The sequence below is a fragment of the Ornithorhynchus anatinus genome, chromosome 10, assembly GCF_004115215.2.
Source record: "Ornithorhynchus anatinus isolate Pmale09 chromosome 10, mOrnAna1.pri.v4, whole genome shotgun sequence".
Classification (NCBI taxonomy): domain Eukaryota; kingdom Metazoa; phylum Chordata; class Mammalia; order Monotremata; family Ornithorhynchidae; genus Ornithorhynchus; species Ornithorhynchus anatinus.
In genome coordinates, this window is record NC_041737.1 from 54,683,319 (window position 1) to 54,751,100 (window position 67,782).

The window sequence follows — 67,782 nt, forward strand, 5'->3', positions numbered from 1 at the left end:
AAGGCGACTTGGGGTCCCCGGGCCCTCCTGGGGAGGGAGAGAGGTCTTTTTGGGGACCCCATCCCCCTAATCCTCGGAAGCAATCAGGCCATCCCGGGTGCCCACCCCACCCCCCATCCCGGCCCCCTCGCTCTGGCCGCCTTCTAATTAACTCCCCCTTACCCCACCTTGTCGGCCCCGCCCCTCCGCTTCTCCTGCTCCCCCGGGGGGACATTCCAGGCCGGCGGGGCCGGGGCGCTGGGGCAACCACGGTTAGACTGCGGGTCTAATCCCCCCCGCGCCGGGCGTGGCCTGGGGGAGCCCCACTCACCTCCTGGCTGCACGGTGGACGCTCAGCCCCCCGGCGGCTCAGACACACAATCGGGACAAAGCTGGTGGCCGCGGGGGGCTAACACGGCCCTTCACGCCTAGGTTGTGTGGCATTTGGGGAGTTTAATGAGTTGTCCATCACGCCTTTCAGGCCAGGCCGGCGCGGCGGGATTAATCTGAGGAGCCCTGGTGGGATAGGAGACACTAAGCCTGTATTTATTACTGTCCCATTGTCACTAATTGAGGTAATTATCTGTGACTCGGGGCCCCGTCGACAATGGGGCATTCTCTCCCCCGACTTCGAGTCGGGCGCTCCCACCGCCCCCCCAACCCGCCACGGGCCCAGAGCATCATGGGAGAACGGGTCAGGTCACCCGGCACATCCGGCTCCCGTCGGCCACCGGAGGGCCGGTGGGGAGGTCCCGTCGCCCGGGGAGGAAGGAGAAGGGGTTGGTGGGGTTGGCAGGGTTGTCTGGGTTGGAGGGTGCCAGCCGGAGCCCATGGCCATCTCCCAGGGCCAAGAGAAGGCCAGACTCTGTGGCCTGGAGACCAGGCCGGGCAGGCCACGGAGGCCACTGAGAAGCATGGGTGTCCACATCGTTAGGCCATGGCTCCCCTTCCCTCTGGTTAGTGCGTCTCTTCGGGGTCCCACTGGGCCTCCCTGGGTCTGACACGGGACAGGCTGAAGGAGAGAAGGAACTGGGAACCTGAAGAAGGTGGTGATCACTCGAGACCATCACACCCACACGACAGGCTGGTATGTGCACCCTCCATGAGGCCACACGTGGGTTCACGCTCCCAGACATCTCATCCCCACTTGTGCACCTTGCTGACTTCACATGTGTGCACACGTGGATTCACCCTGCCTTGTGAACACAACTGGAACGCAACCACCCCTGGTATGCTCACTCTCCTCCCATAGGCACACACTTGGAGGCCACACACCGGTGCATACTCACACCCACACACAATCTCATTCACTGACCACAACTGTGTGGAACCCCCTTGTAGGCCTCACCCCTGTGTGTGTGCGTGTGTGTGTAAGCAGCGGGACAGCTGTAGACCCAGCTTCAAGCAGAAGCCATAGAAGCCCAGTGCTCATGGCCTCAATCCTGCCCCAGAGTTGAGAGTGGTCACAAAGAATGGACACTGCCCTCCCTCTCCCCCTCCACTACCCCATCGTCACGGGACTAGGAGTCAGAGGACCTGGGTTTTAATCTCAGACCACTACTTGTCTACTTGGTGACCTTGGGCAAGCAACTCACCTTCTCTTCCAAACTGCTACCACATTAATCCAGTCATTTATCCTATCCCGCCTTGATTACTGGATCAACCTCCTGGCTGACTTCCCAGCCTTCTGTCTCTCCCCACTCCAGTCCATACTTCAGACTGCTGCCCAGATCATTTTTCTACAGAAACATTCAGGCCGTTTCCCCACTTCTCAGGATCCTCTAGTGGTTGTCCATCCCCCTCTGCATCAGAAACTCCTCACTCACTTTAAAGCACTCAATCATCTTGCCCTCTCCTACCTCACCTCGCTATTCTCCCACTACAGCCCAACCCACACACTTGGCTCCCCTTTCTCACTTTCTAACTTTCTCACTGCACCTCAATCTCATCTTCCTTGCCGCCGACCCTTGGCCTACATCCTGCCTCTGACCTGGAATGCTCTACCTCCTCTTAACCGACAACTACCCTCCCCTCATTTCAAGTCTTATTGAAGGTGCATCTCCTTCAAGAGGCCTTCCCTGACTAAATCCCCCTTTCCTCCTCTCCCACTCTCTTCTGCATTGCCCTGACTTACTTCCTTTATTTATCTTCCTCTCAGCCCCACAGCACTTATGTATATGTCTGTGGTTTATATTAATGCCTACCCCTGACTCTAGACTGTAAGCTCACGGTGGGCAGGGAATGTATCTGATGATTGTTATACTGTACTCTCCCAAGTGCTTAGTATGGTGCTGTGGTGCTTCATAAATACAATTGACTGACTCCATTTCCTCATCTTTAAAATGAGGATTCAATACCTCAACCAATCAATTAATGGTATTCACTGAGCGCTTACTTTGTGCAGAGCATCATACTAAGCGTTTGAGAGAGTATGATGCTACAGAGTTGGTAGGCACGATCTCTGCCCACCAGGAGCTCACAGTTTAGAGGGGGAGACAGACAAAATAAATTATGGATTAAGTACACAAGAGTTGTGGGGCTGGGATGGGGTGCACATCAAATGCTTAAAGGGTACAGATTCAAATGCATAAGCATTGCAGAAGGGAGAGGGTGGAAGTGAAATGAGGGCTTAGTCAGAGAAGGCCCCTTGAAGGAGAGAGGAGCTTAACAAGACTTAGAGGATGAAGAGTGTGGTAGTCTTTTGTGCATGAAGTGGGAGGAAGTTGGAGGCCACAGAGGGGATATAGACAAGGGGTCGGTGGTGAGAGAGATGGGTTCTACGTACAGTGAGTAGGATGGTGTTGGAGAAGCAAAGTGTGTGGGCTAGGTTGTAGTTGGAAATTGGCCAGGTAAGGTGGGGGGGGGGGGGGCAAGGGGATTAAGTAGTTTAAAGCCTATGGTAAGGAGTTTTTGTTTGAAGTGGAGGTTAATGGAAACCACTGTAGGTTCCTGAGGAATGGGGAGACTGGACCTGAACCTTTTTATTACTATTATTGATGATAATAATAACAACAATGGTATTTGTTAAACGCTTAATGTGTGCCAAGCACTGTTCTAAGCACTGGGGTAGCCTGGTACATAGTAAGGGCTTAACAAATACCATAAACATAAATATAAATTTAAAAAATACAAGGTAATCAGGTTAGATCAGTCCCTGTCCCATATGGGGCTCGCAGTCTTAATCCCCATTTTACAGATGAAGTAACTGAGGCCCAGAGAAGTGAAGTGACTTGCCCAAGATCACACAGGAGACAAGTGGCAGAGCCAGGATTAGAACCCACATCCTTCTGACTCCCAGGACCATGCTCTCCATCCACTAGGCCAGGCTGCTTCTGAGCAGTTTTTTAAATAAATGATCCAGACAGCCAAACGAAGTAAGGACTGGAGTGGGGAGAGGTAGGAGGCAGGGGAGGCTGATGCAGTTGTTGAGTCAGAATAGGATAAGTGGTTGGATCAGTGTAGTAGCAGTTTGGATGGACAGGGTGGATTTTAGCAATGTTGTGAAGGTAGAACCAACAGGATTCAGTGACAGATTTAACATGTGGTTGGAATGATAGACGAGTCAAAGATAATGCCAAAGTTACAGGCTTGTGAGATAGGGAGGATGGGAAAGTCAAGGAGTGAGCAATGGAAAGTCAAGGAGTGAGCAAGGTTTGGGTGGGAAGATGAAGAGTTCCAATTTGGACATGTTAAGTTTGAGTTGTTGGTGGGACATCCGGGAAAAAGGAAGGAGAGAACAGGGCTGGAGAGGTAGATTTGGGAGTCACCTGCAGAGAGATGGTAGTTGGAGTGGGAGCGAATGAGCTCTCCGAAGGAGTAGTTATAGATGGAGAATAGAAGGGGACCCAGAATTGAGCCCTGAGGGGCTCCTATAGTTAGAAGATGGGAGGCAGAGGAGGAGCCCACGAAAGAGGCTGTAAATTAGTGGTCAGAGAGATAGGAGAAGAACCGGGAGAGGACAGTGTCAGTGAAGCCTAAATTGGGTAATGTTTCCAGGAAAAGGGGGTGGTCGACAGTGTCGAAGGCAGCCTAGAGGTGGAGGAGGACTAGGATGGAGCAAAAGTCGTTGGATTTGGCAAGAAGGCGATCATTGGTGACCTCTGAGAAGGTGGTTTCTGTGGAGTGAAGGTGGTGGAAGCCAGATTGGAGGGGGTCAAGGAGACAGGAGAGGAATTTGAGACAGCGGGTGTAGGCAACTTGCTGGCTCGAGGAGTTTGGAGAGGAATGATAGGAGGGAGATGAGGTGATAACTGGAGGGAGCCCTGAGGGGTCAAGAGCCCTGAGGGGTCAAGAGAGGGTTTTTTTAGGATAGGGATTATGTGAGAATCAATCAATCAATAGAATTTATTAAGCCTTTACTATGTTAAAGAGCACTTTACTAAGTGCTAAGGAAAGTGCAATACAACTGAGATGGTGGACACCAACCTTATCCACAAGGAGCTTACACTCTTTTCCCCCCTTCTACCTAGACTGTGAGCCCCATGTGGGACAGGGACTCTGACCAACCTGATTATCTTGTATCTCCCCCAGTGCTTAATACTGTGCTTGGCACATAGTAAACATGTAATAATAATAATAATGGTTATTATTATTATTACATTGTCTCCCCAAAAAGCCCCATCTTGGAGCCCAGGAGCAGAGAACACCCCCCACCCCCCACCCCAGAGGTGCCTGGAGCAAGCAGTCAATAAATATTAATCCATCAATCAATGGTATTTATTGAGCACTTATTGTTTGTACAGCACTGTACTAAGCACTTGGGAGAGTACAATGCAATAGAGTTTTTTATGGTATTTGTTATGCACTTACTATCTGTCAGGTACTCTTCTAAGAACTAGGGTGGTTACAAGGTAGTCAGGTTGGACACAGTTCCTGTCCTACATTAGTCTCATAGTCTTAGTCCCCATTTTACAGAGGAGGTAACTGAGGCCCAAAGAAGTTAAGTGACTTGCCCAAGGTCACACAGCAGGCAAGTGGCAAATCCGGGACTAGAACCTAGGTCCTTCTGACTCTCAGGCCCATGTTCTATCGACTAGGCCACACTGCTTCTCATAGACAGTGTTGGTAGATATGTTCCCTGCCCACAAGGAGCTTACAGTCTAGAGGGTACAGTCTAGAGTCTACAGTATAGTGCCTCAGTGCTTAGTACAGTGCCCAAGTACTTAGTACAGTGACTGTCAAACAGTAAGCACTTAACAAATACCATAATTATTTTTATTATTAGAGGGGGAAACAGACATTAATATAATCATATTTATTGAGGGTTCTCTGAGGAACATTGTACTAAGCTATTGAGGAGAAGAGTATAACAATATAACTGACACAATCCCTGCCCACATTGAGTTTACAGTCTAGAGGGGGAGACAGAGAGTCACAGAAATAAATAAATGACAGATATGTACATAAGTGCTGTGGGGCTGGGAGGGGGAGATGAATAAAGGGAGCAAATCAAGGTGACACAGAAGGGAGAGGGAGAAGAGGAAAAGAGGGCTTAATCAGGGAAGGACTTTTGGAGGAGATGAGCTTTCAATATGGCTTTGAGGGGGCAAAATTCATCAACTGTCCGATATAAAAAAGGAGGACGTTCCAAGCCAGAGGCAGGACATGGGTGAGAGGTCAAAGGTGAAAGAGACGAGATCGAGGTACAGTGAGCAGGCTGGCATTAGAGAAGCAACGTATGTAGGCTGGGTCGTTGTAGGATAACAGCAAGGAGAGGTGGGGGTGAGGGGCAAGGTGGTTGAGTGCTTTAAAAATAAATCCTGGATATGGATATAAGTGCTAGGGGACTGAAGGTGGGGTGAATATAAAGTGCCCAGAGGGTACAGATCCAAGTGTAAAGATGATGCAGTACAAAATGCTAGTGATTAATTAAGCAATGTAAATCAGTGCCAATTCATCCCTTAATGGTATTCACTGAACACAATGTGTGCTAAGCACTGTACTAAGTGCTTTGAAAGAGGACAGCTGAATGAATGGCAGGGAGAGGAGGACACCTGTCAGGGGCCAGAGGGTGCTCACACTAGCAGGAGGGTGAGGGGGGTAGAACCCCAATAGCCCACCCTGTTGGGGGGGGAGGGTTCCCCTCCCCTCCAACAGCTGTCCCTTTGCCTCCCCTTTAACTGGCTGCTGAGATCACGGGACCTGTGTCTCTGTATGGGCAGGATTGTCTTTTTGTCTGTCCTGCCTCCTCCTCTGCCTGTCCCCTCAGGGCAGGACCCAGTTCCTTATACCCTGCTGCTCCCCCTATCAATAATTTATTTTCAAGTCTGTCTCCCCCTCCACAACCAGATTGATCCCACTGATTGATTGATAGAAGCGCCATGGCATGGTGACAGAGTCCTAATCAAGTGTCTCCCCAGGATGTCCCCCCAACCCTGGGGATCTCAAAGATGCAAGTGTGTGTGTGTATGAGTGTGTGTGCGTGTGTGTGTTGGTGTGTGTGTGTGCCTAGGTGGTTACCAGGGAAGCGGCATGTCTTAATAGATGAAGCGCAGGTCTGGGGGTTGGGAGGACCTAGGTTCTAATTCCAGCTCCATTGGTCTGGTCACACGGTGTGTGACCATGGGTAAGTGACTTCACTTCTCTGGGCCTCAGTGACCTCGTCTGTAAAATGGGGATTAAGACTGTGAGCCCCATGTGGGACAGGGTGTGTCCAATGCAATTATCTTGTATTTACCTCACTGCTTAGTACAGTGCCTGGCATCATAAACACTTAACAAATACCATAATTATTACTGAGGTAGATACAAGGTTATCAGGTTCGACATAGTCTATGTCCCACATGGGGCTCACAGTCTTAATCCCCGTTTTACAGATGAGGTCACTGAGGTCCAGAGAAGTGAAGTCACTTGCACAAAATCACACAGCAGACAAGTGGCAAAGTCAGGATTAGAACCCAGGTCCTTCTGACTCCCAGGCCCGTGCTCTAACCACTAGTCCATGCTGCTTCCACTTGATCCAGCTGCAAAGCTTCCTCCAGGAATGGATTCCCTGTGCTGGGGAGAAGTCCTTCACTTATTCTATCAATCAATACCATTGATTATTAAATACCATTGATTACTTTGCTGGTTTTGTTTTAAATCTGCTGCACTGAGTTGACAGAGGGCCACAGGAGAGAGTTAGCACTTTGCAGGGTGGAGGCTCTTGTTCTTCACAAGGTTTCCACATGGGCCCATATGCTCCACCTATAGAGTCGTGTGTCCAGACTCATGGATCTCCCTGCTGCACGTACTCACTCCCAGGCACACCCACGTGCACGTATGTTCACTCCGGGACCCACCCCCTCTCTGAGACTACACTCCCCTTCCTCACCTCACACTTCGCTCCTCTAATGCCAACCTTCTCACCGTACCTCAATCTCGTCTATCTCACCGTCAACCTCTCACCCACATCCTGCTTCTGGCCTGGAATGCCCTCCCTGCTCATATCCAACAGATAATTACTTTCCCCCATTTCAAAGCCCTATTGAAGGTGCATCTCCTCCAAGAGGCCTTCCCTGACTAACCCCTCTTTTCCTTTTCCTCTGCATCGCCCTGACTTGCTTCCTTTATTCATCTCCCATTCCATCCCAGAATACTTATTTCCATACCTGCAATTAATTTATTTATATTAATGTCTCTTTCTCTCTCTAGACTATAATCTCATTGTGGGCAGGGAATATGCCTGTTATAGTGTTGTACTGTACCCTCCCGAGCACTTAGTACAGTGCTCTGCACACAGTAAGTGCTCAATAAATACCATTGAGTGATGGCCTGACTCTCCCTACCATTCCCCCATTCCCATTCCCAATTTCTCTGCTTCTTCCCATCCAATGGAAAGAGGATGCCACATTCTCAAACCCAACCTAGCTGTGACTCCACTCAGCCCCACCCCTACCCCCTGCCATCTGCCAGCACTCAGGAAACCCCCACAAGCCCACACATACCCCATTGCAAATTATCCCTCTCAGCATCCCCTTCAGGCTCGAATACTCCCCAGGCCCCCCCGACTCGAACCCTAGTCTACTGAAGTTGGAAAGTCTTCCCTGTCCCCTCCTCCCCACAGAATGAGAGGTCACTGGCCCAGCCAAACCCATAGAGAACTCCTCACTCAACTCACACCTCTCCCTTCAGTCATATTTATTGAGTGCTTACTTTGTGCAGAGCACTGTACTAAGTGCTTGGAAAAAACAATTCAGCAACAGAGACAATCTCTGTCCACAACAGGCTCACAGTCTAGAAGGGGGGAGACAGGCATCAAAACAAGTAAACAGGCATCAATACCTCTCTGTAGGGCCTCCAGTTTCCCACCAGATTTCTGCCTCCAGAATCCCAAGGAATACCATGCCCTGGTCTCCTACCCCAGCCCCCAGAAGCCAGAGGGAATGGAGGTGGGGGGCTAAGTCACAACCTCTTGGTTGTGTCTTGGTTTTCTCAGCTGTGAAATGGGGATTAAATACTTCTTCTCTCTCCTATTTAGAGAGTGAAGCCTCAAGTGGGACAGGGGCTGCGTCTGGCCTGATGATCTTATATCTACTCTAGTTCAGGGTTTAGCACATAGTAAGTGAGGATGGTGGTATTACTTAAGCACTTACTATGTGTTCTAAGCGCAGGGGAAGATTCAAATTAATCAGGTTAAATACAGACCCCCATGTGTATGTAGGGCTCACAGTTTAAGGAGGCGGGAGAATGGGTATTCAATACCCATTTTACAGATGAGGTAAATGAGGCAAGGAGAAGTGAAGTGACTTGCCCAAGGTCACACAGCAGACAAGTATTAGAGCCAGGATTAGTACTCAGGTCCTCTGACTCCCAGGTCCATGTTCTTTTCACTAGGCCATGCTGATTTTTTAAGTAAATGCCTAACAAATACCACAATTAATTATTAATAAACTCCAGAAGTCCTAACCTCTAGACCACTGGTCCTCTCACAAAAACTGCCTCCAGGCTCCAGCCCTCCAGGCCATGTGTCCTGACTCCTGCCCTCCTGGAAGACTTCCCATGGGGCCCCTGGACTTGGAAATTGTTTTCTTGGCAGGAAACTGTCCCTCACAACTCCCTTCTCCCTAGGGTCCATGGCTTCTCTCTTGCTCTCTCATTCTTCTAAGCCTCTGGTCTCTGGCCAATCACCTTACCCCCTCCTACTTCACCTTGCTACTCTCCTACTACAACCTAGTCCATGCACTTCTTGCCTCTAATGCCAAGCTTCTCAGTGTACCTCCATCTCGTCTATCTCGCCACCGCCACCTCCTCTTGCTCATGTCCTGCCTCTGTCCTGGAACGCCTTCCCTCCTCATATGGAACAATGACTCTCCCCCTCTTCAAAGCCTTAATGAAGGCACATCTCCTCCAAGAGGACTTCCCTAAGTCCCCCTTTCCTCTCTCTTCCCTTTCCCCTTTCCTCTCTCTAAGGCCCCCTCTCCCTTCTGCATCACCCTGACTTGCTCCCTTTTTTCATCCCCCTTCCCAGCCCCACAGCACTTATGTACATATATGTCATTTACTTACTTATATTAATATCGGTCTCCCCCTCTAGACTGCAAACTCACTGTGGGCAGGGAATATGTCTGTTTATTTTTCTATTGCACTCTCCCAAGCATTTAATACAGTGCTCTGCACACAGTAAGCTCTTGATAAATATTATTGAATGAATGAATGATAGAACACGAGCCTGGGAGTCAGAAGGACCTGAGTTCAAATCCTAGCTTCGCCATTTGTATGCTGTGTGACTTTGGGCAAGTCATTTCACTTTCCTGTGCCTCAGTTACCTCATCTCTAAAATGGGGATTGAGACCTTGAGCCCCAGGTGGGACAGGGACTGTGTCTGACCTGATTAACTTGTAACTACCCCAGTGCTTAGAGCAGTGCTTGGCACATAGTAAGCACTTAACAAATACCACAAATATTATTATTATTCCCTAGAACCAGACCCTGGTGCAAGAGTCACGAGGATGAGGAGGAACAATAGCTTCTGGGTGCCCCCATCTGGGATTCTGGTGCCTGCCTCCCCTGCTCTGCCCAGAAGAGCCCTAGTGGCCCTAGTGGTGGTCCAGTGATGGCCCAAGGCACTCACTTGAAATCCTGCTGGACGCTTCTCCTGTAGAAGCAGCATGGTGTAGTGGATAGAGCAAGGGCCCTGGAATCAGAAGATCACCGGTTCTAATCCCAGTTTTGCCACTTGTCTGCTGTGTGACCTTGGGCAAGTTAGAGTCCCCCGTTCCCGACTCTGAGCCCGTTGTTGGGCAGGGATTGTCTCTATCTGTTGTCGAATTGCACATTCCAAGTGCTTAGCATAGTGCTCTGCACACAGTAAGCACTCAATAAGTACGATTGAATAAATGAACTTCACTTCTCTGGGCCTCAGTTACCTCATCTGTAAAATGGGGATGAAGACCGTGAGCCCTACATAATAATGTTGGTATTTGTTAAGCGCTTACTATGTGCAGAGCACTGTTCTAAGCACTGGGGTAGATACAGAGTAATCAGGTTGTCCCACGTGAGGCTCACAGTTAATCCCCATTTTACAGATGAGGGAACTGAGGCACAAAGAAGTGAAGTGACTTGCCCACTCTCACACAGCTGACAAGTGGCAGAGCCGGGATTCGAGCCCATGACCTCTGACTCCCAAACCCGGGCCCTTTTCACTGAGCCACGCCGCTTCTCAATTGGGATGGGGACTGCATCCAACCCGATTAGTTTGTCATCATCTACCCCAGCGCTTAGTAAAGTGCTTGGCACATAGTAAGCGCTTCACAAATACCATCATTATTAGTCTCACCCTCTTGGGGTCCGGGCGGCTGGGGCATGGCCTCGTTGCCCTTTGACCGCTCCTAGGCAAAGCCCCGTTCCCTCCGCCGGAGCGAGGCGGCCCTCGGAGGCGCCCCCCAGGCTCCCCGGCGGGTCCCGACCCTCGACGCCCCTGCGGACCCCGGCGCCCCCCGCCCCCAGCCCCCGTCGGCTCCGGCTCCCGGGGGCCCCCGGCCGGCGCGGGGCGGGGCGAGGGACGCGGCGATAATTTGAGCCCAAAACCACAAGCGGTTTGGGGCGGGGGCGACGGGGGGAAGGACCGGGGGCGGGGCCGGTTGGGCCGCGAGGGGAGACGGGGGCGGAGTCGGCTGGGCCTGGGGGGCAGGGGTGGAGCCCCCGCCACGGATGCTATATTTACCTGCGCTGAGTCAGCCCCGCTGCCCGGAATGGGGGGGCGTGGAGGGCAGCGGGGTGACCTTGGGGGACGCCGGGCAGCAGAGCAGGGAGAGTTCATCTGGACGGAGGCCAGCTGAGCTGGGAGCAGAGGGAAGCACCGGCTGGGTGCCTGTGGGCCCAGGGTGTCAGGGGCGGGAGGGAGAGAGGCAGGGGTTGAGGGTCCTGGGGAAAGTGGAAGAGGACCCCCCCCCAAAAAAAGAGGCTGGGTGAGAGGGGTAATGTGGGGAGGGGGAAGGGGCCGGGGGCATTGAGGGAGAGGAGCCGGGCTCAGGGGCGCTGTGGGGAGAGGACAGTGAAGCAGCGTGGCCTTTTAGAGAGAGCACAGGCTTGGGAGTCAGAAGGACCTGGGTTCTATTCCTGAGTCTGCCACTTGCCTGTTGTGTGACCTTGGGCACGTCATGTAACTTCTCTGGGCCTCAGTCGCCTCATCTGTAAAATGGGGAATAAGACTGGGAGCCCTATGTGGGACAGAGACTGAGTCCAACTCAGTTACGTTGAATCTACCTCAGAGTTTAGTAAATTAACCTGCCAAGCACACAGTAAGAACTTAAAAAATACTACAGTTATTATTATTATTATTAAGGGCAGGGACCAGGGGTTTTGTGCGGAGAAGGGCAGGGGCTGGTGGGCTCTGTGGGGAGAGGACAGTGAAACAGTGTGGCCTTGTGGAGAAAGCACAGACTTGGGAGTCAGAAGGGCCTGAGTTCTATTCCTGGACCTGCCACTTGTCTGTTGTGTGACCTTGGGCAAGTCACGTAACTTCTTTGGGCCTCAGTGACCTCATCTGTAAAATGGGGTTTAAGACCATGAGCCCCATGCGGGACATGGACTGTGTTCAACCTGATTACCTTGTATCTACTTCAGAGCTTAGAACAGTACCTGACACATAGTAAGAGCTTAACAAATACTATTTTTTAAAAAAGGACAGGAAGTGGGTGTTAGGGCATTAGGGCTGAAGCCTTTCACAGGAGCCCCCCTCGGCTCCCCCTCCCCTCTGTTTTCTGATTCCCCCAAGAAGTGGCCCGACCCCGCCAGAGCCCAGATTGACAAGTACAATACCCGGAGGGATCATAGGTCAGTCTCCGGTCAATCTCTCCTTCCCCCCCTCCACTCCTCGCCAGGAAAAGCGTAGGGGCACCGACCCTTCCCACCTATCCTTAAAGGACAACACGGGGGTCAAAGGAGGAGCAGGAATCCAGGTGCCCCGATCCGGGGATGTCACTGACCCCGCCAGATTGGGAAGAAGAGAGAGGAGAAGAGAGAGGAGCTGATGGGCCGGGACTTGCTCGGACCGGAATGGTTCGGGCTGGGACACCTCGGATAGGGACAGCTTGGGCTGGGACATCACGGATGGGGACAGCTTGGGCCGGGAAGATTTGGGTCTGGACGGCTGGGGCCAGGATAGCTTGGACAGGGAGAGTTGGGGACTGGACAGCTCGGGCCGGGTCAGTTCAGGCCGGAGGTTGCCGGACTTCAGCTCGGCTCATCACCACTGACATGCACGGTCCGGGCGCGCCCTCCTGTGGCCACACGGGGGAAGCGCACCCGACCTCTCTGATCTTTAGCTTTTGGTTGGTTTGTTGTTGTTGTTGTTTTTCCCGCGGCTTCAGCTCCACGAGGAACCCTGGCGGACCCCAAGGGAGCTCGGAGGAGCCGGGAATGGGAAGAGAGGGTGTCGGGACCTGCAGACCGGTATGTGGGGGAGGAATGGGGGGCGCGGCAGCCGCTCAGCAACACCTGGGAGGCTCGGACGGTGGCGGGGTGGTTCTTTTTCGGAGCCTGGACACCAGGGTCCTAATTCGACTCCCGGGCAGAGGGTCCAGCCCATACTACGCGCTCTCCAGGCTCCTTCTCTCTTGCATCTCCTGTGCTGAACCCCTACTTTCCAATTTTCTGCTACTTCATCTTCTCTGTTCTCCCAAATCACCGTGCCCACCCTTTCCAAACCGCCAATCTCTCCCCACCCTCTCCCTTGCCCCTTCCCCAGTTAGGGCTTCTGCCGCATCTCCCGATCCAGCCCTCCTTCGCCTGAAAATCTTTCTCTGAGTCTGCCTCGCTCCCCTCTAGTCCTCCCCTGGCCCCTTCTCAGTGTCTGTGGTCTGACCCCCTCCCTCCCCGGCCCCCGAGCTTGAATAACACGTACTTTCTCTCCGCCTCTCTTCCTCTTTCCAGTTGAGTCCCCGACATTACTCCCTTTCCACTTTCCGGTCCACAGCTCCCCCCCTTCTGACCCTAAGCCCTCTGAACATCTCTCTAACCCCAACCTTATCTCTTTCCTCCTTCTCTTATGGCCTTTCCCCGTCCCTCGCTTCTAGGTCTCCAATGCCCCCCACCCTCAATGCTGAGCCTCTTCAAGGAGGTCTTCCCCGATTACACGGGTCTTGGCACCCTGTCACCCCACCAATCTTACTTCTCTATTTCTTTGGAAGCGATGGGTTTTCGCCAGCGTTTGGCGATTTTACTCTTCTCGTATCCGGTGTACGTCCGCCCTTGAGGGCAGATAGGATCTCACCCCTAACTCCCTACTTCTTCGCAAAGGGCCCCAGGACGCCTAGCACTGGGCGCTACACTGGGCCGCTAATAATTTATTTATGGTATTTGTTAAACCTTTATTACGTGCTAGGCACTGCTCTAAGCGCCGGGGTAGATACAACGTAATCGGGTCGGAAACAGTCTCTGTCCCACACTGGGCTCACAGTCTTAATCCCCATTTTGCACATGAGGTAACTGAGGCACAGAGAAGTGATTTACCCGGGGTCACAGCGGACAAATGGTGGATTCAGGATTAGAATCCAGGCCCTTGATCTTTCCCCTAGGCCACGTTAAGAATTGCCTACCCTCCTCCATGCTCGGCCTTAGGTGGGCGGCCTTCCCCGAGTACTGTACCCTCTCTCCCTCCCCTCCAATTTACCTCAAATCCCCGCCTCTCACTGCTGTCTCCTCCCTCCAGCTCCTTCCTCTCCAGCTGGAGCAACCCCCGCCTCCCCATTTGGATCCCATTCAAGCTCCTCCACTTTTCAACCTTCAAGCCTCCTCCTCCGGGTCTCCTGCCTGGATTGGATGGATGAATTTATCGCCTCGCCTCCCACCTCCAAAAGGAATTCAAATAATAACAATGATAATGAAAGGACAGGCGGCTGTTTGCCCATCTTGTTTCTTTGGGAAGGGAGAGAAAGGCTGGGCCTGTCCGGGGATGGGACGGGGTGGGAGGGGTTCAGGAGGGAAGGGACGAGGAGGAGGATGAGAGGATGGAGAGGATGGGGGGCGGAGCGAGGACCCCCCAGCCCCCCTCAGTGTGGCTTCCCTTGTCCCTCCGGGGCCGGTCCGGCGGCTGCAGGCCCTAAGAAGTCCTCCTCGGTCCGGCTGAGCCCGCGGAGGACCTGGCGGCTGCGACGGCCCAGCTCCTGGCCGCCCCGGGCCTCGGTCTCCCCGGTTCCTCCGGAGGCTCCGGCTCGGGGCCCGGCGGGCTCCGTGTCGCTGCCGTCCGAGGAGCCGCCCGGGGCCGCCCGCTCGGGGCCCTCGTCCGAGTCCGAGTCCGGGGCGGTGTGGCGGCGGATGCGGGACACGGCCTCCCGCAGGGCCCCGCCGTAAGGGCCGGGCCCCGCGAGCCGCCGCCCCAGCAGCACGGCCCCCGCCCCGCCTAAAGCCGCCCGGCCGGGGCCGGCGGGGCTCCAGCCGGGAGCGACGGCCCCCGGGATGCGGGCGGCGCGCTCCCCCGGCGCCGCCTCCTCCGGGCAGCCCCCCGGCTCCGCGGGGCAGCCCCCTCCGGCTTGGTGCGTCAGCGGGCCGCTCTGCAGCAGCTTCTGGCAAGGGGACGGGAAGGCCGGTCCCGCCTCGGCCTCCTCCGTGCGGGGCGGCCGTCGGGCCGGGGGTACGGGGGGCACCGGGCCCCCGTCGCGGGGCGCGGGCGGGAGGTGGGGCTGGGGGTCGGGCGGGGGGACGCGGTGGTCCCGGGGCGGGGGGATGCGGCGGGCGCGGGGCGGCGGGATGTACTGGGCCCGGATCACCACGCACGTGGCGTCGATGACGAAGACCCCGTCGGGTCCGCGGGGGCGGCCCCGGGCGCGGGGCAGGGTGTGCGGGCGGCGGGGCTCCCTCCCGCGGGGCAGCGGCTCGGGGGTCCCGCCGGCGCCCCCCGTCCCCCCCGGGGCCCAGGGCCGCGGCAGCGTTTGGCTGTAGCGCGGGGGCTGCCCGGCCGGGCCCGGAACCCAGGCCCGAGGCAGCCGGGCCGCCCTGCCCTGGTCGGAGGGACCGGACCCTCCGGCGGCCCCGGACCCTCCGGCGACCCCGGGCCCGCCGGCGGCGGACCGGGCTCGAGGGAGGGGGCGAGGGGCCGAAGGACCGGCCCCCGCCCCGGCTCCTCCGCGGGCGTCCGGCTCAGGCCCGGGGGCCGGACCGGGCCGGGCCGGCGGGGGCCGGTCCCGCTGGGCGGGGGCTGCCTCGACGGGTCCCCCCGAGGAGGCGGGCTTCGGGCCGACCCCCGGACGGGCGCCCCAGGCCCCCAGCACGTCCCGGTAGATGCGGGGATCCAGCTTCTTCTTGGGGCCGTGGCGGGAGGCGGGGGCCGTGGCGTTGGACGGGCGCGGGGGATCCGCGGCCGAGGGTCCGGCCAGGGTCCGGTGGGGGCCGTGGTAGGAAGGCGGGGGCACGTAGGGCGGGGGCCGGTCCCCGCGGCGGCGGGGCGGGGGTCCCGCGGAGCCCCGCAGCAGCAGGTGCGCCTCGTAGCTGGGAGGCCCCGGCGGCCGCCCCCAGCCCCAGGCCCCCGGCCGGCCCGGGCCCGGCCCCCACCATGGCTGGACAGCCGGACGGGGCGTCCGCACGGACGGACGGGGCCGCTCCAGGCGCCAGGGGGGCCAGCGCGGGGCGGGCCCGGGTCCGGGGGGCGCGGGGCGGGGCTGGGGGCGGACCGGGGGGCTGCGGGGACCCCCCGGGGGGCTTCGGCTGCCGGCCCCGGCCCCGGCCTTGCGCCGCTTCCTCTCGGTGTCCTTGGCCTCCCGCTCCTGCGAGGCCGCCTTGCGCTTCTCCTGCTCCCGGGGTCGCGGCTGGGCCGGGGGTCCTGTCCCCCGGTTGGTCGCCTCCTGCAGCACTCGGGGACCCCAGGCCCGAGGCGCCGGGGACTCCGGGGACCCCGGGCCCGGCCCAAACCTGGGGCGGCAAGGAGGACCCGGCTGAGCTGTTGGATGCGGGAGACCCTCCCCTCGCCCCTTCCCCTCCACGCTCCCCAGCCCGGCCCCGTCCACGGCCTCGGGGTCCGAGGTCCGGGCCCGCCCGCCCCTCCCCCGCACTCACGGGCAGTCGGCGGGGCGGCGGGGTCGACGGCCGGCTTGGGGGTCCATGGACGGCCTCGGGGGACCGCGGCGGCCGAAGTGGCAGGACACCGTCTTCACCTCGATGACCACCAGCCGCGACTTCTCCTGCACCCACAGGCAGCCGCTGGGCTCGGCGCCCCGGGGGTCGCCCTCCCGGACCCCCGACGGGCTGCCCGGGCCCTGGGACGACAGCGGCCCCTCCAGCATCCTGCCCGCCCCCACCCCCACCCCCGGGGCTCGCCCACCCCCCCACCCACCCCCCCTGTCCCGGGAGCCGGGATCAGCTGCAGCGCAGCGCCCGGCCCGCCGACCGGAGGCTATATATATACACACACCGCCGCCGGAGCACGTGTGTGCGCCGGGATGGCCGGGGGTGGGAGTGTGATTGTGAGTGTGTGCGTCTGTGTCTCTCTGTGTCTGTGTGTGTGTGTGTGTGTGTGTGTGCAGGTCCTTGCCTGTGCGCGCGCGTGTCTGGGTATGTACGCGCATGTGACACCGAGCTGCCGCCCCCGTGCACACGGCAGCCCCCGTGGAGGCCTTGAAGGGGAGATGGGGGGACATGAAGATGGGGTGGGGGGGGGCCCAGCCTGGCCGAAGCGCCCCCGACTCTCCCTCCCGCCCCTCGCCCTACTTCCTCCGCTGCCCTCTCTTAACCCCTTCCCTCCCGGAAGCCTCGATTCTGCCCCTGCTTCGCACTTCCCACTCCCGGCCTCAGTTTCCCCCGCGGGGCCGGGCGGGAGGCCCACGGAGCTTCGGAAGAGAGGGGGAAAGGACAGGAGCCCGCGGGTCTATTTTTGGCGGCGACGGAGCGACACCCTGGGGGATGAGGAGCCGGCAGAGACGGTGAGGGAGGGGGCTCCCCGCGTCCAAGCTACCCTCCAGGACCGAGGCTCTCGGCTCGGTGGGGCGAGGAGAGGGAGGCCGGGGCCCTGGGGGCCACCTCCGCCCCCCAGAGCCGGCAGCGGGTGAGGGGAAAGGGGTGGGAGGCGGGGAAGAACCCCCCTCCAAGGGGACCGGAGACCCTTCTTCTGGGGCGTGTGGGGGGAGGGACGGGCTGAGCTCCCCCCTCGCCCAGGCCTGCGCCAGGTGCCCCCGCCTTCACCATGGCAATGCCAGCGCAGAGCGGAGCCCACGCCAACCCCACCACTCTGAGGAAGGCTTAGCAACGAGGCATGGCAACCGAGAGGCAGTGGCAGGGAGGGAAGGGAGAGACTCCTTTCTCCCGGCACCCCCCGCCCCCCCATCCCCTGCTGCTGTCAACTTAAGCAGGGGCTGGGGAAGTAGGCAGGGGCTAAAGTCTGGGGGTGGCCCTCCCTTTCTCCCTCCTTCACCCCAGGAGACCCAATCACAACCAGGGCCTGGGGGCAGCTGGTTTGGACGCCCCCCCCCCCCCCAACAAAGGGAAAACACCTAATTCATTTTACCCCAAGATCCTGAGGCGGGGTTCCCGGTTTCCCAGCTTACCTTGGGCAGGTGCCGGGGGAGGCCGACAGAGAGGGAGGGTCTGGCTCCAATCAGGAGAAAGGGGCAGGGAAGTGGGGCGGATGAAGGCCTGTCAGCCTCCTGGCTCCCACCCCGGGTGGGGACTGCTGGCCCTCCGGGACCCCAGGTACCCACCTGGCCAGCAGGAGCAGAGGGCCGTGAGTGCAGCGGCTCTGGATGCTGCCAGCTGGACCCTAGAGGCTTTTGAAGCCTCTCTGCCCCCTCCTTCCCTGAGGATGTGGTCCCCCCCCCATCCATCCCTCCCTTACCCATCAATGCCGGGAAGCCTCCCCCTTCAGTAGGAATGTGCTGTGTGGAGCCTGGGGAGGGGAAGGGTGGGGAGGGGGTGTGGCTGGCAGGGTCACTCCTCCCCCAAGGGTCTGGAGACCGGGGCAGCCTGGGGGCCCCGGTGGGGTCGGGGTCAACGGGCCTCCCCGGGGGACCTGTCTCTGTCCCCACAGCCCTCAGGTCCCTTCACCCGCAATTCAGTCAGGGTCTCCTTGGCCCTGCCAAGGTGAGAGGGAGGGTCCCAGGCTCGGGGCCTGGCTCCGCCCTTCCATCCCCCCCCCCCCCAAGATCCTGCACTGGGCACCCGGGGTCCTCTTCTGCCTTTGAGGGGAAGCAGCAGCGGCACTAACAGGGATTTACTGCTCAGCCTCAGTGGGGCCCGTCAGCAGTGCCCGCTCAGCGGGATCGGAGCTTGTGTGGGAGGGGCCTGCTGCCCCCACCCCCGGGGTGGTGGGAATGCGGGAGGAGGGAAATGGGGGAGGGCGAGCATGGTGGACGAGGGCAAGATAGGGAGGGGCCCAACGGGGAAGAACAGGGCATGGGGGTGGCGAGGAACTGGACCCACCGGGAGTGGGGATGTCTGGTGACGACAGACCAAAGCAAACAAGAGATGGTGGCTGGGAGGTTTCACTCACTTTAATTACTTGCTTCACCTCCACTTGCCCTCCCCAACCCCCCACCCCTCCCCCCCACCAAAATACCCATTTTGCACTAAGAAGAATAAAAATATTTTTACAAAGCATTTCCAGGAGCTGTCTAGGGTGTGGGGTGGGGGCTGGTGATCTCTCAGAGATCAGAGCCCACTAGCCTGAGGAGGGGATGTGTGTGGCAGGGGAGGTGGTGGGGGGGGGAGAGGGACGATCCAGCTCACAGCTGGGCTGACCCCAGGTGTGAGCGAGGGACAGTGTGACTGGGTGGGGATGGAGGGGGCAGGGGGACAGGCACCTGGGAAAAAGAGCCAAAGGCCTCGCGGGCCAGTCGTCCACAGGCCAGTCCATCTGGAGGGGCCACCGCGGCCCCCCTGTCTCAGGGCTCCTCGACGCCCCTGAGCACCAAGGCCTGCAGGATGTCCGACAGCGACACGATGCCCTTCACCACGTCGTGCTCGTCCACCACCACCAGTCGGTGAACCTGACCCAGGCCCGTAGGAGGGGAGAAGTCGGAGGCTGCCTGGGCGCGGCGGCCGGTCTCCTCCTCCCCTGGTCTTCCCCTTCAACCCCCCACCAGATCCTTTCTGGTCCCCCCCACCTCGGCCTCCACCAGCCGGTTGATGATGGTCTCCAGCGTCTCGTGGCGGTAGCACTTGAGGACGCCCTCAAAGTAGTGCGAGCGATGCTTCAGAGCCTTGGTCACGGACACGTCCAGGTTGTTGTAGGTCTTCTCAGCGGCCAGGTTCTGCGGGGCGGCGGGGGGCAGGGGAGGGAGAGGGGAGGCCCCGGAGGCTGCTGGCAGGCCGGGGGGGGAGGGGGCGGCGGCTGTGGCTCTGCCCCACACCCACACACCCACGACATGCACCTGCCTGGCAGGGCTCTGTCCCTCTGTGCCCTGGGACCTCCCACCTGCCCCATCACAGGGAGAGCCCACCCCGTGCCATCTCCCCCCGCCCCCTTTCCCGGACACTCACAATGACGTCAAACTTGGAATAGATGTCCACCACACGGCCTGCCAGGAGGAGGGGCGGCTCAGCAGGAGTCCCAGGTCCCCCTACCTGCCCCCCACCCCCCACCTGGCTTCTGCCCCGCACCCTCACCATTCTCGTCCACCACGGGCAGGGCGGAGACCCGGTGCTGCACAAAGATGCCCAGCGCCACGTAGACAGGTGTGGTGGTGCGCACCATGGCGATATTGGCGTAGGTGCCGATCTGCAGCTCCCCCAGGGACTTGCCCATGAACTCCGGCTTGGGGAACTCAGCAATCTGCAGTGCGGCACAAGAGGAGGGGCTGGGGTCCGGTCCTGTCCAGCCGACCATCTCCCGGCAGGTGCAGGACTGGGGGTCCGGGTTGAGTCAGGCTAGGGAGGGCCGAGGGGTGATGACTGGCCTGCTGCTGGCGCGGGGCCGGGGAGGTCCATGGCACATTTCCCTCCCACGGCGACCCCCCACCTTACGTACCCCGTCCCCCATGCCCCGGCCCGCCGCCCTATTTGCTCCCACCCCACCCCCATCACTCACGAAGAGCTTGAGGAACTTGAGGATGCGCTTGTGAGTGAGTATGTAGAGCGTGTTTCCGGAGTCGGGGTCGATCACCGGCAGCCGGTGGATCTTGTTCCGGATCAGCGAGGAGACGGCGTCAAACAGACTGGGGCGGGGTTGGGGGGTGGGAGGTGGGGTGGGTGTCAGACTGGCCTCGGGTGGTGGGGAGGCGACCCCACCGTACAGCAGCTGCAGAGCCAGGAAGACAGCTCCTCCCCTTCTCCCACCCACCTCCCCCTCGGCCAAGAGGGTGGCAGGCAGGGGCTCACCTGGCATTGGGAGAGATGCAGACGAGCGGCTTGAAGGAGTCCTGCAGGTACACTTCTGCGGGAGGCCGGGGAAGGGGGAGAAGAGGAAAGCGGGAAGCCGAGGGAACGGGGGAGGAGAGCGGAGGGGAGAAGGCAGAGGCAGGACTTACACACTGCAAGACACCAAGGGACCAAATTCTCCCAATGCACCCGCCTCACTCTCATGCCTCCTGCTCCCGCCTATCCCCACGCATTTCCCCCTCTCTCCCTTACCTACCCTCCCTGCACACCCCCCTCCCCTTTCCCCACCCTCCATGCCCCCACACCTCTCCAGGTTTCAATCTTGTGCTCCTCCAGCTCGTAGATCTGCACCTGAAAGGAGAGGCAGAGATGTGATGGTCGGAGGTGGATGGGGACTGGGGCTGGCTGGAGTCCTGGGGGCGGGCGGGGTGCCTGAGGGTGGGGTCTTTGGGGGGGAGGAGTGCCACGGGGCAGGGTGCCGGGACGCCTCACCAAGGCCGACTTGTAGTAGCGGTGCAGGATGTTGATAAAGTCCGTGATGGTCAGCATGCCTGTGGACAGATATCGTTTGCTCAGCAAACCACCTTCTCCACCGTCCCCTGCATGACCCAGCCACCCCATGCCTGCTGGGGGCAGGGAGATCCACCTACCTACAAAGCTCTGCTTCTTGCTGTCCCAGAGCGGAGCGGCCCGCACTCCATTTGTGACGAGTGCAAAGAAGGCTTTCTTCACCTGTGGGGGGGCGGGGATAGACCGTCTGACCGGGAGGAGAAGGGAAGACAGGCACAGGGAGGGGGCAGAGGGTGGAGGGGGAGGGTCCCTGGGCGAAATGTGAAAGGACGGGAGGAGGAGCCTTGGGGTCTGGGGAGGGCCAGGTGGGCGGAGGGGCGTTCAGGTCTCGCTGACCTGCAGGGAGGTGTCGAAGACGACCAGTTTGGAGCTGGTGGGGATCAGGTCGTAGCAGCGATGGGACTTCATGAAGCAGGTGTACACGCCATCGTTAGCCTCGGGGGTCTCTGTGGGTAACAGGGGTGGGGAGAGAGCGGGGAGGGGACAGGGGTCAGAGCGGGTGAGCGGCAGAGCCCTGGAAATTCCTTCCCACTCCTTCCGTCCAGCCCATCCAACCCAGCTGCATCTCTGGGGAGCAGACTGAGGTCAGAGGTCCAACAGGTCCAGGCCTCAGGGTGGCATTTATTCAACCCCCAAAAGTTTGGGCAGCGGGGAGAGAAAGGGTCTCTTCTCCAGGAAAGGAGACTCCATAGCCTTCTTCAGTCGCTTGTTCCAATCAGCAAATTCTTCCTGATGTCTAACTTTATTCCTTTCTGCTGCAGCACCAGGCTCCCCTTGCTCAGAGTTCATCAGAAATGAGGCTTGGTTGTCCAGGGAGCAGCCCACACCAGGGAATAGAGACTGGGGTGCAGGCTGGGGGTGCTCTCTGCCGGGGTTGTGCTGGGACTGGGAAAAAACAGGTGTGGGAGGCAGGGAGGGTGGAAGGCAAGAGAAGCAAAAACCCAGTCCGGACTCCTTTTCTGCCTGCCCTCCTGGCTCCGAACTTCCAGCCCATTCCACCTCTCGGAACATCTTCATTTTCCCCTGAAGTGGGGGACTCGAATTGCTGCCATGACCCCTGGGGACACTCATTGTTGGATTGGCTATGAAGTTCAAAGCCCACCCTGGCGATGATGGCCAGGAATGCCATCCACCCTTGCTTTGGCAGCAGTCCCTTGTTCATCCTTGGGGGGGGGGGTCACTAGGATGTCCCAGATCCTCTTCTGCTGAATTTGCACCCGGCCAGCCCCACCCCATCGGGCTAGTTCTGTTCACTGTCTGCATGCCTTCTCCTCTCCTGCATCCCGCTCTGCTGATTTCTGATCTCCTCCCCCACCCGCAGGCCCTCCACCCCCAGTCAATATGTCTGCAAGTCCCTGAGGGGGCGGTCCTCTCTCCCCCAGACACCTCCAGCCTGGCCAAGTCCCTTTCTACACCTCGGGCAGGGACAGTGGGAGAGGTCACTGGGCTGGCCACCTGCCACTGGCTTCCTCCCCTGGCTAAACTTTTTGATGGGGGAGGGAGAAAGAGAGAGAGGGAGAGAAGGAGAGAGGGAAGGAAGGAAGGGAAGGAAGGGAAAGAAGGAAGGGAAGGAAGGGAAAGAAGGAAGGGAGAGAGGAAGGAAAGGCAGGCCAGCGGGAGGGAGGAAGGGAGGGAGAGAGTGGGTGCCCACGCCAGGGCCGGTTGCCAGCCTGACAACCAGGCGGCATAAGGGCTAATTTTAGTGCTGGGCCAGGCCGGGTGACCGCGGTGGTTCTGGCCGGCCACACACACAAGCCAACTCGGATGAGGTACTTTTGGGGGACCACCGGGACCTCCCCCTCCCCAGTTCCCCCCTACCCGTATCCCCGCTCCCCGGAAGAGCGCAGAGGTCGAGCTGAGATTTGGCCCGTCTCCCAGAGGCCCTTCCCCGAGGGGCTCTCACCTTCCGAGGTCAGGGTGGCCTTCTCCATGTCGCTCTCGGAAACTGGGGCCTGGAGGGGTGGGAAGAGACCGGAAGTCAGCTGGGCAGAGGCCCACGGGCTCTGGTGCCAGACCACCGGGCCAGACACCGAGCTCCGGGGGCTGAGCCATAGGCATGAGCTCACACACACAAGTGTGCACACCCACACACGTGCCAGGCTGCTGACTGTGGAAACCTGGGCTCATCCCCAGCCCTTTCTGGACTTCATCGTTCCCTTGTGTCACCTCGCCCCGGACTGGTAGGGAGGGAAACGGAACCCACAGCGCTTAGTATGGTGCTTTGCACACAGTAAGTGCTCAATAAGGACAATTAAATTGAATGAACAGCACTTCAAAATAAAGACCCTGCAAATTCCCAGGAATTTTGACTGTTCCAAATTTGCACTGGGGCCTAGGCAGAGGATGGCTTTCCCGTGGGCACCCACAGGCACACATATGAGGAACTGTGCATGTACACACTCACCCACACACATAGGCATGCACTCAGAGATTTGCCCAAAAACACAAACGTGATGGCAAAATGCCATGATGTAGACCCAGACCCCCGTCACCTCCTCCTCATAACAATAATAACAACTGTGGTATTTGTTAAGCATTTACTATGCGTCAAGTACTATTCTAAGCACTGGGATAGACACAAGCTAATCAGGTTAGACAGAGTCCCTGTCCCACATAGGGCTCACACTCTTAATCCCCATTTTACAGATGAGGGAACTGAGACCCAGAGAAGTGAAGTGATTTAGCCAAGGTCATAGAACAGATACGTGGCAGAGCCGGTATTAGAACCCAGGTCCTTCTGACTCCCAGACCTGTGCTCTATCCACTAAATCACACTGCTTCTCATGCATCTCCTGCTATTTCTCAAGGTCACCCTCCTGCTGCCTAAACCCACACCCTCCACCTGCTCCTCTGACCCCATCCCCTCCCTCTTATCACAAGCCCTTGCTCCCACTAACCTTATTATTATTATTACGCTTTTTGTTAAGCACTCACTATGTGCCAGACACCGTACTAAGTGCTGGGGTGGATACAAGCAAATCGGGTTGGACACGGTCCCCGACCCACAGAGGGCTCTCAGTCTTAATCCCCATTGTACAGATGAAGTAACTGAGGCCCAGAGAGGTGAAGTGACTTGCCCAAGGCCACGCAGCAGACAACTGGAGGGGTCAGGATTAGAATCCATGCCCTTCTGACTCCCAGGCCCATGCTCTATCCACTGCTTCCTTCCACCCTCCTTCACACTGTCAGCTCCCTCCACTCAGCCCTCAAGTACATCCAAGTCTCCTCCAGTTTAAGAAAGCCCTCTCTCCATCACCTCATGCCCCATCTTCTGGATCTCCTTCCCATCCAAGGTTTCGGTCTAGGTTCTGCAGTGCCCCCAGTGCCCGCCTTTCCTCTTCACCAGCTCTCTTTTGGACACACGTCCATCAGGTTTCCGACCCCTGCGCTCCACTGAAACTGAACACTCTATGGTCACTGTCAGCCTCTTTGTAGCCAAGTCTGATGGGCTCTTCTCTGTTCTAACCTTCCTTGACCACTCAGTCACCTGTGACACTGTGGACTGCTCCCTCCTCAATCAAGTAATGATATTTATTGAGCGTTTCTTGTGGGCAGGGCACTATACTAACCACTTGGGAGAAGACAACTCAACAGAGTTGGCAGATACACTCCCTGGCCTCAAGGAGCTTGCAAGCTAGTGAAGGAGCTTACAATCAACCAGTGTGATTTACTGAGAGCTTACTGCTTGCAGAGCACTGTACTGAGTGCTTGGGAGGGTACAATAGAACAGAGTTGGTAGACATGATCCCTACCATTAATGGAAGGGTTTTCAAACTGGCAGAGTTATTACAATCTTTGGCTCCACCTTGAAACAGCCCTTGGTTGGACTCTAATCCCAGCTCCGCCACTTGCCTTCCTTAAAAATAAACAGCATGGCATAGTGGATAGAGCACAGGCCTAGGAGTCAGAGGACTATGGGTTTTAACCCCGGCTCTGCCACCTAGGGCAAGTCACTTCATTTCACTAGGCCTCAGTTACTTCATCTGTAAAATAGGAATTGAGACTGTGAGTCCCACTTGGGACAGGGACTATGTCCAAGCCAGTTTGCTTGTATCCATCACAGTGCTTAGAACAGTGCCCGGCATATAGTAAGTGCTTAAAAAATACCATTATTATTATTATTGCCTGTTGTGCGCCATTGGGCAAGTCACTTCTCTATGCCTCATTTTCCCTCATGTATAAAATGGGAATTAAAGCAGCATGGCTTAGTGGAAAAAGCATGGGCTTGGGAGTCAGAAGATGTGGGTTCTAATCCCAACTCTGCCACTTGTCTTCCGTGTGACCTTGGGCAAGTCATTTAACTTCTCTGTGCCTCAGTTCCCTCACCTGTAAAATGGGGGTCAAGACTGTGAGTCCCATGTGGGACAACCTCATTACCCATGTATCTTATCCCAGTGCTTAGAACCGTGCTTGGCACATAGTAAACGCTTAACAAGTACCATAATTATTATTAATTATGATTCTCCCTCCTACTTAAAAGTGTGACCCCCAGATGGGACAGGGACTGTGTTTGACTTTGAACTTGTATCTAGCCCAGTGCTTGACACGTAGTAAGTGCTTAACAAATACCACTATTATTATTATTTGGATGTCCTGCTGCTTGTACAAAATTGACATACTCTTCTTCCCACCTCCACCCGATCTTCCTCCCGACTTTCCATCTTTGTCGGTGACACCACCTGTTGTCCCAGACCCAGAAACCCGCCCCCACTGGGGTCAATTCTCACACGGCGTTACTGCTACATCTTGCCAGTTTGCATTTCGCCTTTCCCACCTCCGCCTATTCTTCTCCACCCAGACCGACACCTCCTTGGTCCAAGCTTTTGTTGCGTCCTGGTTGGACTATTTTCTCAGCCTCCTCGCTGGCCTCCCAGCCTCCGGCCTCCCCCCCCGCCCCCACTTCCAAACTACACTCCGTGCTTCTGCCTCTCCCCTCTCCTCAGGGCCACCGGGTGGGTGGCTTTTCCTTGCTCTCTCCCTGTCAAACACAGCCTCCTCCCATATCGTTATTATTATTTAAGTTCACTGTAGTCAGGGAATGTGTCTTTTTATTGTTACAATGTACTCTCCCAAGCGCTTAGTACAGTGCTCTGCACACAGTAAATGCTCAATAAATATGACTGACTGAATGAATTACTACTACCATCATATTACCGATGAGGTATCTGAGGCCCAGGAGTCACCGCCCAAGGTCACCCACCACACAAGTGGCAGAGGTAGGATTAGAACCCAGGTCCTTTTGACTCCCAGGCTCTATCCATTAGGCCATGCTGTTTCATTCATTCAATAGTATTTATTGAGCTCTAACTATGTGCAGGGCCCTGGACTAAGCGCTTGGAATGGACAATTCGGCAACAGATAGAGACAGTCCCTGCCCATTGATGGGTTTACAGTGTAATCGGGGGGGGGGGGGCAGAGGGATAAAAACAAGACAACTTAATCGCGATAAATAGAATGAAGGGGATGGACACCTCATTCACAAAATAATACATAGGATAAGAAAAATATATGCAAATGAGTACAGTGCTGAGGGGAAGGGAGAGGGGGAGGAGCAGAGGGAAAGGGGGGAGATTCTTCAATCAATTCATTGATTGATTGATTGATTGAAGGAACTGCTCCTAACTTGGGGCTGCTCTGGGGAAAGTCGGGCCAAGGGGGTCTTCCGACATCCTCCGCGCCCCCCGCCCTGGCGTGGGGGTCCAGCCCAAAGGCCCAGAGAAAGAGGAGCTCGGGCCCCACTGGGCGTCTCCGCTGCGGATTGGCGGAGCCGCTGCCCCAGCTGAAGATTGGCAGGTGGAGCGGCCAATGGGGAGCGGGATCGGGCCGGGCGGGGGCGGGGGCTTCGCGGGAAGGCGGCAACAGCAAACGTCTCTCCAGCCTCCCCGAGCTCGCAGCTTCCCTGGGTTCAGGGACCCCCGGATGGGGCGGACCTTCCGAGGTCCGGTTGCACCCCCTCCCTTCCCCCAGGACTCAGGGGCGCCCTGTCCTCGGGGGAGCCCCTGGGTGGGCCGGACCTCGAAGGTTCGGGTTAGAACCGGGCCTTCCGTGTCCTCGGGAAGGACCTGCCCTGGGCTCTTCCGAGCCAAAGGGGCCCGGAGGAGAGGAGCTTGTGCAGGGACAAATGCGATCATTTTGAAAGCCTCAGTCCCGCCCCACCCGCCGAGGCGCCAAATTGGGTAAAGAAGTGGGCGCGCGGGGCCCCGGGGGAGCCCGGCCCCACAGCGCCCCCCCCCGGCCCCTCACCGTCTCCATGCCGTCGGGCACCGGCTCCTCTCGCTCTCTGCAGGCGCTTCCCCTCGCGCCCGGCCCCGCCCATCGCCCTCGCGCCTTCACTTCCGGTATCGCGCGGCCGCGCGCGCGCCTTCACTTCCGTCTGCGACGCCTCGCGCGGGGCCTGAGGGAAGGGGCCAAAGATGGAGGGGAGGGGAGACGCCTCCTCAGGCCCCTCCTCAAACTTACCCGTCCCTCCATCCCACTTCTCCCCCACAACCCCAAGTCCTCTCAGCCTGCCCCCCCCCCCCGCAAACCTCATCCCAGTTTTATTCATTCATTCATATTTATTGAGCGCTTACTATAAGAATGTTGGTATTCGTTAAGCGCTTACTAGGTGCAGAGCACTGTTCTAAGCGCTGGGGGAGATACAGGGGAATGAGGTGGTCCCACGTGAGGCTCACAGTCTTCATCCCCATTTTACAGATGAGGGAACTGAGGCACAGAGAAGTGAAGTGACTCGCCCACAGTCACACAGCTGACAAGGGGTTACTATGTGGAGAGGACTGTACTAAGCGCTTGGAAACGTCTCCCCCAACCCCCTCTTCCTCCATCCCCATCTCTCCCCACAACCCCAAATTCTCCCATCCCAGTCTCCCCACCAAATCCCGTTCCACCTCTCCCCTCATCTTAGTCCTCACCCCCGTGGCTCAGTGGCAAGAGCCCGGGCTTGGGAGTCAGAAGTCATGGGTTCGAATTTCGGCTCTACCACTTGTCAGCTGACTGTGGGCGAGCCACTTCACTTCTCTGGGCCTCAGTTCCCTCATCTGTAAAAGGGGGATTAACTGTGAGCCTCACGTGGGACCACCTGATGACCCTGTATCTCCCCCAGCACTTAGAACAGTGCTCTTTCATTCATTCAATAGTATTTATTGAGCGCTTACTATGTGCAGAGCACTGTACTAAGTGCTTGGGATGAACAAGTCGGCAACAGATAGAGACAGTCCCTGCCGTTTGACGGGTTTACGGTCTAATTGGGGGAGACGGACAGACGAGAACAATGGCGATAAACAGCGTCGAGGGGAAGAACATCTCGTAAAAACCGATGGCGACTAAATAGAATCAAGGCGATGTACAATTCATTAACAAAATAAATAAGGTAACGAAAATATATACAGTTGAGTGGAAGAGTACGGTGCTGTGGGGATGGGAAGGGAGAGGGGGAGGAGCAGAGGGAAAAGGGGAAAATGAGGCTTTAGCTGCGGAGAGGTAAAGGGGGGATGGCAGAGGGAGTAGAGGGAGAAGAGGAGCTCAGTCTGGGAAGGCCTCTTGGAGGAGGTGATTTTTAAGTAGGGTTTCGAAGAGGGAAAGAGAATCAGTTTGGCGGAGGTGAGGAGGGAGGGCGTTCCGGGACCGCGGGAGGACGTGACCCGGGGGTCGACGGCGGGATAGGCGAGACCGAGGGACGGCGAGGAGGTGGGCGGCAGAGGAGCGGAGCGTGCGGGGTGGGCGGTAGAAAGAGAGAAGGGAGGAGAGGTAGGAAGGGGCGAGGTGATGGAGAGCCTCGAAGCCTAGAGTGAGGAGTTTTTGTTTGGAGCGGAGGTCGATGGGCAACCACTGGAGTTGTTTAAGAAGGGGAGTGACACGCCCAGATCGTTTCTGCAGGAAGATGAGCCGGGCAGCGGAGTGAAGAATAGACCGGAGCGGGGCGAGAGAGGAGGGAGGGAGGTCAGAGAGAAGGCTGACACAGTAGTCTAGCCGGGATATAACGAGAGCCCGTAATAGTAAGGTAGCCGTTTGGGTGGAGAGGAAAGGGCGGATCTTGGCGATATTGTAGAGGTGAAACCGGCTTGTTTTTTATGCTCTGTTTGTAAGAAACCGGCTTGTTTCTTATGCTTCTTGTGCTCTGCACATAGTAAGCGCTTAACAAATACCAACATTATTATTACTATACCACCTCTCCTTGTATCCGGTCTCCCCCCCCAAATCCCATTCCACCTCTCCCCTCATCCTCATCTCCCCCCAAATCGTACACCACCTCTCCCTGTATCCCAGTCTCCCCCCCATGATCCCATACCACTTCTCCCCTATCCCAATCTCCCCACCAAATAATAATTATGGTACTTGTTAAGGATTTACTATGTGCCAAGCACTGCTCTAAGCACTGGGGTAAGATACAAGTTAATCAGGTTGGACACAGTCCCTGTTCCGCATGGGGCTCACACTCTATCCCCATTTTACACATGAGGAAACTGAGGCCCCAAAGAAGTGAAATTACTTGCCCAGGGTCACACAGCAGACAAGTGGCTGAGCCCGGACTGGAACCCAGGACTTTCTGACTCCTAGGCCCGCGCTCCACCCACTAAACCATTGCACTTCTTATTCTACCTCTCTCCACATCCCAATCTCCCCACCAAACCCCCTATCATCTTTCTCTCCATCCCAGTCTCCCTTCCAACTCAATCCCTCACCTACTGGGCAGGGCAGATGCAAACAAAAGGAGAGTGCTCATATTTAAAATGCTTTTTTTATTTGTCCTTTAAAAACAAACTTGGAAGAAGCAAAATCCAAAACTTGCCCTTTGCCTCTCGCAACATAAATTATGTACAGTTCCGGATGGTTTCTGATACAAAACATGCCAAGGACGGGGATGGGGAAAGGGACCATGTACTGGGCTGTTACCGGGACAAATCTCGCTGTACAGGATACACACAACACAGAAGCCCCGTAGGGGGTCACCCCGGGGGGGGGCCATGTCTCTTTAGAAAAGAAGGAAGAGGAGAATTGGGGGGCGGGGGGGCACGTAGGTTGTAAAACGGAGAACTGAAGATTTGAGTATGTGCAAGTGGAGACCAACCCAATACAAACACGGGGTGGCGGGAGCAGTTATACAGGCGAGGGAGCTTAGAAAACACGAACCCAGACCCACCAGGCCGCACACAGGGGGTGGGAAGGGATGGGGGGGAGGGCTGTGTTAGAGTTTATAGAAAAATTAAAAACTGTATAAGGTTTCTTCACTAAAGGCTACAAGGACTAGCGGATACCTAGCGCTTTGCTGCCCGGGGCTCCACCACGCCCCCCGGCCTGCCCTGCCGACTCGCTCGGTCTCCCGCTCGGACTGTCCAGTGGTTTCCATGGCAGCAGGGCTGGGGCTCCGGTGGGGACCGCTGCTCTATTTACAGCTTTGCTCTGGGGTCGGGTGGGCCTAGGGGTGGCACCCGGGGCCCGATACAGTGAGGAAGAGAACAGGAAGCAGCATTTGACGTTTACGTTTGTCGTTCATGGCGCGCACCCCCACCCCACCCCCCCCATCGGCCCCTCCCGACCAATAAAACCCAAACCGAAACCGAAAACAAACAGAACCGAATGGAGCCCGTGCCCCTACCCCCAGCCCGTTCCAAATGCTTCTTTAAAATAATAATTACAAAATGCCCTTTACCCCCGGCCCCAAGAGCCTTGACCTCTAGCTCCAGGGTCCCAGCCCCCCAAGAGGGAGTGGGGTGTGTGTGTGTCCGTGGGGGCTGCTCAGGGGAAGCTGTTCGCCTGGAGAACGAGCTCGGGGGCTGCTTTGCTTTTGTGCGTTATAACAGAGTCCAACTATACAGCGGGGATGGGAGGCGCCCGGCCCCGGCCCCCTCACCCCGCACCTCCCCCCACCTCACCTTACAGCAGTCGCAGCCCCGGCCCGGGGTGGGGGGAGAGAGGGGGGAAGGGGTTAGGGGAGGTGATGGACACAGGTGTGGCCTCTGCCCCGCCCCCCCAACCCCATTTATAAACTGGTTTTGTAAAAAGAAAATAGATATATTTATATAGAATATATAAAGCACAAAAATTAGTAGTTTTACATTTGCTTTCCCCAGGAGTGAGGGTGGAGGGTCTTGCCGCCGGCCTCCCCCCTCCCACCCCTCCCGGGCCTGCGCGACTATGTACAATCCCGCGTATAAATAGATAAATACCCCCCTCCCCCACCCCGCACCACCCCCACCCTCTGCCCCTTCCCTTCCCCGCCAGACCAGCAGCAGTTAGGTGGCGTGTGGGGTGGGGGGAGCTGACCCCTCCCCAAAGGAGAGGCTAGAGGGGGCAGGGGGGGCAGGAGGTTGAGTGGGGAAGGAGGGAGACCTCCCGCTTTGGGACCCCCCCCAAGACTCAGGTGCCCCCCCGCCCCCTGCTCTTCCCTGTCCCCCACTGCCACCCCTGCTTGTGGCTAAAAACAAAGATATTTATATATATCTATGTCTATATATATTTTTTAGTTTTTCCTTTTTCTCGCTCAGACTGGAGAGGGAAGGGTAAGAAGATGTGGGGTGGGGGGAGGAAGGGGGGGAGGAAGGGGGGGGAGGCTCACATTTCAAAACAGCAAAAATTCCAACATTTAAATGAGGTAGGTGTGGGGGCGGGTCCCGTTGCCCGGCCTGGTTTGCTCGCCCCGCCTGCCCGCCCGCCCTCCCCCTCCCCGCCCCGGGCACATCTCTTTCCCGTTTGCGTTGCATTAGCCGGAGAGGAAACGGGGAAATGCGACGGAAAGGGAGACAGACACGGAGAAGAGAAAGATGCAGAGAGAGGGGAGAGAGGGGGAGAGAGAGAGAGAGAGAGAGAGAAAGAGAAAGAGAAAGAGAAATGGAGGGAGTGGGGCAGGGCCCAGTGGGCAAAGTGGCTTGGCCTTTGGGATTGTCAAGCTTAGTCAAGTCTCTTTGAAGCCTTGCAGTTGGCTGGGGGAGGGTGGGGGGGCAGCGGGGGTAGGGATGGGGGGCTCCCCCATCACTCCGGCCCCCTCCCCCCCCCGGCCGGGGCTGGGCCTCCCCCGGCCCGCGTCCCCACCCCAAACCTGAGATGCCCAGTGGCTGCTTCTGTCCAGGGCCCGGGCAGTCCCTGCCCACGCCGGGGCCAAGGGGGAGGGCCGGAGGGCGGGCCTGTCCTGCCTCCAGGCGGGCCGGGGCGGCCTGGCTCTGTTCCAGGCGCCGGCTCCACTTTCGGGCCGGCCGCCCGCCTGCCCCCGATCCCTCGGGCGAGGGGGCGCTCAGTTCATCCACTTGCGGCAGTTCCAAGCTCCGCAGTGACACGGGATCTTGTGCTGATCGTCCTCAAAGTCAAACTGATAGTCGTAGGTCAGCTGGGAGAAGGTGAGAGGGCGGGGGAGGGGGTGTCACTCATGGGAACTGTCATCGCACCGGGCCCCCCGCCCCCGGAGATCTCTCGGGCCCCCAGGGGCAGCGGAGGTCTGCTGCCCACCTCCCCCGTGCCCTCACCTCCTCTCCCTTGGGGATGCGCCGACTGGAGATGATGATGATCTTGTCCTCCTTGTCGAACGTCACCACCTCGGCCACACAGTTGGGGGCACATGAGTGGTTGATGTACCTGGGGGTGGGCGGGGGGCACAGCCAGGGGAGGCGTGGGCAGGGTCAGACCCCGAGCTTCGAGAAGCCCCAGACCTCACACATCTTTAGCTCTTGGGCCCCGCTACCCTTACTTATCTTTACCTTGGCCTAGTGGAAAGAGCCTCGGTCTGGCAGTCAGAGGACCTGGGTTCTAATCGAGGCTCTGCCAGGGGTCTGCTGTACGACCCTGGGCAAGTCACTTTACTTCCCTGTACCTGTTACCTCATCATGTTTCCTCATCATGTCCCCACGAGGACATGGCAATTAAATCCTCCTCCCTTTAGACTGTGGAGCCCCTTGTGGGACAGGGGTTGTGTCCAAACTGATTATCCTGTATCTTCCCAAGCACTTAGAACAGTGCTTGGCTCACAGTAGTAGTAAGAAGGATAATAATGATGATAACAACAATGATAATCAGAGTGGCCCAGTGGAAAGAGCCTGGACCTGGGGGTTAGGAGACCTGGGTTCTAATCCTGCCACCACCATTTGCCTGTTGGGTGACTCTGGGCAAGCCTCTGACCTTCTCTGAGCCTCAGGTTCCTCATCTGTAAAATGGGAATTACATACCTGTTCTCCCTCCCCCTTTGACTGTGAGCCCTATGTGGGACAGAGACCGTGACTGAACTGATTACTTTCTACCTTGGCACATAGTAAGTGCTTAACAAACACCATAATTGCATTAATCACAATCATTCCAGCAGTAAGCACAGTGCTTGGCACATACTAGGCACTTTTGATTACTGGCAGTCTGCTCAACCTTTATGGTTTTCTGTCCTCAAAAACCCACTCCCATTCTTTGATAGGAAGCCCCTTTGGGGACAGACCGTTTAGAATAATAGTAATTGTGGCATTGGTTCAGTGTTGACAACATGCCAAGCACTGTGCTTAGCATCAGATCGGACACAGTCTCTGACCCTCCTGGGGCTCCCAGCATAAGGCACCGAATCCCCATTCTACATATGAGGGAAGTGAGGCCCAGAGAAGTGAAGTGACTAGCCTGATGTCGCTCAGCAGGCAGCTAGGAATCTGGGTCTTCTGCCATCCGGCTCCTCCCCTGTATCCTGTTTCAGCGCTTAATACAGTGTTCTGCCCTGTATCTTGTCCCAGTGTTCAGTTCAGTGCCCTGCCCTGTATCCTCTCCCAGAGTTAAGTACAGGGTTATGCCCTGAATCGTCTCTTGGCATTCAGTACAGCATTCTGCTCTGAGTACGTCACCGGGAAACCCTCTAGCTCCTCCCTGGCATGGCGGGGACCCTCACCTGGCGGGACCACCGGTCAGCGTGGCATCGATCACGTGTTCGTTGTTGATCCGGAACATGTAGATGCCACGATTCTGGTTGGGGGCAGGGGGAGGGGAGGCAGGTTTCAGGCCCGTGGGCACACGTCCCTCACCGCGACGTGTACCAACTCTCCATCCTCCAGCCAGCCAGGGGCACCGGGGAGCCGGGGCAGGAACTGGGGTGGGGGAAACAGAGGGGTGGGCCGCACCTGCTCCTCGTAGATCTTCTCCCGCCGGTTGGCCACCTCGTTACGGATGATGGTGCCAATGTACTCGATGACCATGGTGTGCTTCTCCAGGTCTTTGGCCGCATACAGTCCCAGGCCCTGGATCCGCGAGCGCGCCAAGTACACGTTGTTCTTCCACTCGGTGCGCAGGCGGCGGTACTGCGATGACTTGGAGTGCACAAACTGCTTGCTGTATGGCGTGTTGGTCTCCCCGGTGAAGGTGCTCTGGTACGCCTTGGACATGCTGGTGCTGTTGAGCGTGTGCGGCCTGGGGGCGGGGACCCGTGTGTGCACCAGCCGGTAAGTCCCCACCCCCACTGGCCAGGAAACAAGCGACCCTCTCTTCCCGTCGGACTCTTCTGAGGGTTTAGCCCAGCACCTCACCCTGGGGAGGTGCTCAGGGGAACCCACCGATAAGGAAGACCCAGGAAGGACACCGAGCCTCAGTTTCCCTCCCCCCGGGATCGCAAAACGGGTGCGTCGGGAGGGAGAAGCCACCCAGCCACCCCCCACCGGCCCCGGGCTCCCGCGACCCTGCCTCCACTCCCAGGCAGACCGTTTGTAGTGGGTGAGGATCTTGGGTTCGGAGCGGGCACAGCCGGTGGGGTTGATCATGAGGGGCAGCTCCATGAGCGGGTGGCGGCCATAGCGGAACAGGTAGTTGTGGCAGCTCTCCACGCCGGGCAGCTGTGGGCACAGGGGTCACCCGTCCGGTCGGGCCCACGTGGCCCTCCACCCCAACCCCGCTCCCGGCGCGGCCCCCTAACGTACCGACTCGGCAATGCGCAGCACGGCGTGCACCGTCAGCCCGAACAGCTCCTCGCCCTTCAAGTATTCGGGAAAGAGGCGTAGCATGCCTGCCTCCTGGCGCATGGCCGCCACCGGCCCGATGATTCGGTCCCACACGGCTGCGGGAAGCAAGAGACGGTGTTGCCATCAGGGAGTCCGTCCCGACCCCCCCCCAACCCCTCCCAGACACTCCCATCTTCTCCCCAGTGCCCACCCTCCAGCACCTCCACAGGGCCAACGTCCTCTCTGACCGGCCTCCCTTCCCGTCTCCCAAGGGCCCCGGCAGGCAGAGGTCCGGGCACTGGGAGAAGCCAAAGGGCGGCAGGGGACCGAGGAGCGAAGCCGAAGCTGGCAGGAGTCCGGGCGGGCGGACCAGTTTTGGGCAGAGAGGGCAGAGCCCCCTGACTCGGGGGGTGAGGGAGGTCGGGGAGGGTCCCCCTGGGGGGCAGGGTGCCTCCAAGGGTGGGAGGAGAGCGAGGTCTGGCTGAGCTCTTGATCCGCCCTTCACCTCTCAGCAGGTCTCTGTGCTTCTGCCGCTTCTCTCCCCCAGACCCTTCCAACATAAGCTCGTTACGGGCAGGGGATGTGGCTGTTCACTCTTCCACTCTACTCTTCCAGGCACTCAGCACAGTGCTCTGCACACAATATGTGCTCAATAAATGCAACTGGATGAATTAAATATTGTTATATTGTACTCTCCCCTGGGTTTAGTACAGTGCTCTGCACACAGTAAGAGTTCAGTAAATACGACTCGGTCCGCCCGCCCGCCCGCTCACTCCGGCCTCTAGCATACGACTCAATCCTTGGGTCTCTCCGCCCTCTCCGGGCGGCGGTTCCGGCGGGGAGCTGGGGATGGGGGCCGCGCTCACCCTGGGGAGAGGAGTCAGTGAAGACCAGGTCCTCCAGGCCCTGCTCCGTGACCTGCACTACGAACTCGGGGCGGCCGGCGCTCTCGCCGATGGAGCAGCGGTAGCAGCAGCGCCGGTTGTTGGTGCGTAGGCTCCAGTAGAAGCGCGTGGCCTCGTAGCCCACGGGGTAGAGGGCCGTGGCGCTGTGGAAGTCGGCCAGCTGGTGGGGCAGCAGCTGGCCGATGGCGTGGAAGACGAGCCCGCCCACGCGGAACATGTGGAGCCGCTCGCCGCGCTGGATGATGCTGGCGATCTGCTTCACCTCGTCCCGCTCGATGTAGACGCGCCGGAAGACGGCGAAGGTGCCCAGCTCCTGCTCGCAGGGGCCCTTGACCTTGTGCAGCGGGCACAGCATGGTCTTGTCCTTGAAGAACATGCACTTGGCCCGGATGGCGCAGGCGAAGTGGTAGACGCTGGGGCAGCGCAGCCGGTTGCAGCTGCCAGTGGCCCCGCTGCGCTGGCAGAGGGAGCAGCGGGTCAGGAGCCCGCGGTGCAGCGCCCCCTCCACGTTCATCAGGGCCCCGCCCTGCGTCTCGTACACCTCCGTGGACCACAGGGCGCAGTTCAGATGCACCCATAGGTCGAGGTCCAGGTTCAGCAGGCGGGCCGGCCCGTCCGTGGCCCCGTCCCCCTCCTCGTGGCAGAAACAGCAGCGCCGCAAGTCACGGGGGGGCTTGGCCGGGCGCAGGGCGCTGCCCAGCTGCTCCATGAACTCCGCCACCTCCCGCTCGCTGCCGCCCTCCGTCCGCCCGCCACCCGCCTTCTGGATGGTGAGCAGCAGCCGCAGCCGCTTCCAGCGCAGGCCCTTCCACTTCTTCAGGCGCGGAGGGCGGGAGTCTTCAGGGGGTGGCTCCTCGGGGGGCCGGGCCCGGGGCTTGGGGCGGGCCGCTTCGGGCCCAGGGGGCGAGGGGGTCGGGGCGGCGGGCTGGGGCGAAGGGGCCGGGGGTTCGGCAACTGGGGGGCTCGCGGGTGAGGGGGCGGAGGGCGAGGGGGGTGGCGAGGGCCCGTCGGGGGGCGGGGCCGACAGCTGCCGCACGTCCAGGTTGGAGACGTTGAGCACGTAGCCATGCTGGGCGGGCGGGTCCGGGGCCGGGCTCTCCTGGGGGCGGCAGGGCCGGGGGGACCCGTCAGCCCTGGGTCTCCTCTGCCCGCAAGTCCCCCTCCTCCACCCCTTCACCCCCGACATGCCGCTCACCTCCTTGAGGAGCCTCAGGATGTCCAGAGGGCTGCGGAGGGCGTAGCCGGGCAGGATGGCATCAAACTGCTTCAACCAGTCGCTGCCACCTTCGGGGGGCTGCCCCCCAGAACCCTTTTCCTTCCCTGTTGTGGGGGAAGGCAGCGTCAGGTCCCGGCCCCAGCCCCCATATCCCCAGCCCCGCCTTCCCTCCCAGCTCCACGAAAGCCCCCTCCCCGACCAGCCTTTTTATGGTATTTGTTAAGCGCTTATTATGTGCCAGGCACTGTTTTAAACGCTGAGATAATCGGGTGGGACACAGTCCTGTCCCACACGGGGCTCACAGTCTTCATCCCCATTTTACAGATGAGGGAACTAAGGCCCAGAGAAGTGAAGTGACTTGCCCAAGGTCACCCAGCAGACAAGTGGCAGAACCGGGATCAGAATCCAGGTCCTTCTGACTCCCCGGCCCATGTCTTACCCACTAGACCAGGCTTAACCCCTCCGGCCTTCCCTTCCCAGGCAACCGCCCCGCCCTCCGGCTTCTCACCGGCTCCCTCGGCGTCCCCCTTTTGTGGCTCGGGGCCCCGGCCGGGCACATCCGGGAACAGCACCTCGTATGAGTTGGGGATCTTCATGCTCAGCAGTTCGGCCACAGCCACCATCACTCCGTTCAGGTTCTAGGCGGGGCAGGGGCAACATCAGCCCCTGGTGGCCTCCTGCCAGGTCCCCCTCCCTCCACCCCCTGCCGCCCACCTGGGCCCGCACCTTGGCAGCGGCGGCGGAGACGGTCAGCATGACGGACACTTCCCTCCCTTTGCTCTTTTCCCAGGTGGCACCGGCGGCCCCTGCCAGCTTCCCCGCCGACTCTGGCAGCAGGGGTCCGAACGGCTTGGCATCTGAGAAGACTGGATGTGGGGGCCAGGGGAGGAGGGGAGGAGAATCAGGCACTGGGGAAGGGGAGGGCCTTGAATCCCAGGGCTGGAAGGAATCTGCTGGGGTCAACTGGTCCGGGCCCCTGCCTCAAGACAAGTAGACGGCTACACCACCCAGGGAAGATATTTGGCCATTTCTCTTGTCCAAGATATGTGGGGCTGGGGAAGCCACGCCCTCTCTGGGTGGTGTGTTCCCAGTGATTGGTAGGTGAGGGAGAGATGCCAGGAAGGGGGTTGGGAGAGTGTGATGTAGTTGGGGGGTGTTGGGTGTGTTGGGGGGGTAATGACGAGTCAAGAGTCATCTCCGGGAGGTCCGGAACCCCAACCGTCCCTCCCCTACCCGGCATGGCCCGACTGCATCGCGCTCTTTCCCCCAACCTGGGATGCTGGCCCGGGGGATGATGGGAATGACAGGGGATAGCGCTCGCTCCTCCCCATCCCCACGACTGGTGCCCAGCGGAGGGAAGCGGGGAGCCTCCTCGCCCAGGACGCTCTCGGGTGACGAGGCTGGGACGATGCTGTCGGGGGAATCGCTCTCCTCATCACTCTCCATCCTGGAATTGCGGGGGGAAAGCAGAGTGGCGGCGGGGGCGGGGAATGTTACCGGATCCCCAGAAGCCCCCGCACCTCGAACACCACCATGGGCCACAGTGCACAACCGGGGGAGCACCAGCACCCAGGGCCCCCGCCCCCCTACATGGGGCACACCCTCCACCTGACGTCTTCCGTCTGGTTGTGTGGGGGAGTGGGCAGGGCCGCCAACAGGTCCAGGTTCTTCACTTCAGGAGCACCTGGGTAACGGAAGCGGGGGCGGGGCCCGGGGTCAGGTCGACTCCGGTCGGAGCCGCCCTCCTCGCCACCACCGGCCAGGGCCCCCACTCACCACCAGCCGCCCCATCCGGTTCGGGGGCCGGAGCCGCGTCCTTGGGCTGCTCCCCCAGCTCCTCGCCCGACGTGACGCCGTTCACCAGCTTCTGCTGCACCGAAGGAGGCGGGGTGGGTGGCAGCGAGGAAGGGGGCGTGGGTGGGTTGCTGAGGTTGTTCTGTGAGATGGGGGAGAAGGAGCAGGGACTCTGGCAGCAATCAGGGCTTCCCAGATCTCCAGAGGGCGCCCCTCCCCGTGCCCCACCCTCCACCCGCCAGCACCCTCGCCCCCCCTCACCTTGGTGAGCAGCTGGGAGTAGTAGTCGGGACCAGAGGCCAGGGCGGCACTGCCAAACGCACCCCGTAGCTGGCTGTGCCCGCTGATGGGGCAGCCGCTGCCAAAGGGCGCGAAGAGGCTGAAGTTGGCGGTGATGGCGGGCTCTGACAGCGGCAGCAGAGACAGCTCCTGGGTTGGGGGAGGAGGCGGGGCTCAGACGGCTGGGGCATCTTGACCCCCGCCCTGGCACAGGGAACAGGAGGGGCTTTCAGGAGGGCGGGATAGGGATTTTGGGGGAGATTTCTGCTGAGTTCAGGACAAGTCATGGGCGGGGAGCTCCTTGGGAGGTCGAAAGAGGGGGTCACCTGTTTAAGCTGCCTCAGCAGGGCCTCGCCGGACCGGGCCATGGCCGCTGTCCTCTTTGCGCAGCTTCTTGCGAGAGCTGGCCACCCTGTCGCCCCACCTTCTGGACCCGCTTGGGTTTGGGCGTCCCTGGCTTCCTTGCCACCATGTCCTGTACCGGGCATGCTCACGGTTCAGGTTTTAACACCCCCGCTGGGCGCCCCCAGCCCCTACCCTGGGCCTTCCCAATGCACCGCCCGGCTACGGGCTCCGCTCACCTCCTTGCTGGCCCGGGACGACTGGCAGTCTGGGCTCCAGGCTGGCCCCCTTGGCTTCCAGGTGCCCGTTGATTATCCCCCGCAGCCCTTCGGCCCGCGGCCCGGGGCCGGCTGCCCATTCTTGGCCCGCAGCAGCTTCTGCAGGAGCAGGTGGCCGGCCTCGGACCGAGCGCCGGCCAGCAGCCCCGGGTGAGCGGCCCCCACGGGCTCCCCGTTGGCCTCCCGCTTCAGCGCCTGGGCCCCCAGGGCGCACGGCTCCTCCCGCGGCTCCTGCTTGATGGTGAAGCGCAGCGGCTCCGGGCCCCCGCGGCCACCGGCCAAACCCGCCTCCCCGGCTGGGGGCTCCGCACTGTCCCGGGGCCCCTGGAGCTGAGGTCCAGCAGGTGAAGGGGGTGGGACGGCCCCCGCTGGGAGCTCCAGGGGCGACGGCCCTGGGACCTTCTGGGGCTCGGGCTGGCCGGGGGAGGCAGCTGGGGGCTGGGGGGAGGCGGCTGGGGGGAGGGTCTCTTTGGCTCTTGAGGGCTGGGCACAGGTGGAAAGCCCGCAACCGGACCACCGGGGGAGGCTCCTTGGGGGGTCGGGAGCCGGGGAGATCTTGCTTCCGGAGGGGGTCCAGACTGGGCACTGGGGAAACTCCCGGGCGGCAGCAGGGCCGGACTTGGTGCGGCGGGTGGGCATGGGCCCTGACTCTGCTGCTGCTGCTGTTGCTGCTGCTGCTGTAGCTGCCGCTGCAGGAGTATGGCCTGGAGCTGCTGCTGCTGCTGGGGGCTCAGGTGCCGCAGTTGGGGGTTCCTGGCCAGCACGCCCTGCAGCTGAGCCCGCAGCTGCTGCCCGGTGGCCGGCCCGCCTCCTGGCCCCAGCAGGCCCAGCCCGGGGGCTGGCTGAGGCTTGGGAGGCTGTGGAGGCCTGGGAGGGCCCGGGGGCTGCTCCCCCAAGGGGCCCGGGGCCAGCAGGTGGGGTGGGGTCTCAGCGGGTGGGTGTAACCCTGGGACCCTCGGTGGGGGCTGGGGCTGCAGCTGTAGGGGGCTGGGCTGGGCCGGGGGCAGGAGGAGGTGAGCGTCGGCCGGGAGCGGGGGCTTCAGTTCGGCCGGCTCCGGGGCCAGGGGACCCGAGGCGGCCGCCAACGGAGCCGTGCTGGGGGTCCCCTCGCTGCCCTCGGGGGCCTGGCGGCGCTTCGGTCCCGGCCTGCTCCCTTGCCCAGTAAGCCCCAGAAGGCAGGCCAGGGACCACGCTCCGGGGACGGAAGAGTTGGCTGGAGCGACCTTGGCGGGGCCCAGGATTGGGCGCCGAGTTGCGGCCCGGCCTGCGGGGGTTGGACAAGGGCTGCTGCAGGACGGCGTGGGTGGCTGGCCCCCTGACGGGGGCAGGAGGCTGCTGACTTAGCTGCGGGGGCAAGCAGAGTCCGGCTCTGGCCCGAGAGGCCCTGCGGGCGGCGGTTTGCTGGTGGGCGGGCCAAGTTTTGGGACTCCCGCCGAGAGGGTGCCAGTCCCTGCTGCCAGGTGGGTGAGGCTTCCCCAAGGCCCCCCTGCTGCTGCTGCTGCTCTGCTGCTGCTGCTGGTCAGAAACCAGCCGGTGGCCCATGAGGCTTTGGGCCTGCCTGCACCAGCTGAGGGGACCCAACCCCCGAGGCTGAGGGGAGCCAGTAACACATGTCCTCTGAGCACCCAGTCCTCCGGCATGTGGCTGCTGCTGCTGTGTTGCAATGCCGCCACCTGGGCTGGGGCCCAGCATGCCCGTGGGGTAGGGGGTGGCTGGGGGGACAGCTGCTGTACCAGCAGGCCCTGGTGGCTGCCCGGGGGCAAGAGTCCCTGTGGCTTAGGACCCAGGGTCTGGCCCACAAGGCCCTGTTGCTGCTGTTGCTGCTGCTGCTGTTGCTGCTGCAGGGCCACCTGGTTCAGGAGGAGTTGCTGTTGTTGCTGCTGCTGGTTGCCTGCAGTTTGGGCCAGCTGCATGCGTTGCTGCTGCATCTGCATCTGCCGCTCCTGCAGTAGCCGGCCGTCAGCCCCCAGGCCACGCAGAGCCGGGTTCCCTGGGAAAAAGGTGCCCGAAGGGCCGGCCAGCGCTCCGCCCATGTGGGCTGCCTGGTGCTGGTGCTGCTGTTGTTGCAGGTGCTGCTGCTGTTGTTGCAGGTGCTGCTGCTGCTGCTGCTGCTGCTGCTGCAGGTGCTGCTGTTGCTGCTGCAGGTGCTGCTGCTGCTGCTGCTGCTGGGCTAGGGCCGCGCTGAGGAAGGGCCCGCCAGGCTGGCCGGGGAGAGCCAGTCCCCCCGGGGGCATGCGCAAGCCGCCCGCCTGCCCGCCGCCCGGGGGGCCCTGCGGCGGGGGCTGCAGGCCGGGGCCGGGGAGGAGCTGGCCCGGGAGCTTGGTCAGCATGCGGGGGCTCTGGAGGGCCGGCGGGCCAGGGCGGGTCTGTGTTGCTGCTGCTGCTGCTGCTTGTTCCGATACTCGGCCATCAGGTTCGTGTGCTCCTTCTGCTGCTTCCGGACCTGGAGGGGGACAATGCCGGGGCGGGTCAGGGTGAAACTGCTCGTCTCTCCTCTGTGAGCCCCAAGTGGGACAGAGACTCTGTCCAACTTGATTCGCCTGTATTCACCCCACGTGCTTAGTACAGTGGCCAGGCACAGAGTAAGCGCTAACAAGTACCACAGTCACTATTATTATCCTCATCGGCCTCTCCCACCTGACCCTCAACTAGAATTGAGCAGGGAGGCGGCGCCGGGGGATGAGGGGCCAAGCGGACCGATTGGCGAGCGGGGAGGAAAGAGGGAGTAGACTAAACTCCTCGAGGCAGGAACTGTGCCTACTAATCTACTATCCTCAGTACCTTGCCGACAGTCAGTTGCTTCACGTACATCGAGATGAGTGGAAGGAAATCAGTCAGTCGTATTACTGAGCACTTTACTGTGTGCAGAGCACTGTACTGAGCGCTTTGGAGAGGACGATTCACAACAGACAATCCTGGCCCACGGCGAGCTTACCGTCTAGAAGGAAGGAGGGTGTAGAGGGGGAGACGGCAGGGCTGACGGGTTGGATGAGGGCAGGGATGTGGCCGAAGAGCGGGGGAGGACAGCGGTGGAGGGGATCCCCTGCCCCGGCCCCACCTGGCGAGCTGCTCTGGATCTTGCTCTGCTGCTCGGTGACCAGCTTCAACTTCTCGGCGTCGGCCTCAGGGAACTCACGCCCGGCCTTCTTGGCGGTGCGCTGTTTGGCGCACAGCGCTTTGCGTGATTTGCGGTGCACCCCGATCTGCTCCTCCAGCACCTTCAGCTGCATCTGCAGTAGCTGCTGCGTGTGGAACAGCCACTCCTCGTACTGGCGCTGGTCCGCCTCATCTGCGTGGGGGCGGAGGGGGGAGGGTCAGAGCTGGCGTCCTCCCCCCCACCTCCTTGCCGGCCCCCACCCCTCCAGTCCCCTGCCACTTACTGATGACGCCCCTAGTGCGAAGGTGGGTGGGGTCGGACGAACCCTGGGAAGGTCTCCTCCGCTGCGCTCCTGCCCGGGGAGAAGCTGCTCAGAAGTCGACCGCGCCTGCCCCGTCTCCCACCCCGAGGCTGCCCCCGACCCCATCCCTGGGCTCCTTGGCTCCAGGACTGGCACTCCCTGACCCGACTGGGTGGCCCCGGGTCTGCTCACCTGCCCGCTGCCAGCCGCCACGTGGTTTTGCAGATCGGTGCCGCCTGGGGCCCCCGAAAGCCGCTGAGCCAGGAGGGACACCTGTTGCCTGGAAATGGACAGGGCCCAGAGAGTGAGGATGGGGGTGGGTTGGGGGTGGAATTGGGGCGGCATGGAGAATGAGGTCACGGGCTCATTTGTGTAAATGAGCACGGGTGTCCCACCCAGTACCTTGCTCATGCCGGGCGCCACGTCCGATGCTGCCCTGCGCCATCACCTTCTTGATGCCCTTCAGAGCCACCATCTTGGGCCTTGGCGATGGGTCGATGATGTCTTCGCGGCCAAACTTGTCCAGGTCTAAGGGGGAGGGCAGGAGGCTGGAAGCTAGGCTCGACCCCCTGCCACCCTCACCTTCTGCCACCTCTCCCACCAACCCGGTCCCCGCCCCGTACAGAGTCCAGGTGTCAGAGTCCCCAGTTCGGCCGGAGGGTACTGTGTCGGGGAAGAAGCTGTTGCCAGTTGCTGCGTGCATCGCCAGCTGCTGCGGCGTTCATGCCCATCGAGGGGGGCCACCGAGCCTAAGGGCTTTGGGCCAACGCCGGGCTGTGCGCTCTGCTGGGGTGCCAGGCCCGCCGGGCCCCCGTGCTGCCCGCCCAGCAGATGCGCCATGGGCAGGGGGCCCCAGAAGCCATGGGGGGGCCAGGGCTGCTGCAGGGGGATCGGGGGAGGGTGGCCAGCCGATCATCGGGCTGCCAGCCCGGGGCTGCCGGGCCGCCCAGGCCGAGCGGGAGCTGCTGCGGGGGCCGGCCAGGCCGGGGCCGGCCCTCCGGCGGCAGAGGCAGGGACTGGGCAGTGCCGGGGGCCGCCAGCAGCAGGGGCTGGGGCTGCAGCTGGGCCGAGAGCTGCTGTTCTTCTGTCAGCTCCTTCTTCTCATGTTCCAACAGGTCCTCGATGAGGAGGGGGAGCTCACTGGCCACCAGAGAGCTGTCCATCTTGTCCAACTCGTCCCCCGTCTCTGGGGGCACGCCCGGGAGCCCCAGGGCCCCGCTCTCCAGCTCGAACTTCTCCAGCAGGGACGGGCCCCCCAGCGGGGTGCCCAGGGGCTCGAGGGAGGGCAGCCGGGCCGGGGGGAGGCGGCGGCGGGGCCCGTGGTTAGCAAAGTGCCCGTGCCCAGCTGGTTGTCCGGGCCCCCAAGAGGCTCTGGCTGGGCTTCAGCCCCAGGGCCAGCGGGGAGGGGCCGGGGTCGGGTGGGGGGGGCTCGGGTCTAGGGGCGGCCATGGCGGTGAACTGGCACGGGGAGGCCTGGGGCCCGCCCTCCTCAAGCTTGGGTTGCACTGAGAGGGCGGCGGGGTGGGGCCGGGCGGCGGGACTCGGGGGCCGCTCTCGGGGGGCGGCGGGTGGGGGGCCCCCCGCAGCAAGGCCTCACGTTCCGCCTTCTCATTGGCCGACTCCACTAGCCGCAAGTGCTCGTTGAAGATGTCCTTCTTGTCACCCGTGTCCAGCTCGGGGTCGGTGTAGGCCAGCAGATCGAACTCGTCGCCATTCAGCAGGTCATCCAGGTGTGGGTCGTTGGTCTCCAGGTTCCCCAGGGTCCCCAGGGTCCCCAGGTCATCGTCCCCTTGGCACATCCACGCCCAGGCCCAGCTGGGCCAGCTCCTCGTCGTCCTCCAGGGCCTTATGGGCATCAAAGTCATCCTCTAGCTCAGGCTCCTCGCAGGGCAGTCGCCCGGCCTCCAACCCCAATGGGGGGCGACCGGGGTCCGGGCCCGCGGGCGGAGTGGGGGCCGGCGGGCGCAGGCTGGGGGCAGGCTCGGCCGTGGGCGGGGCGGGAGGTGCCGGGGGCCTCGGGGGCAACGGGCCGGGCAGCGCCAGGGTCCGCAGGCCGTCGGGAGGCGGGCGAGGCGGCTCCTCGCCCCCCGGGAAGAAGCGGGCCCGCGGCATGGGGCCCTGCAGTGCGTAGGGGGCGCCCCCCGGCCCCGGCCCCTTCTGCACATTGTGCCGCAGCTCGATGAACTGGGCGGGGCCGGGCGGACCGGGCGCCGGGTCCCCGCAGCCGGGTGGGCGGGCCGGGATTCCCGCCAAGGGGTCGCCCTGAGTTGGGCGGCCCAGCTCGGGGCCAGGCGGCTGGGCGAAGCGACTGGGCATGGTGAGACGCATGGAGGCCGTGGACTGTTGCTGCTGCTGCTGCTGTGCTGCTGCTGCTGCCAAAGCTGCTGTTGCCGTTGCTGCTGCTGGGCCATGGAGCCCGGGTAGGTTGCCCGCGAATAGAAGCTTTGGGAGCCACCGACCAGTTGCCTGGACAGCAAGTGATGGTCAGGCCTCGGGGGCCCGGGCGGAGGGAGGGGAAAGGTCAGTGGAGGGGAAAGGTCAGCGGAGGGAACACCCACACCTGGGATGGGGGCCGGGGTCAAGGAGGGAGGGGGAAGGGAGGGCTGTTGGGGGACCCCGGCTCTGCTCACCTGCTGTTCATATCCAGGGCGGAGGGTGTGGCTGGGGGGGCCGGGCGGCCCAGGCGCTCGTCGGGACCGAAGCCCGGAGCCCCCACGCCGAGGCTGCCCAGCTCTGCCGGGGGCCAGTGGCCCGAGGCTGCCCTTGTCCTGTGGTCGGGGGAGAGGAGTCAGGGGGGCGAGGAGGCCATCCCCGCCACTTCACCCCTCAACCGCTGCCCCCCATCTTGAGGGGGGTTTGCCCGGCAGGCCCACCTGCACCCCGGGGTAGGGGGCGGCACCGCGGCCCAGCTGTTCGAAGGCTGGGTTGCCCGCCTCGGGGCCCCAGCCGCCCGCCGCCACTGCCGCCGCGGCCGCCGCGGCCGCCGTTCTCTTTCTCCTGCCTCAGGCTGTTCGCTTGCATCTGCTTGGCGGATCAGCAGCTCCCGCAACGCTGACGCTGGGGGGCACGAGAGGACACAGAGGAGGTCAGCAACCCTGCCAGGGCCCGGGGAGGGCGGCGCCCGGCCGCTGGCCTACCCATCCCACTCACCTTGGCGCTGCTTTCTCCAGCTCCGTCTGGCTCAGGCCGGCCAGGCTGGGGTCCTGGCCCACCGTAGGCAGTTCAGGGCCTGCCAGGGGGCTGCCCAGTCCGGCCACCGGCTCCTCCCGCTTATCGGCCGGAGACGCCAGACCCGGCCGCGGCGGGGCGCCGTGGGACAGGTAGGGCAGGGACACGTCGGGCGTGGGCAGAACTGAGGGCGGGGCGTGGGGGCCCCGGCCATAGCCTTCGCCCGGCCCCAGGGCCCGCCCGCCGGGTGAAAGCCGCACGAAGCTGTCCCCGGGGTAGCTGGTCGCTCTGGGGCTTGCCGGGGTGGGGGCAAAATGGCTGTTAATCCGTGAGGAGGGGGAGGGAGACCGGGGCCCTCAGCGGGGGCTCACCCACCGCCTGGGGGAAGGTGAAACGCATGGGAGCAGGGCCCCCCGGGAAGACCCCAGCCCCAGGGGAGCGGGCGAAGGCGGGGGCAGAGCCCCCCGGGACCCTTGGCCTGGGACTCACCGGGCAGCAGGCCGGGTGGGAAGGAGCCAGCCGCTAGCGGGGCATGGGAGAGGGGCCCGGGTTTGAAGGCAGGGCCGGCGGAGGGGTCTGGTGGCTGGGGCCGGGGGGGCTTGTGCAAGGGGGCGAAGGGATCCCGCGAGTGGGCCGAGAAGGCGGGCGCGAGTAGGGGTCCGGGGACTGAAAGCGAGGGTGACGGGCGACGGGCAAAAGGCCTCGGCCGACAGGGCTTGGGGTCAAGGGCGATTGTGAGCTGGACTGCGACTGGGGGCTGGCGGGCACGCGGGAGAAGGGGTCGGAGGGCAGCGAGCGGGGCGGCAGGGCGCAGCAGCCCTCGGCCGGTGGAGGCCGGGGCGTGAGCGGGGGCTGGGCGTAAGGGTCGGCCGGGTAGGGCCCGGCGGGGGCCGGGCGAAAGGGGTCTGCGTGGCCGGGGGGCGAGGGGGCTGGGGCCTGCTCCGGAGGCCTCAGACCCAGGCCCGGGCTCTGGGGCTCTACCTGAGACGCCCGGGGGGTCAGCGGGGCTTTGAAGACATCGGGGACCTTGAGCTCCGGCCCGCCCAGGGCGGGGCCGGAAGAGGAGGAGGAGGAAGAGGGTGAGTCCGCGAAGGCCAGGCCGGGTGGTCCATAGCCCGGGGAAGCTGCCCCCAGTTCCTCCTTCTTGCCTTCGGGGGCCCGGCGAGGCTCCCCAAAGGGCGGGGGCGAGCGCAGGGGCTCGGACGCCCTGGGGCTGCCGGGTCCCACCAGGTTGTCCAGGGAGGGGCAACGGGGCTTGAGAAAGGGGTCAGCCGGGGCCGACTGGGGGTGGGACTGGAGGAGATGGGGGTGAGGGGTGCCCGGCGGGGTGGGGTGGAAGTCGGCGGGATGGGGGCCGGCTGAGCGGAGGGCACCACCCAGCGGTGGGGGCTGTCCGGGGGCACCGGCGGGCGTGGGGCCGGGGCAGGGGGGGTAGGCCGGCGGGAAGCGGGGCTCCGGGCCAAAGGCTTGGGGGGCCAGGCCAAAGGGGTCCTGCGAAGGCACTTGGGCGGACAGCTGGGGCGGGAGTTTGAGGAAGAGCTCGGGGGATTCAGGGCTGGGCCCCGCGCCCGCCGGCGGCTTCAGGAACCCGTCCGAGGAGGTAGGGAGGCCGGCAGCGGTGGCGAGGGGTCCGGGGGCTGGGGGCGGACTGGCCAGCGCCCCGGGCTGGGGCGGCATACGCAGGTGCAGGGTTGGCCGCTCCCCCTTGCGGACCACCTCCCCCGCCTTGCTCTGCTTGCTGATCTGGCTCTCTGCCTGCTGCAGGGGACAAGGGTGGGTGAGGGGAGAGGGGCGAGGTGTCAGATCCGACGGGCCTGGGAGCCCCGCTTCCCTAGCCCCGACTGCCCCTCCTACCCCGGCCCCCGTCACCCTCAGGGGTCTCCCCTCTAAGAGCACACCTAGGGCCCCCTCACTGACCTTCTGCACCTTGCTGATCCGATGAGCTGCCCGGTTATCTTTGGCCTTTTGCTGGGAAGGCAAAGCCCGGTTTTATCAATCCTGGAGGCCACAGCTAAAATCCCTCCCTCCCCCCGACCCAGTCCCCCAGCCCCAACTCAAACCCTCCCCACCCCATCCATCAGTGGTATTCACTGACCGCCTACTGGAAGCAGGGCCCTGTACTAAGCGCTTGAGAGAATTCCCCCCGCACTTACACTGTGAACCCCATCTAGGACTGGTTCAGAGCCTGACCTATCTTACGTCCCCTGGTGCTTAGCACAGTCCTTGGCACAGAGAAAGCTCTTAAACTCCACGATCACGATGACGACGAGTAGGCTGATGTGACCCTTGCCTTCAGGAAGCTTACCCACCCAGCTCCGCCTCATGATTGTGGTATTTGTTAAATGCTTACTATGGGGTCAAGTACTGCACGAAGCACCGGGGGAGGGATACAAGACCACCAGGTGGGAAACAGTCCCTGTCCCACATGGGGCTCACAGTCTAAGTAGGAGGAAGAACAGGTACTGAATACCCATTTTTGCAGATGAGGGAACTGAGACCCAGAGAAGGAAGTGACTTGCCCAAGGCCACACAGCAGACAAGTGGCGGAAACGTCTCACGCTCAGCCCCCCGACCACCCCCACTGCCAGGACCCCGCCCCTCACCAGGTAGGGGGCTTTGTCCGTGGCCGGGACCTTTCTCCAAAGCTTCATGATCTGCTTGCAGCGGCTGGACCAGTCTGGAGGGCAGAGGGCAGAGTGAGCCCCCCCATTCCGACCCTCACCCACCTGGCCCCGCGTGTCCATGCCCACTCATCCTCCACCCCCGCCCGTCTCGGCGGTTACCTGGGTAATCCTGCCGGAGGTTGGGGAAGTTGAGGTTGGCGTAGAGCACGGGGGAGATGGTGGCCAGCTGGCCCAGCTCCTCATCCTTCTCCCAGCGCTGCAGGCTACGCTGGTTGTAGGAGAGGCTGTCGCCCTCGCTCTCTGTGGTGGGCGTGGTGGGCGTCGAGGGTGTGGTGCCCCCCGAGCCCGTCCAGGGGCTGTCTGGCTCTCCGGGCTCCGGGCTAAAGAAGCCCCCGCGCTCCCTGGGGCGCAGGGGCAGAGGGTCACGGGGGAGGCGGGGGTTCCGAGCCTCCCACCCACCGCCCCGGCCCTGGGCAGCGAGCCTCCCACTCCCAGCAATGACTGAGGTTGGGGGGATGGGACGGGAGGGCAGGGGGAGGCAGGGAAGGGAGGGCAGGGGGAAAGAGACGGGAGGGCAGAGGGGATGGAGTAACCGCAGGTGCGAGTGGGGATCAGAGCACGGGGTCGGGGCGGGAGCAGGGGTGAGGGGGCAGGGCGCAGTAGCCAGCCCAAGTAGGATTAGCTGGAGGCCCCTGCGGGGTGGCAAAGGAGGCTGAGATACCCAAAAGGAGGCTGAGATACCCACCTGCTATCAAGGAATGGGGACTGGCAGAGCCCCGGGTAAGAGTCCATGGGGCCAGGGGTGCCCAGCGGAAGCCCAGCTGTGGGAGGAGACAGCCGGGCAGAATAAGAGAGCCAGGGTGAGTCTCGCCCCAACCCCCAGCCCCGGCCTCCCGGCCCCCGCAACTCACTTTGCAGGAAGGGCCTCTGCTGCAGGGGAGTGCGGCTGCCATCCAGGCCGGGACCACCGCCGCCCCCACCTCCGCCGCCGCCACCGAGCTGCTGCTCCCGCTCGGAGCCCAGCACGTCCTTGAACAGCTGCTGCAGGTCCTTCGACTCCATCTTGGGCAGCTCTGGAGAGGGTGGGGGGAAATCTGGGGCACGCCGGGGGGGAGAACTAGGGCACGCTGCGGGGGGGAGAACTGGGGCACGCCGGGCGGGAGGGAAGGAGGCCGGGAGGGGAGTCCGGGGTGTGACACTCTGCACCCAGCCGAAGGGCTGAGGGGACCAGACTGATGGGGGTGGGGTGGGGGCGTGGGGGGCAGTTTGGGTCAAGCCCAGCATTCTCTCTCACCTTCGGTGGGGATCCGGTCCAGGTCAGAGCTGAGAGGCCCCTCCCCATCCCCCGGGGAGCCAGGCTTTTCCGTGTCGCTTGGAGCCGGCGAAGCCTTGAGGCCTCCATCATCCGGCCCTGTGGGGAGGACGGCTGCTCGGTCACAGCCCCTCTTGGGAAGGGGCCGTGGGAAACACCGAGCCCAACGAGACCCAGCAGTCCAGGCTGCCCGTCGGACTCCCAGCCCGGACCCTCTCCCACCCCCGGGGCCGGCACCTGGGGTCTCAGCCTGCGCGTCAGGGCCCCTGGTCTCCTCGTCTGGGCCATCGACTCCATCTTCTCCTGCAGATGGGAGGCCCCCAGCCGGTTCACAAGATCCCAAGATCACATCTTGCCTCCCTCACCCGACTCAGGACCGAGCTTCTGCTCCCTCCAGCCCCTTCCCTCCCGCCTCCAACTCACCCTTCTGGGCGGCAGGGGTCTCCTTCCCGTCGGGACCTATGTCACCTCTGGCCTTGGGGCCGCCGGGCCCGAAACCGGGCCGCCCCTCCCCAGCGGCCTGTAAAGCCTTCCGACTCAGGTCCAGCAGGGCCTTCCCGAAGAAAGCTTCCTGCAGGTGGGCGGCAGGCGGGCGTCACTGTCTGCTGAGTCCCAGTCCCGTGCCCGGCTCCACACCCGGAAGCCCAGGGCCAGGACCCGGGGGAGCCCAAACTAAGTCCCAGGTATGTGGAGCCGCAGCCCGGGCCTGCGGAACTCCTTCGCTCAAGAAGGATGGGCCTACAAGCAGAGCTCGACGAGCAGACACTTTCCCTCATTTTGCAACCTTCTCGGGGTCTCCCAGGACGATCCGGGGGCAGAAACTACCGGGACTACCCAGGCTGGCAGCCCTGAGGTGGCCCACGATAGAGTGCGGCCAGGCCCGGGAACCACCGTCTCCCCAGTCCACCCCAGCTCACCTGCAGGTAGGCGGGGAACATGTCCTCCAGTTTGCTTTTCTTCCGCCCTCGCCGCTTCTTCTTCTCGTCGCCCTCGGCCGCGCTCTGCTCCGCGGCGCCCTCGGCGGGCAGGTCGGCTGCCATGGCTGGGGGAGGGGGTGGGGAACGAGGCATCAGCCAGGTCTCCGTGTGGAGGCCGTGTGTCTGCTCCTCCCCCGGCCCAGGCCTCGCCCCCACCCCCAGCCGCCCGCAAGCTCACCCTCGTCAGGCTGAGCCTCCACGCTGAGCACTTCCGCCAGGGCCGCCGGCCCCTTCTTTAGTCTCGTGTGGGATTTTCGCTGCCGGACCATGAAGCCGCCGATGCCTGGGAGGGCGGGAGATGGTGGAGGTGCGGGGGTGACGGAGGGCCGCCTCCCCCCCGACACACACACCCCCTCACCAGCGGCCCTCCTCCCCCTCCCACCAGCATTCCCGGCTCTGCCCCAGCCCCCATCCGCCCTCACCAGGGCGATAGGGCTTCCGCTTGCGTTTCTTGCCGTCGTCAATCTCCTCCTTGCCCGGGTCCCCATCAGGGCTGGCCAGAGCCTCCAACTTGATCTCGCACTCCATGTGCTCTACCGTGGCCCCTGCAGGCGGGGAGGGATGGGGCCAAACAGGGATGAAGAGGGGGAGGGCCAGGCCAAAGCAAGAGTGGCCCCACGCCCCCAAAGAGACAGATTCCCCCCAAACCCAGGGGCCCTCCTCTAACCCCAAGGGGTCAGTTCCCTTGGAACGCCTCCTCCCCCTGGGCACCTTCCCCCTTGAGCAGCTCCTCGCTGTCCAAGTCGCAGTCCTTCTTGTCGTCGGGCCCAGAGGGGTCCGGGAGATCGGGGGGCTCAGGTCCATCTAGCCCTCCATCGCCCAGGGTGCCCGGTCGACCGCGCCGCTGGCGCCGCTTGTGCAGGGGTGACATGGTCAGGTTCCGCAGGACGGCCCTGCCCGTCTCGGTCAGCCACACGCCCTCCAGGCGGAAGTATTGGGGCTCTGGGGGTGAGGGGAAGGGGTCAGTTTCGGCCGCCCCTCCGGCAGGCCGCTGCCCCGAGCCCAGCCCAGAGGACTCACCCGGCTCCTTCACCTTCATGGGCACCAGTTCTGGGGGTGCGACGGGCACTGGGGGCAGAGAGAGGGGAGACAGGTCAAGAGCTCTCCCATGCTGTGCCCGGGCCCTCCCCTCGCCTCCGCCACCCACGACGGGGCCAGACACTCACCCACGGGCTTCACCACGTAAGGCTGGCAGGAGCCGCAGTCAAAGCCGTCGTCGGCCGCCTGTTCCACCTCCTCCTCGGTGAGCAGGCTCTCACAGCTGGCATGCATCCACCTGCGGGGCCGAGGGCCCGGGACACGGGGCCGAGACATCAGGCCTGGGGACGGGACTCGACCGGGTGGGCGTGGAGGGAGCAACGCGCCAAGGAGTCTGGAAAATGGGGTTGCTGGGGCACGGGGCGGAGGGGCCGGAGGGGGATGTCGAGGAGTCGGGAAAAGAGGGGGCCCCCTCACCGGTCGCAGTGTCGGCATTGGATCAGCAGGTCCCCCTCCACGTAGGGGGCGCGGCAGACTGGGCAGGTGGCCAGGCTGGCACAGGGGCCACAGTGGGTGTAGCTGTTCTGCCACTCGCAGTGGAACCCGGGTGAGGCAGCCCCACACTGCACGCAACACACACACCTGGGCCGGGCAGAGGAGGGAGCACAGGGTCAGAGCCAGCCGCCCCCTCAGATTGGGACTCCCGGCACCCCACCCAGCCCTGCCTGGGACCACCCCCCACCAGGCCCCCACAGACACTTCCTGAGCAGAGAGAGCCCTCTGGAGCGGCCCAGTCACCCCGCGGCCTCACCACTTGCACTTCCAGCCGCCCTTGGGCACATTGAGCAGCGGAGGATCCAGGCAGTAGGTGTGGTAGCTGATGTCGCAGTCGTCGCAGAGCAGGAGGCGGGACGGGTCGGAGGCCTGGCCACACACCTCGCACACGATGCACTCCACGCAGCGCCAGCCCTTCAGCAGCATCACTTTAGTGACCTGGGGACGGACGGACGCAGGGCAGGAGTGACTGACACCCACGCCTGGGTCTGGGCCCGCAGAAACCGGACGGGTCCTGGCATAGGTGGGGAGGGACACCCCTGGGGTGGGGAAGGAGATGCCCTCGGGGGGTGGGAGGGGGTTTGCTCATCAGGACCTGGGGAGGGGCCCCCAGCCCACCCCGGGGAAGGGTCCGGCCCCACCCACCTTGCTGTTGACGCAGTAGGGATGGTAACACTGGGAACACTGGGAACACGCCAGCAGGTGGCCCTCGGCCCCACGGCCGAAGCTGCCGCACACGACACACATGTCCTGGGGTGGAGACATGGCACCGTGGGCAGTCAGCAACCCTCCTTTCCCCACCACCCCCGGTCCACTCTCTTCTCTCCCCGCCACCCCTCATTCTCTCCTCCGTTCCCCCTTCTTCTTTTCCCCCAAATCCTCAACAGGCCTAGTGGCCAGGGCTGGTTTAAGCCCATGATGACTCCCTGGAGGAGGGCAGGGTAAGGAACCATGACAGCAAAGGCAGAGAGGAGAGAGGACAGGAAATGAAGATGAAAGGGTAGGAGGGGAGGGAGGGAGGAAAGAGTTGCCCGTGACCTCTTTTTTTTGTTTGCTTTCCTGGTATTTGTTAAGTGCTCACTAGGAGTCAGGCACTGTACTAAGCGCTGGGGTAGACACAAAATAATCAGGTTGGACAGAGTCTATGTCCCACATGGGGTTCACAGTCATTTTACTGATAACTGAGGCACAGAGAAATAACTTGCCCCAGGCCACACAGCAACCAAATGACAAGAGCCAGAATCAGAACCCAGGTCCTTCTGACTCCCAGGCCCAGTCTCTAGCCAATAGACCTCCTGCTCTGACCCCAGAAACAGCCAAGAGAGGCTACGTGTGCCAGCCCCACCGACCCCCGTTCCACTCCAAAACACACACACGCATTCACTCAAATGAATGTCCCACGCTCGCCCGCAGGACCGATACCTGCATGAGAACGAACTTGTCCGTGTTGGAGAAGAGAACGACGGTGTTCTGCATGGTGTCGTCATCATCGTCCTCCTCCTCCTTGCTGGGGGAGCTGTCTGTGTCGGCCACCTGCGGCAGGGGACACAGGCAGCGGCTCAGACACGGGGGACCGCACCACGGGGCCAGCGCCCCAATGGCCGACAGGTTTAGGGGAGCCAGGCGGGTTGGGTCGGGGGGGTGGGGGCCTGTTGGCCCCCAGGGCCCAAGAGAGGGGATGGCTGGTTGGGGACGGGGCCTAGGGGCGGGGACGGGGCTGCGGCGGGCCGGGGCCGCTCCTTACTACCAGAGTCTCCACGGAGGACGCTGTGGACTTGAGCCGGGCGCGTCCTCTGCCCCGTCCGCTGTGGGCGCCTCCCCGGGGGCGACGTCTTCCCGGGAAGCTGCTGCTGCGGCCCTGGGCGAGGGAAGGAAAGGGTTACCGGGGGGGCGGGGGCGGGGGCGGGGGCGGGATGGGTGGGCCCTGGGAAAGAGGGGGTGGGGTAGGGGGCGGAGCCAAGGCTCCACTGACCCTTCCCAGAGTGGGCCGAGAGCTTTGGGGGAGAGGACGCGATGGAGGGACAGATGGAGATATCCGGTCTGCCAGGGTCCTCACTCACCTGCTTGACACGGGAACGGGCCGGGGAGCTGCGGCGGCGGCTGCCCCTGTCACCGTCAGCCTTGCCGCCCGCCCCTGGTCCCGGGCCCTCGGCGGGTAGCGAGTCGTCTGTCTCGGGCAGCGAGTCGGTGCAGAGGCGCCCGGAGCCCTCGTCCCGCGCCAGGCTGGCGTCTGTGGAGGCACCCAGCTCCATGGACAGCGAGCCACCGCCCTCGGGGTCCGGTGAGCCCAACAGGGGCTCCGAGCCGGGGAAGCAGGTGCTGGCGTCACCCTGGCTCAGGTTGGAGATCTCGTTGACAATGTCTGACTTGATGAGAGTGGGCGGAGTGCGGGCGGGCACCGGGACAGGCTCCTCGGGCTCTGCTGCCACACCACCGTCCACCTCGGCGGGCGTCCCGGGCTCCTCGGCATCCGGCCCGGGAGACGCCCGGGGCTCGCCGGCCTCAGGCTCTGCGGAGCGGCTGGGTTCGGCCGCTACCGCCGCCGCCGCCGCCTCTTCCTCCTCCTCCTCCTCCTCTTCCTCCGCCGCCCCGGTCAGGTGGGCGGCCCCCTGGCCCGGGGCGGGGCTGGGGGCCGGGGAGCCCGGGGAGGCCGGGACAGGGCTGGTCCCAGCGGGCTCCGGGGCTGGGTGCTCCGGTTCCATCTCCACCTCCATCTCCGGCTCCATCGCCGGGGCCACCTCCTGGATTCCAGGCTGTTCAGGAGGCCGGGGCTCCGGCCCCAAAAGGTCCGGTGGGGAGGGGGCTGGCGAGGAGGGGGCTGGCGGAGGAGACTGCTGCGGGGTGGGGGGCTTGGGTGGGGATGGACAGGCCAGCTCCAAGAGCGAGGGGGCGGGGGCCGGTGCAGGTGAGGGTGGAGACGGGGAAGGGGTCAGGGCAGCAGGGACCAGGGGCTCGGGCTCAGGACTGCAGATGGCAGGCGGCGGGCTGATGGGAGTGTCCAGGATGGGGGCGGGTGGCGGGGTCCCAGGCTCCCCGGCTCCTTGGGCCTCCAGGAACTCCATATGCTCCGCTGGGGGGGACAGGGCAGGCGGGGCCACGGGAGGAGTGCCAGCCGGCGCAGCGGGCGAGAGGGGCGGAGGAGGAGGATCTGTAAAGGAGAAATAGACGAGCCCTCTGAAAGGGCCAGTGGCGGAGGGTGGTAGGGCCTGGTCCGCCGGGCCGACCGGGGGCAAGGGCCACGGCCCTACGCCCACATGCTCACCTGGCTGAGTGAGCTGAGGCAGAGGGGGCAGCTCCACGGCTTGGGGCAGAGCCTCCGGTGGCATCTCCTCCTCTTGGGGGATGGGCTCGGAAGGGGGGTCAGCCGGGCCCTCCGCGTCCCCTGTGGGCACCACCAACTGAGTCCAGTTTCCCTGGAGCTCTGGCGAGCCCTCAGGGCACGGCGGCAGGGCAGAGGCCGGGGGGAGACAACGCTGAAGGCATGGAGATTGGGGAGAGAGGAAGCCCCTGAACGGAGCCTCGTCTAGTGGGGTGTCCTCTCTGGGGGGCAGGGCAAGACTGGCCCGGGGAGGAAGGGGAGGAAGTGGAACCTACCAGGAGGGGTGTCCTCCCCTTGCGGAGGCCCCAACTCCTCGGGAGGGGTGGTGGCCAAGGCCTCCGGTGGCTGCAGACACACGGGGTCCGGGGAAGGGGGGTCGGCAGGGGCGGTGGCCTGGGCACCACCATCGGCTGCAGGGGAGGACCTGCAGGTAGGACAGAATGGGCACAGAGATCCTCTAAATCGCCTGCCCCATTTAAGGAGAGAGCGACGGGCAGGATCGCCCACAGATCCACAGGTTCCACCCAACACCAACCCCTGTGCCCAAGTGGGCCCACCCTGTGCCTGAGGTCTGCCCCTCCTGCCCCAGTCCTCCTCCTTCCTGCACTGCCCTCCCATCAGCTGTGCACCCACCCCGGTCTCCCCCACTCACTTGCTGCTGCAGTCAGGAGTGGCCGGTCTGGGTTCAGGGGGGTCAGGGAGATCCTGGGCACCAGGCAGAGGCTGTGGCGAGGGTGGCTGCTGTTGTCGCTCCTGGCATCGCTCGCACAGCGAGTAGTTCTCGAACCACTGACAATCGGGCCCCAGCTCGGCCGGGCCCGACCCGCACACCCGGCACTGCCGGCACGTCTTCGGGAGGGAAGGGAAAGACCAGTGGGCATCGGGAAGCGGGCCAGGAGTCGAGAGGGACCAGGGCAGGCTGGGCCTGGGGAGAGCCGAGAGGCTGAGGGCCCCAGGCCGGAGGCTGCCATGGGGATGTGGGACGACCGGCACCCGGAGGGCGAGGACCCAAGGGTGGGAGGCTTCCAGGGGTTAGGGGCAGAGGTGCTTACCCGGCACTTCCAGGACTCAGGGGGCAGGGTGCAGACAGCCGGGGTCAGGCAGAAGGTGTGGTAGCCTTTGTCACAGGTCTCGCAGACCAGCATCTTGGAGTCGTCCCCAGGCCTCCTGTGAGCGGCAGAGGGCACCGGGCTCGGTCCGAGACCCCAACCCCCTTCTGCCCTGCCACCGGCCCCACCCGGCACAGGGCCGCACCTGCAGTTTTGGCACACTTTGCAGTCGGGGCACTGCCAGCCGGCACGCTTGCGGGCGGTCAGGACGGTGTCTAGGCAGGCGCCGTGGTAGTGATGGCCGCAGCTGGTACAGAACAGGAGGTCCCGCAGCTCTCCCAGCCCATCGCACACCACGCAGCGGGCGTCCTCTGGAGAGACAGGGGACAACCAGGTCACCGCCATTGGGGGGTGGGGGACGAGTGCCCAAGGGGCCACAGCCCGGGCTCCCCGATCCTGCCCCAGGTCCCATTGGGGAGAGGGAGGACTCATCCAGGGATAAGGCCTGGGGCCCCCAATCTCCCCGCAAGCTATAGCCCAGCCAACCCACTAGTCCTGCTGGGGCAGGTGAAGCCGAGAGAAAGGGTGTGGGAGGGCTCACCCAGGGGCACAGCCCAGAGGCGCCTCCCATCTCCCGACAAACTATACAGCCCAGCCAACCCCCAAGTCCTGCTGGGGAGAGGGAGGGTGAATCCGGGGAAGAAAGGGAGACAGGGGGAGGGTTCATTCATACACTCATTTAATTGTATTTATTGAGCACTTACTGTATGCGAAGCATTATACTAAGCGCTCACCCAGAAGGCACGGCCTGGTGCCCTCCCACCTCCCCCGAAATTCAGCCCAGTCAACACCCAGGTCCCACTGGGGACAGGGAGGTTGAGCCCGGGTGGGGGTGGGAGGGAAGCAGGAAGCAGGAGGAGGGTTCACCCAGGGCCCAGCCTGTGATGCCCAATCCTCCCCACACCAGCCCAGCCACCCCACAAGGTCCTGGGTGTCGGGGGGGGGGGCGGGGGGCAAGTGGGCAGGCTCACCCAGGGGCACGGCCTCGGCCCCATGCTCAGGGCATAGGAGCTGCAGCGTCTTCATGGACTGGAAGGAGCCGCTGGCGGCCGCGCAGGGAAAGTGGTAGAGACGCAGGCAGCCGGGCGAGCGGCAGGGGATGGAGGCACCGAGCCTGGCGCAGTGGGAGCAGCGCTGCGGGCAATGAGGCACCTCAGCCCCAGCCCCTGCTGGGCCCTACCCACTCCAACCCCCTCCTCCCCAGCAGCCTCCGGTCCCCACCTGGGAAGTCCCCGAGAAGACGGCCTTGTCCACTCCTTGCAGGTCAGGCCCCTGCTGCCCCTGGACCCCTGCCGACCAGGCCGCACACCAATGGTGAGCCCAGCAATGCCCTGGCGTCACAGTGGGGACGAGAGCGCCGATTAGCGGGGAGGATCGGGCCCCTTCCCAGACCGTGCCCCATCCCCCCCGCCACCCTCCTCCGCCCTGGCACTCACCCCCTGGCTCTCCCAGCTGGGCGGGCGTCAGACCCTCGGGGAAGCCGATCCGAGAGAGGTCATCACCCGGCGGCGGGGGAGGCTCACCGGGCCCGGGTCCCTCGGGCGGAGCGGGGGGGCCCCGGGGCCAGTCAGGGGGCAGCTCAAAGCGCCGGAGCTCGCGCTGCCCGTGGAGACTCCGCTCCCCGCAGTTACAGAGCGCGCAGTGCCGGGCCGGGCCCCTGTGGCGGGCACAGGGGCGGCCGTCGGCGATCTCACCTCCCCACTCTCCCTCCCTTCCCCAGTCCCACACCGCCCCCACTTGTCCCCCCGGTTCCCCGCCCGCCTCCCCTCCCAAATCCCCTCGGGCCCTCTTCTCCTGCCGAGCCCTCCCCAGGCTGGTTACCTGCTCTCTTGCGGGGGTTCCTGGGGTTTGGGACTCTCCGGGCCAGGGGGAGAGTCCCCCCCTAAAGGCGGTTTGGGGGGATCCGGCTCGGCTGGGCCCGGCTCTTCTGAAGCCGCCGGGCCGTCGGCTGGACATACAGACAGGGCGTAACCCACCGGCCTGGACGGGGGCCCCTGCCCCCACTCCCAGCAGGAACTCCCAGATCCCCAAGTGGGAGTGGAGGGAGATGTTCTGCTGCCGGTCCTGGTCCACAGGGCAGGGCCCTGGGCCCTTCCCCTCCTCCTCCCAGGGGGCTCATTCCCACCCCCCGAGCCCCGGGGAGGGTGTCACCATCCCAGTCCCGGCCTTGCTCACCCGCCGGCTCTGAGCCTTTATCCTCACCGGGCGGCTTCTGGTCATCCATTCTGGCCTCCGACTGGGCAAGGCCCTCTCGGGTAGACCTGCTGGCACCGGGAGGGGGAGGTCAGCAGGAGGCGATGCCCGCCGCCCTTTAGCCTGCCTGAGTGGGCACCCGGGGCCCCTCAGCGGGCTGGGAGGAGCCGCCCTGCCTGGTTGAGCGCCGACAACGGAGCTCCCACTGCCCTCGTCCCTTCCCTCCTCCCGGGGGTGGGGCGGGGGTCACAGTCCATTCGAGCAGCTGCCCTCGGGATGAGGGTGGAGAGGGAGATGGGAAAATCCCCAGGGGCAGCACTGCCCGAGCCCAGCTGCCCTAACTGACCACGACCCCTCCCCTGCCCCTCCAGGAGAACCCGCAGCACGGGGAGGGGCAAACACCCTCCCGGTTCCAAGGAAATCTCCGTTCCACACCTTCCCCCTGCCTCCGGGGCCCCCGACCCTCCGGACGCTCCATCTCTGCCCAGAGAAGTCCTGGGAGTCGCATGTGGCCTGGGACCTCCAAGCGATCGTTGCCCCTGGCAACGCTAACCCCCTTCCCCTTTGGATGCCCCCGGAACAACTGGGCCCCGGGAGCAACTGAGCATGTGCAGGTGGGCCAAGCGCTGGGCATGCTGGGAGTTGTAGTCCCTGGAAGCACACCACCCCCTGACGCTGTTGCAGCTGCTTTCCCCTTCTGCCCCAAGGGTGGGGGGGGTGGGGGGTGGAAGGAGGAGGAGACAAGCAGAGGAGAGCAGGGGGGGATTTGGTTTTTGGCAGGCCTGCCTGGGCTATTTTGGGGTACTAGCTGCTCTGCCACACCAAAGCCCCAGGGGAAGTTGGGGAGGCACAATTTCGCCCTCACCCCATAACTCTTAGGGGACAATGTACAATCCGAGCCTGTGGGGACAGGGAGCTTGGGCCCGATCACCGTTGAACATGACACTGGTCATCCGGGCCCAGGGTCCATCAAGGACCTGGGCCCAAGGCCTGATTACAAGGGGGGCAGCGCATGGGGGTGGGGAGGGCTGGACCCTGCTCCTGGAGCCAAGAAGCACCCCCAAAATGGAGTCAGCAGACACGGGGGCTGCTTGAGTAATGGACCCCAAGCAACTGCATCACTAACCCGGCCCTCTCTCTAGGCCTGGCTTCTCTCACACCCTGTGGTGAGCTCAGGACAGAGAATGGGCATTCCCCAGCACCTGCGGACCCTTCTCTGGGTGAGAAGACCTCCACAGTCCTCAGTGCCCAACTCTCTCCTCCTTCTCCTCCTCCAACCCCTGCCGCTTGTCTCCTGAACACCCCTGAAGGTTGGCCATGGAGCAAGGCCCCCCCCATATGTCTGTTTATTGTTATATTGTCCTCTCCCAAGCGCTTGGTACGGTGCTCTGCCCACAGTAAGCGCTCAATAAATATGACTGAATTCATACCACTGGCCACCCGATTGCAGCAACCCAACCACAGGCATATCACCTTGGAGCTTCAGAGAACTGAGGCATACAGGGATGACAGTTAGGGAAGGAGATGCCATGAAGACCCTCGATTCTTGCCGGGGGCAGGAAGCTTGTCAGCGTCGCCCTTCCCTCTGGCCATCTCAACCCCCACAGTGGGGAAGGGAAAAAGAAGCGGCCAGGGGTACAGACAGGTAGGGATCGGGGCAAGGACAGGTAGGGACCGGGGCTTGAAAGCTTCCCCTCCGCATGCAGGACCGTCTCACCAGGGAGTCCCTGCCCACTCTCACCCGAACCCTGGCCCGAGGGAGCTGTAGACCGATGGAAATAAAACCCGAGTCCGAGAGGAGCGGGTGGGAGGGAGCCGCCAACGGGGCAGATTCCATTGCCCTCCCCCAGCCCCGCCGGCAGGGCGCCCGGGTGCCGCTGGGGGGGCGGGGGGGAAGGAGACGGACGGAACTGGAAGCCAGGGCTGGAGAAGGAGTGACTGTCCAGCCTTCCCGGCTTCTCCCCAGGTCTGGGCTAACCCCGACCCAACAGTTGGCCTGTGGCCGGGGGGCGGGGGGGTCCAGAGATTCGGAAAGGATGGATGGGAGCCAGCATCTCCAACTGCCTGTCAAACCACTGAGTCCTGCAATAGTGGCAGTAGAGGGACAAGACCCTTCAAGGTCTCAGGAGTCCTGACTCCCAGCCCTGTTCTCTATCCCTCTCGCAAGTCTAACGAGTAAGGTGGGGTGGGAGGCCTGAGTCCACTTCAGAAACCCCCTCAACCATCCCCTGCCCCACTTTCTCCCTGTCTCCTCCTCACTGAGACTGAAAGTCCCGTGTGGGGCAGGGGCTGCACCCGATCTGAATGGGGTGTATCTACCCCGGCACTTACCTCAGTGCGTGGCACAGAGTAAGCGCTTACCAGACACCAAAATCAGGATGATTATTCTCCTTTCCACCCCGGCTCCCGCTCTTGCTCAGAGTCAGACCTCTGGAGCCCTTAAATCTATCCTGGGAAGAAAGCCCTGTCCTCAACCCCAGGGAACCAGGGTCTCCCAGACCCCCTTCCCCTTCTCTGCACGAACTGTGGGGGCAGAAAGGTTAAAACCGGCATATGAGCAGTGAAGAATGGGTGGGTGAGGGCAGGGCTCGGCGGGGCCTGGGCTGCCAAGGCCCAGGGTCGGGCATTGGCGTCGCCTGGGGCGACCCCCCAGACTTCCCTCCCTCTCCCGGCCCGCCGCCACCCCGGGCCCTGAGCCCCATCTTCCCCGGCCGGCGTGGAGGGGGAAATGGAGGTCCGGGGTTGGGGGGGCGGCCCTCGCCCAAGGAGATGGAGGGGAGGGAGAAAAAGAGAGCTCGGTGTCGCGCTCTCTCTCTCTCTCTCTCTCTCTCTCTCTCTCTCTCTCTCTCTCTCTCTCTCTCTCTCTCTCTCTCTCGGCAGCGAGGACTTCCTGGTTCCCGGCCCGCCACTCAGGCCACACCTCTCCACCCCGCCTCTCCCGTTTTGGGGGCGATGTCCCCCGGGCGGGCCCCGGGGCCGGCAGGTAGCCGTCCCGGACCCCAGGCCCCCGCTCCCCCCAGCCAGGCCCCGGGGCCGGCCCAGAGGTGTCCTCTCCCACCCCCCACCATGAAGGGGGAGGCCTCCTCTGGGGGTGGCTCCCCAGGGGCGCGCCCAGGGGCACCCCGGGCGCAGGGACCAAATTCGGGCGCCATCGCAACAGGTGCGGGGGGAGGGGCCGGGGCTCCGCTCCCCCTTTCCCGACCCCCGGGCAGGACCGGCCGGAGCCAGCTGAGCCTCCAGGGCCTTCTCGGTCCGGCCCGGTGCGGGGTCCGCGCGGGAAGGCCGCGGCCGGGTCCCGGGAAAGCCGGAGACAAAGCCGTGTTTCCGGCCCACGTTCGGGGGGGAGCCAGGCGCTCTCTCTCTCTCTCTGTCCCCTCCCTCTCTCCCCCACCCCCCTCGCCGGGCCCGGCCATAATCCCCCGGAGATTATGTTCCCGGGGAGGGGGCCGAGGCGGCCACTAGGCCTCTCCGGGGTCACCGCGCTGGGGGCCGAGCCGCCAAGGGCCCCCCACCCCCTCCGTCCGGCCCGGGGGGATGGCTGCCCTCCAACCCGGCCCCCCGGGGCGGCCGCTGCCCCCGACGGGGCCCGCGCTCGGGGGCTCCTGAGGTCAAACCGGGGCGGCGCCCCCTCCCCCTCTCCCAGGAGCGCGGGGCCGAGCCGGAGGGGAGGGGCGACCCCGGAGGTGGGTGCTGGGGGCGGGGGGGGGGGGGCGACGGGGCCCCCTCCCCTCTATCTACCCGGCGGGAGACCGGGGACTCGGACACCCGGTTCCCGTCCCATCTCTGGGTCCTCCGGGAGGCAAGCTTGCAGCGGGGGCCCGTGCATCCCGATGCGAGTCAGGCCCTCTCCAGCTCCACCATTGCAATCCGGCCCCCTCCCCTATATACACTCACACACACAAGCACCCCCCCCATACACACACACACACAAGCACCCCCTCCCCTATACGTACACAGACACATATGTATATATATATATATATATACACACACACACACACATATGTATCCCGTCCCCGCCCTCAGGACCGGCCTCTTCCCAGGAAGCTCATCAGGCTGCAGCCCTGGGCCTCCCCCCCACCCTCCCTCGACCCTCCTCCTCCTCCTCGCGTTTGGGCGGCCCGGGCTCCACTCACCTCTTCACAGGGCGATCCCAAAATCCTCACCCGGTGACATGGCCAGCGCTCCGGCCGCTCCCCGACCGCCCCCCGCGGGAACGGCCACAGCCGCCCCCCCGAGCGGGGGGGCCCGGAGGGGTCGGGAACGGTAAATCCAGGTCGGAGCGACCCCCTCCTCCCGGGTTAAAAGGAAAAAAAAGGGGGGGGGAATGGAAAAAAAGAAAAAAAAGGAGCTAGGGAGGGGGCACCGAAGCGGGCCCCGCCGGCTCCGACGTCCAGCGGCTCAGAGGTGCGCGGAAAGCCGTGGAGCGGCGGCTCCCGAGCGGACACAAAGGGAGCCCCGGTGACTTTGATGTCGGGCGGAGGGCCGCCGCATCCGCGCCGCCCTCCGGCCTGCCGGGGTCCGCCCCGGGCCCGGCCGGGCGCCCCGATTCCCGGGCGCCCGAGTCCGCTGGGCCGCCTCGGGCCCGGCCGGGCCTTCCGAGCCCCTTCTCCCGGCCCCCGCAAGCCGTCCGGCCGGGACGACGGCCTCTCCGCCGGTCGGTCGTTCGGTCGGTAGGGTGGGTCGAGTGTCTGCTCCCGCCGCCGCCGCCGCCGCCGCCGGCTCCTACGGCCGCGCCGCTCGCATGCAGCCGAAGCCTCCCGGGCCCGCGGGAGCCCAAAGCGAGCACAGCCCTCGGGGGCCGGCGCCGTCCGAGCCTCGTCCCCTCCGGCTCCCGGGGCTCCTCCTCCGGGGAGGCGGCGGGCGCACAAGAGGAAGAAGGGTGGGAACGGGGGGCAGCCCCGGGCCCGCGCCGCTCCGGCCGCTCCGGGGCCCCGCTCCGGCCGCCCTTCCCCTCCCGGGCCGGCGGAGCTGTCCCCGCCCCGCCCCGGGCCGGGCCGGCCTCCGATGGGGCTGGGCCCGGCCGGCTGCGGTGTCAGGGGGGCTTCAGAGGGGCATGGCCCGGGCCCGGCAACCGGCGCCGGGGGGGCGGTCAGGAAACTGAGCGCAAAGTGGGGACCCGGGCAGCCATTTGCAACCGGAGAGGAAAGTAGTGCACGACTGCTGCTGCTGCTGCTGCTGGTCCTGCTGCTGCTGCTGGTCCTGCTGCTGCTGCTGCTGCTGCTGCTGCTACTGCTGGGCCGCCTCCCCTTCCTCCTGCTGCTCCCGCCGCTGCTCCTCCTCCTGCTGCTCCCGCTCGTCCGCGACGGCGTGTCCCGCGAGCGGAGGGCTGCTCCCCGGGACCGGCACCGGGCCCAGGCCCAGGCCCAGGCCGCCTGCTCTGGGCCGCTCCCGCTCCCGCCGGGCCGGGGGGCGGGGGTTGCGGGCGGGGGGGGGGGGGAGGTCCCGTCGACCTCGGGGCTCGGCTCCGGGAGCGGGGGGAGGCGGGCTGGGGGGCGGGGGGCGCTGCCCGGGGCCGGCGGAGCCCCGCTGGCGAACGGGAGAAAGGCGAGGACGAGGCCCTATTTTCTGTTGGACCCGGGGCGGCGGAAGGACCCGGCCGTGGGGGAGGAAGGCTGTGACTCTGCAGATCTGCGCACTCGCCGAGGGATCCCTCCGCCGCGGGTTTAACCCCGGACGCGCCGGCCCGGCTGGGGGACCGGCCCGACCCGCCGCCCGGACACGTGGGGCCCAGAGGGGCGCGGACCTCGAACCCCGAACCCCAGCACCCTCCCCCCACCAAGCACACACCATACACACTCTCCCCCGCCCCCGAAAGCGGGGCGTCCGGCCTCCCGCCCTCCTTCCGCCTGGGGTCCCCCAACGTTGTCGAGGCCCCTGCCCCTTCGATCGATCAATCCTATGGATTAAGCGCCTACCCCACGCAGGGCCCTGTACTGAGCCCTTCAGTCAACCTTACTGCCTGCGTTCATTCAGTCGTATTTATTGCAGCGCTTAGAACACTTCTCTGCACGTAGTGAGCGCTTAACAAATACCAACATTATTATTGAGCGCTTATTAGGTGCAAGGCACTGGACTGAGCGCTTGGAATGCCTGCAAGGCACTATACTAAGCCCTTCAGTCGACCGTACTGACTGAGCCCTTGCTGCCTGCGTTCATTCATTCGTATTTATTGAGCGCTTACTATGTGCAGGGCATTGTACTAAGCGTTTGGAATGCCTACAGGGCACTGGGCTCTGCCCTTCTGGCAATGGTACTGACTAGGCACTTACTAATGATGTGCAGGGCACTGTACTGAGCCCTTCAGGCAATCGATTGAGCAATTACTACATGCAGGGCACTGTACTGAGCCCTTTAGTCAGTCGCATTGACTGGCCACTTACTATGTGCAGGGCACTACACTAAGCCCTTCAGTCAATCATATTGATTGAGAGCTTACTACGCGCAGGGCGCCGTACTAAGCCCTTCAGTCAGTTGTATTGACTGGCCAAGTACTATGTGCAGGGCACTGTACTAAGCCCTTCAGTCAGTCGTACTGACTGGGCACTTACTACGTGTAGGCACTGCAATAATAATAATAATAGCATTCATTAAGCACTTACTCTGGCTCACAGTGTCAATCCTCATTTTACAGATGCGGTAACTGAGGCCCAAAGAAGTGAAGTGACTTGCCCAAGGTCACACAGGAGAAAAGTGGCAGAGTCAGGAATAGAACCCATGACCCTCTGACTCCCAGGCCTGTGCTCTAGCCACTACACTATGCTGCTTCTCAGTCAATCGTATTGATTGAGTGCTTACTATGTGAAGGGCACTGTCCTAAGCATGTTAGTCAATTGTACTGATTGAGCACTTACCATGTGCAAGGCACTGTACTAAGCCAGTCAGTCCATTGTATTGATTGAGCTTTTACTGTGTGCAGAGCACTGTACTAAGTGCTGGGGTGAGTACACTATAACAGTAAGCAGACACATTCCCTGCCCACAGTGAGCTTAAATAGGCTCCTTGTCCTGGAAACTGAAATCCCAGAAGAATAATCAGTCAATCATTGTGGTCTTTGTTGAGGGCTTACTGTGTGCAGAGCACTGGATTAAGTACTGGGGAGAATAGGATTTAACATTAAACAGATGCATTCCCTGCCCACAGTGAGTTTACAGACTAGAGAGCAGTATACTAGAAATAAATTAGGCTCCTTGTCCAGGAAATTGGAATCCCAAAAGATCAAACACTCAGTCAATCAGTGGTACTTACTGAGTGCTTTGCACAGGGCACTGTACTAAGTGGTTGGGAGAATACGCCACAACAGTATAGCATTCCCTGCCCACAACAAGCTTACAGTGTAGAGAGGGAGACAGACATTAATATAAATAAATGAATTATGCTCCTCGTCCTGAAAACTGGAATTCAGAAAGATCGATTAATCAATCAATGGTATTGAGTGCTTAATGTGTGCAGATCACTGGACTAAGTACTTGGGAACGTGCGACAGAACAATGAGCTTACCTTCTAGAAGAAGCTGAAGCCCGCTGCTGAAGGAGACAGAGGGCTCCAGCCAATTTGGACAGATCCAAAGGCTCCAGCCAATTTGGCCGTGCTAAAATGAGGGGTTCAGGCCCCTGTGGATTGTTCCCAAAAGACTCCCCCCACCAAAAAAAATAGAATCCCCCAACTTGGGGTTCCAGCGGGTAATCATACCACTCATGCCCAGCAGCCACTCTGGGGTCCACGCATCCAGAATCCAAAATAAGGGTGGGGAGGCAGATGCACCAGGATGGAAACCCCAGACCCCTGGTTTCAGCCCTGGTTCTCCTGGGTCCGCATGAAAGACCTAGTGGAAAGACCAAGGTCCCTGGAATCAGAGAGTCTGGATTCTAATTCCGGCTCACCTCTTATCTGCTGTGACACTTTGGGTAAATCACTTACCATCTCTGCGGCTCAGGTCCCTTCTCTGCAAAATGGGGATTCAATAAGAATAATTCATAATAACTATGGTATTTGTTAAGCTCTTCCTAGGTGCCTGGCACTGTACTGAGCACCGGGGTGGATACGAGCAAATTGGGCTGGATACAGTCATGGTCTCAATCCCCATTTTACAGATGAGATAACTGAGGCACAGGAAAGTGAAATGACTTGCCCAAGGCCACACAGCATACAAGTGGCTGAGTCGGAGTTAGAACCCATGACCT

The 67,782-nt window shown here is 62.3% G+C and overlaps 2 protein-coding genes across 2 annotated transcripts; both read right to left on the bottom strand.

The window, feature by feature from the left end:
* Positions 1-14,281: 14,281 nt before the first annotated feature.
* On the bottom strand, positions 14,282-16,687 carry DDN (dendrin). Its single transcript, XM_007657179.2, has 2 exons — positions 16,449-16,687; positions 14,282-16,304 (listed from the first exon to the last, which is right to left on the bottom strand). Exons 1-2 carry the CDS (start codon positions 16,673-16,675, stop codon positions 14,450-14,452), a joined length of 2,082 nt encoding a protein of 693 aa, XP_007655369.2. The 5' UTR covers positions 16,676-16,687; the 3' UTR covers positions 14,282-14,449.
* Positions 16,688-19,215: 2,528 nt separating this feature from the next.
* On the bottom strand, positions 19,216-27,594 carry PRKAG1 (protein kinase AMP-activated non-catalytic subunit gamma 1). Its single transcript, XM_029072681.1, has 12 exons — positions 27,513-27,594; positions 23,173-23,221; positions 21,606-21,715; positions 21,350-21,431; positions 21,192-21,250; positions 21,005-21,050; positions 20,700-20,754; positions 20,410-20,536; positions 19,989-20,154; positions 19,863-19,900; positions 19,487-19,633; positions 19,216-19,369 (listed from the first exon to the last, which is right to left on the bottom strand). The coding sequence occupies exons 1-12, from the start codon at positions 27,519-27,521 to the stop codon at positions 19,265-19,267; spliced, it is 993 nt and encodes a 330-aa protein (XP_028928514.1). The 5' UTR covers positions 27,522-27,594; the 3' UTR covers positions 19,216-19,264.
* Positions 27,595-67,782: the final 40,188 nt, after the last annotated feature.

Bases quoted from the DNA above. Each gene is read 5' to 3' on its own strand.
- DDN (XM_007657179.2), bottom strand. From the start codon at position 16,675: ATGCTGGAGGGGCCGCTGTCGTCCCAGGGCCCGGGCAGCCCGTCGGGG. The intron at 16,305-16,448 runs GTGAGTGCGGGG...TTGCCGCCCCAG, and splicing joins CGCCGCCCCGCCGACTGCCC to GTTTGGGCCGGGCCCGGGGT.
- PRKAG1 (XM_029072681.1), bottom strand. The intron at 21,251-21,349 runs GTAGGTGGATCT...ATCTGTCCACAG, and splicing joins CAAGAAGCAGAGCTTTGTAG to GCATGCTGACCATCACGGAC. The intron at 19,370-19,486 runs GTGGGGGGGACC...GGCCTGGGTCAG, and splicing joins ACCGGCTGGTGGAGGCCGAG to GTTCACCGACTGGTGGTGGT.